Source organism: Lissotriton vulgaris, chromosome 6 (assembly GCF_964263255.1).
Source record: "Lissotriton vulgaris chromosome 6, aLisVul1.2, whole genome shotgun sequence".
NCBI classification, from domain to species: Eukaryota; Metazoa; Chordata; class Amphibia; order Caudata; family Salamandridae; genus Lissotriton; species Lissotriton vulgaris.
Window position 1 is genome coordinate 750626006 of NC_141694.1, and position 72089 is coordinate 750698094.

Below are 72089 nucleotides of genomic sequence, written 5' to 3' on the forward strand. Positions count from 1 at the left end.
AAGACTAATTCCATCCAAAACAACATTGAGGAATTTGAAAAATGGGGTCCACATCAGCTGGCCTGCCATGGGGTGGTGCTGGCTGAATGTGGGCACACCTCCTTATTTTACTAATTTTCCCATCTGCCTTGCTGCCAAAAAGTGGGATTGGGCCAAGGTTGGACACCTATATTATATGGAGAGGCCTGGGGTCACATAACAAAGGTGGTAGGGCCTTTGAAGATTCCTGCCCTGGAATGTCAATCTTGCTTGGAGGAGGTATGAACACCTCCACTCAGAACAGGCTTTGTTCCTGACCTCCGAGAGTGAAGGCTCTCACCTCAGGAGGTCAGAAATCTATCTATGGTGGCTGGCAGGTCGAGACTAGTCAGTCATCACACTAGAAGATGTTTAGGGGGCATCTCTAAGGAGCCGTCTGTGTGCATTTATTAATAAATCCAGCACTAGCATCAATGTGGGTTTATTCAGATGAGGCGTTTGCTACCAAACACTTTGGGGTACAGTGAAGCCATCATGTAACCGGGGAACTCGTAATGAAGAGTGTCCAACCCATGTACTCTTTATGGCTTCCCTGTGCACTGGTAATATCTGCACTTAGATATCACTGGGACATACCCATTCTTGCACGTATGCCCTCACATGGGTATAGTACACCATACCTTAGGATTGTAAAGCCTGCAGTTTGGGTGACTTACCTATGCCACATATAGTGCTGGTAGGCATGGCACACAGGGATGTGTCAAGTTCAATTTTTACCCACTTCGTTCTACTGTCTGAGGTGCACAGCATATGAAGGGGGGGGCATAGGCCCCATTAATACCAGATACCATCCAAATCATCCCTGCTTAAACAGTTAATTTAAGCATCTTGTCCCATTGTTTACCAGTTCAAACAAGGTGAACACATGAACATTCACATTCTAACGATTTTACCAGGAATATGCTATTTCCAACAGTGACAATCCATAAAAGATAATTCCTTGATGTTGCAATTTGCGTGTAACAGTGCATCTTTTATTCTTTATAAAAACCCAATGCATTTAGAAAATTACTCTCTTCTTCGGGGATAACTCTAACATAAATATTTAAGAAAAACTTATTATACTTGTCATTCTAACAAATCGTTTCTCCCCTCCTATTACCAGCCTTCCCTGCATAAAGTATTACCAAACCCCCAATATGAACAAAATATTAATCTTTTCAGTGAAACCCGCAAGTTAAATAAACACCCATCTCTTCTAACCAAAATGCAGATAAAACTTAAAACAGACCTCATACTTCATACTTAAAAAACCTTTTGTGTTTAAAACAAACTCAGTGGTGTAATAGCACATGCAACAAGTTAACACGTTGCTCAAGCAGGCAGCAGAATTACATAGTTCTTATTTCAAAAGATTTTATATGGACAATAAATGGCTCTATCAAATGACAACGATCGGTGTATCCATTTCGCCTCAAAAGAAGGAACGCTTTTCACGTTTTAGTCAGCGAAATCTTCTACGATGCTTATGAACATACTCCACCATTATGTGGCCATTATTTTTATCCTTCTTCTCCCCGTCTTCCATTTAAACTTTTTAAACCGGGAATTAATTACCACCTGTCATCGCACTCTGCCTACCCCCTCAGAATAGTGCACTAAGGAAACCAACGAACAAATGAAAAATTATGAAAATTAAATACAAAGTAAACAATATACATTATCCCTTGCCAACAGATTAAATTTAAAAAATGCTTTAATTTAAATATAACTAAATTGATCCACGAGTATGCTGCGTAACTGAAAGGTTGCATGTGAGATGACGAATGTCAGCTGTTCACTCCGTGAAAACATTACATTATTAAAGGGGTGCATTGCAAACTTAAATGTTGGACAGAAAACGTGTTTAACACATTCGAAAATGAGAACGCACACCCATTTTTCATTTTTAAACTTCATTTTAACATATGCTCGAAGGCTGAAAATGTTGGTGTGCAAACCTCGGTGCGAGCTTTACCCGTGTAGGCGAAGACAATTCAAGTTCAACCGTGACCCAGTTGGATCAACAGGTGCACAGCACACGAAGGGGGCGGCCCAATAGGCAACATTAATACCAGATAGAATCCAGAAATCATCCTTCCATAGACAGTACATTTTACCATCTTGTCCCATTTTTTGCCAGTTCAAACGAGCTGAACACGAGGACATTCACATGTCAATGATTTTATTAGCAATATGCTACTTCGAACAGTGACAATCCACAAAAGATAATTCCTTGATGTTGCAATTTTGGCGTAACAGTGCATCTTTTATTCTTCTTTATAAAAACCCAATGCATTTAGAAAATTACTCTCTTCTTCAGGGGTAACTGTAACATAAATATTTAAGAAAACGTATTATAGTTGTCATTCTAACACATCGTTTCTCCCCTCTTCTTATCATCCTTCCATGTATAAAGTATTACTAAACCTCCCAATATGAACAAATAATAATCCTTTCAGTGAAACACACACGTTAAATAAACACCCACCTCTACTAACCAAAATACAAATAAAACCCTAATCAGACCTCACACTTCATAGTTAAAACACCTTTTGTGTTTAAAACAAACTCAGTGGTGCGGTAAAACATGCAACAAGCTAACACACTGCTCAAGCAGGCAGCAAGCTTACATAGTTCTTATGGACAATAAATGCCTCATCAAATTCCAACGATCGGTGTATCCATTTCGCCTCAAACGCTTTACACGTGTTCGTTGGCTAAATCTTCCACCATGCTTAAGAACATACTCCACCATTATGTGGCCATTATTCGTATCCTTCGTCTCCCCGTCTTCTATTTCAACTTTTTAAACCTGGATTTAATTACCACCAGGTGTCATCAAACTCCACCTACCATCGCTTTACAGTTGGAAACGCCCCCCACTTCACAATAACCTGCATCTAGCGCACTAATGAAACCAACAAACAAATTAAAATAGATGAAAATTAAATACAAAATAAACAATATACATTACCCCATGCCAACAGACTAAATTTAAAAAATGCTGAAATGTAAATATAACTAAATTAATCCACGCGTATGCAGCGTAACTCAAAGGTTGTATACGAAATGACATGCTATAGCTATTCAGTCCGCGAAACATTACATTATTAACGGGGTGCACCTGTGAGTTTGAACCCCTCATCCTTTTTAATTTGTTCATTGGTTTCATTTACTAGGGACTTACAAGGGATCCTACAGGGATGCCAATGGTGGAACAATCCCACAGTTCAGGGAGCGAACATTGGTGCTGGGGACAAAGTTGCATCAGATACCAGGCAAAAAGTAGGGGGGCTACTGCAACAAAAACCCAGTTTCCTACAACCCCCAATAGATGGCACATCATATGTCCAGGGGTTCTTCACCTGTGCCAGAGATGTTGAGCTCGAAAGGCATACTTCTTTCGTATGGTATGTCTGCCCTGTAATGCAGGACATTTTAATCAAGGTGAAAACAAGGTTTCAGCCCTGACAAACAGTGATCCATATATTTTGCATTTGGTACTGATGCCACGACCTAGGGCCAACTGGCTCTACTTCGGGCTAAATTCTCCACAGTATTGGTCTAGTGGTCATCATGTGCACCTAATGCAGCTTTGTGGACTTCAGAAGAGTACGAGTGGGAGTTTGCAGAAAATGGAATCTATATTACACAAGGTTAGAAACAGGGAAAGGACAAGATACACCTGGACTGGGTCCCTATCTTAGTGGAACTCTCCACTACATACGTCAAGAAGCCAGCGGTATATGCCTGCACCTCACAGTGCAATCTTCCTTTATGTAAGCTGATATTCCATATAGATATTTTGAAACCTTTTCATCTTTTCTCCCTCTCTCCCCGTTCCGTTGCTACATATGACATTGATTATTCTGGCCATTAGGCTCGTTTACCCAAACAGGAGTATATCTGTTACCTAGTGATGCACTTTTCTTTCCAGTGAATTGTCCATGTACTAATTACTTATGTGAGCTGAGGGATGCTGGGGCCTTATTTGATTTGTTAATTGTTTATTTACAATGTGTAATTGCACCGCCTTGATACCTTAGCTCAAGGTTCACAATGGCAAACATGATGTAACCAAATTTACAAAGACTACATAAAAAAACCTTCACTTTGGTTACATCAGACTAAGGGACTAGGGGCAGATTTACAAGCCCTTTGCGCCTCTTTTGTGCCGCCGTTGACTCACTCTTGTGATGCAGCGGCGATACGTTTTAAAGCCCTGAGCCTTAAGGAGGCGTTCCGGTGCCTGGGGGGGAGGGCGTTCCCGTGCAGGAACGCCTCCTAAAAGTGGCTGAGTGAAATCTACAAGATTTCACTCAGTTACTTTTAGGCCAATGCTGCGTCAAAACCATGCGCCTGCTTGAAGCAGGCTTAAGGCTTGAAGCAGCATTAGTAGAATGGGCCCCCCCGAGCATTGCTGGAGCTGCGTCGCGAATGCGATACAACTCCAGCAATGCGACGCCTTTACGGCACAGATGCGTGACGCATCTGTGCCGTTTTTGACCCATGATGCACCCCATTGTAAATGCGGCGCATCATGGGTGGCGAAGGCATGGCGCACAATTACTTGCGCATCCCTGATAATTTGCAGGGATGCACCGGTAATTGTAAATATGCCCCTAAGGCAGTGGTTCCCAAACTTTTTTGACCTGTGGCTCCCCTGACCTAATCGGCAGTTGGCCGTGGCTCCCCACCATTTTTTTACCGGTGGGTGGGTGGGTGGTGTGTACCTCCTGTTATCGTCCTTAAAGTATTTGGGACGCAATGAAGGTATTATATTGGTTGGAATGCTTGAATTATTAATCTCATCCACTGGGTGCATCCCAATCCATCGTTTTTTTCCCCAACAGAGTACCTGGTCCCAAACCCTTATTTATGCCAGCTGCTGCTTTCAGTACCTTTTGGTACTGAGACCCGCTCTGAGAAAATGGAACATTGTGTTTGGTCTGTCGTAATCAGTATCCCCAGCCTTATTTTTACACTAAAAAGGTCTGTCCTTCCATCTGTGTGCCCATCTATATCCAAACATATTCAACCATTTGCACACCTATCCACCATATATCCTTCCGTCCATCATTTCGCTCATCCATCCCTCCATCCACCCTTTCACTCATCCATCCATTATTCATCTACCCACCCTTTCACCCGATCCATCTGTACAATCATCCATGCATCCACTCTTCCACCCAGCCATCCATTCACTTACTCATCCATCCACCCATTCACTTACTCATCCATTCACCCAGTCATTTATCCTTCCACCCATTCACCCTTTCAGTCATTTATCCTCCCTTTCTCTTTCCATCCCCCTTTCACTTATCCATCCATCTACCCATCCATTTACTCATCCATTCATGAATCCATCCATTGATCCTATTACTCATCCATTCTTTCACAAATCCAACCATCCGTTCACTCATCCAGCCATCCTTTCTCTCATCCATCCACCCTTTCACTTCACTCATCTATCCATCCTTTTGTCCATCTACCCCCTTTCACTAACTCATCAATCCTTACATCCACCCTTTCACTCATCCATCCATTCACCATTTCACTTATCAATTCATCCATCCACCCATTCACTTGCCCATCATCTACCCTTTCATTCATCCACAGAGTGGCAGGCAGAAGAGTTCCATCAAGAATGAACTAAAGCAAGGGGTGGGCTGGTGGAGAGTCCACTATGCCCCTGCACATAGGCAGACTGAAAACGTAGAAGTCATGCATGATGCACAGTGCCAGGATGTGAGGTTACTGTAACATGGTGTTGTTTCCAGGGCTTTAAGCGGTGTAAAAAAACTGGGGGGGTCTCTTCAAAGGGGGCGTTTGACGTAATTAAGAGCGCAGCTTAAAACACCTAGGCTAAAAATATGCGCTTAGCATAGTGTTCTGCCTCACTGGTATTATGTTGTCTCTGTCATTGCATCCAGATATATAATACAGCAAGTATCATTACACCCAAACAAGCCAGGACTATTGGCTTTGTCAATGGTTGCTGGTTCCTTAAAAAAAAAACGAAGGAGCAACCATGGCTATGTTGAATACAATATTGAAAATACTTCAGTTCTAAAATGACAGGACAGTGTTCTTTTAAACTTATTTTACAGGCTTCTTTGAATGAAGTCGTGGGCGTTTTACTTTTTATCTATCAGAATGCCCTTCTGTACTCTGAGGCAGGAGGAGGCCGCCACATAGTGTCACACCCCCAGACTGCCCCATTGTCATTCAGTAGGTGGCAATCAGCGGCATACTGAATGACAATGGGCGGGAGGGGCTGCTCTCGTGCTCCTGGAGGAGTGCGAGGCGCCTCCAGCAGCAGGGGTGAGGCCTCTCACAGGGGAGCAGCGCTGCTCCCTGTGATGGCCAAAATTGCAGATAGTGTGCGCGGCGCCCCTGGCACCTCATTACGGCGCACCAGGGCGCCGCGGCGCACAGTTTGGGAACCACAGCCCTAAGGGACTAAGGGACAGATGTATCAAAGAGCTACACCCATTTTGTGTCAATGGGAAAATGTATTCCTACATATGGCCCTAAATTAGCCCTTAGCAGACTGTACTTAGGTTTTGCCGGGGCAACAGAAAAATGTACTAATGTCAGCTGTTTTTAGAGATTTCTGCCAGCCTGGCTACTAATTGGTAATCCAAACAACAATTGCAAAATGGTTTGCAAATCGAAAAGTACAATGTGTAATTTACTAAAATAAAAAATTGAAGAAAGCATTATTTTACCACACAAAACTTTGTGAATCATGACCTAAATAGCGATTCGTGAATGGCAATTTCCTATTTGCGACTCGCAAATGATATGTATGAAACATTTCCAAAATATGACTAGTCGCCATTTTGCATGTACAGTTTATCAGCGGCGGCCCATGGAGGGAGTTCCATGGGGCAGACAGGCAGACAGGCAGGGAGGGGGAGGGTGGGGGGTGATAAACACCGGAATATGGATGATTGCAGGTAAGTAAACAATTAAATTAATAAAACGAATTTCATTCCGTGCCCTGCATCGCAAAATGCGATGCAGGGCGCGCTACGTAAATTCCAGTGTTTATCACCCCCCACCCTGCCCCTCCCCCACTCCGCCTGTCTACCCCATGGAACTCCCTCCACTGGCCGCGGATGCAGTTTATCACCAAGCGGGAACAGCTGGTAGTCAGATGCAAACTATAAAATGCAGCACCATAAGCAATGATGAGAATCATTTGGGTTGGTTGAGAAACAAGGGTCATTCTTCTTTAAAAGGATGAGGAAGAAATAAAAAAATATATAGATAGAGCTGGCTTGCCTTGGTTGACCTGAATAATGAACTGAATCTGCTACTGAGGGGAAACACTCACACAGCCAACCATACCTCAGCAGGTCTTCTGCTCCCCACACCTGCCAGCGACAGGCCGTTATCAGGGAAGAATAGCTGTTTCTGGTGGTATATCCCAAAGTGTAAAATCTATGCCATTCAAGCCATTATTGGATGCACTCCTCTATAGGATATATGTTCACATTTCATTCCCATAAACCCAGGCAGAATTACAAGAAATCCTGATGGGTTTTCAGTACATAGCAAAATAGCTGTGTTAATGGAACACATATATTTATATGCCCATCATCAGGTACAGAAAATACCTATGCAAGAAGAGAAACAAGCATTTGCAATGCAATAGGTCTCACATTCAAACGAGTTCGAGCTATTTGCATTGTAAATGACAATGCCTTTTATTTATGTTTTGGGTTTTAAAACATAAATAAAAGGCATTGTCATTTACAATACCTATTGCATTGCAATAAAGGGCCTTCTCGACTGCTTGTTAGATTGTAAATATCAGAGGAAGAGACCGGCCTGAGACATCTTCAAAGTAGTGATAAATAGTGCAGTGAAGAAGATGTGTATGTGTTGTAAATTACACGGACACAAAGTGTGAAGTAAAAGTTACATATGATCCGAGCTATAAACACTAACAAAGCGATCCAACACCTTTCACTCTGTGATTACACTCACTACACAGGAGGAAGAGCGGGAGGGGGGCTATTTCCTGTCCTCTCCGTGATTTGAGTGTGCAGTGTGCTATTGTGTAATGTCATTGCTATCTTTGACCTTATAAAAAACACTCCAGCTGTAGTAGGGCCCTGGCTTCACCTCCTGGTGCAGGGCGGGCTGTACTTTATGGCTGGCATGGTGGAAGGGAGGGATGGTCTTGGCTGCAGCTCCGGCCTCTTACAGTGCCCCTGCTATTAAAAGTGAGCGAGAGGCACTGAGGTGGTGGTATTGGTATTGGTGGTGGTGGTATTAGTATTGGTGGTGGTGGCATTGGTGGTATTGGTGGTGGTGGTATTAGTGGTGGTGGTATTGGTTTGTGATGGTGGTATTGGCATTGGTGGTAGTATTGGTATTGGTGGTGGTTGTACTGGTATTGGTGGTGGTGGTATTGGTGGTGGTGGTATTGGTGGTGGTGGTGGTATTGGTGGTATGTTGGTATTGTTGGTATTATGGTATTGGCAGTGGTGATTGTATTGGTGGTATTGGTGGTGGTGGCATTGGTGGTGGTGGTATTGGTGATGGTATTGGTGGTGTTGGTGGTATTGGCGGTGGTGGTATTAGTGGTGGTATTGGTGGTGGAGGTGGTGGTATTGATGGGCGTGGTGGTATTGGTGGTGTTGTTGTTGTTGTTAATAAAACAGATTTTTGAAAAACAACCCATCAGGTCGCTTAGTGCAGATGACATGTAACACAGATGTGCTGTTGTCAGCTTCAACCCATTAGCACAGGATTGTGTGCTACCTGGAATTCCCATGACTTAATTTGCTAATCATTTCTAAATCCATTTTACTTGGGAGGGGGGTTTGAAACATACACAAGATAATGCTGGGTTAAAGTAATTGAAAGCGGGCGCCCGTGTTAAGGGGCCGCCATGCTGCTTAAAAAATACAAGTGGTTTCAGCTGAAGCAGCTCAGGTCCAGCCTGCAGTAAGACAAACTCGATAAAGTAAATAGTGCTTACAGACTAAATAAAATGTCCCGTGTAACAACCAAAGTAAAGGAGCCATTAGCCATGGCACGGCTAGACTGCCGACATTGGAGCTGGGAAACAAAGGTTTGAGCCTTGGGTGGACTCCACATCCTGTGATTCTGGGCAAATCACTTAATCTCCCTGTGCCTACCATAAAAAATGAATGTGTCCTTGTGAAATGTGACTGGTGCTCATGTAAAATGCTCCAATAGCTTCGGGTCAAGTTCGCGCTATACAAATCTGCAAAAAAAAACAAGGAGGGACTAAAAAGCATATTAATGAATCCAAAGGCAGCATTTACAAAAGACAATGACACAAGCCAATGAAAATATAGGAGGAGAGTAAGCAGAACACTCACAAGAACCCCTGTGGAGGCAGAGATAGAATGTTGGGACAATAGGAGGAATGTACCAAGGAGGCAGGAAAGAAGGGGAGGGGAGAAATCAAGGAGGAAGGTACCAAGGATTACAACAAGTTTCTTCTCTCCCACCCTCTACTACAGCAGTCTTGCAGAGCGAGCAGTGGATGCGCACTGCCGCTAGGCTCGACCTAAAAACAATATTCTTTATTCATACAGGTGGGATGTAATTCTGAATCCATAAATATGGAGCTTAAGTATCACGACCCTGGCCACACCTTTAAGTTGTACATACTAATACACACTACATTAAAATATCATCTTGCATGAGGACACTTTGGAAATGAATGTCTTTTGGTTAAGTGGCTTGTTCAAACATTTCTTTTAACAATGTTTCTGAACTACACAAATATGCTTGTAATGTATGTAATGCGCTGTAAGTGACAGTGCAAATGCAATTTCTCACTATATCGTCAGATCATACCTGCATCCACAGTCATCAATGGAAAAGAGGTACAACATGACTAAGGTTCACTGTTTTCCGTTTTTACTGATTTTTACAGATAAATGCAGACAGAAAACATTCATTTTCTTGTGTGTATTTATTTTGAAATATGGATAAAAATGGAAATTGGGTTGCGTTTGAGTACTTCTAAATACTGTCTGCCAGGACTGCCAGGCCACAAGATGTATAGAATGATAGATAAGGGGGTTAAATAAAGGAATTTTAGTAAAGAGGCTTTGAGAGCAGTAGATTGGCACAAGATTGATACTGAAATTTGCAAATTTTCATATAAGTGCACTGATTTATCTTCTGCGGGTGTTCACAGCACTGAAACCTGGCAGACATCCAAGCATGAGTGCATATTTATGTGTTAAATACACGTGGAAATATACTAATGTCAGCTTAATTTTACCACAAAACCCAAAATAAATATGGATAAATACAAATAAAATAAGAACAATATTAATATGGATAAATACAGACAGAAATGTAAAAAAAAAAAATACCATGAGACCGGGAGCCCTAAACATGACACGCAAAAAGGCACAGTCAGTGGTGGATTGTACCTTTTTCCTCCTAGAAGGCGAATTTCAGATGTTACGCAAAAGTGGAGGAGCACTTCATTAGTCACTTGAAACATCCTACAGGATAATTACATGCTGTTGCAAACCTCATGACAATGCAACAAAGAGAGGACTACAGATAGACCCAGAAGATGAGGACTTAGATTATGAGAATACCCATCTCTCCATGTACATACATGCCTGGATAGCATAGGAGGACCTGAAGGAATATCATGACGGAAAGAGATTTTACAAATAACTGTTTGTGAGGTGAATACAGTTCATTTTCTAGATTTAAATGAAGGAAACATGCACATGGGACACATCCTTAGCAGCAGTGGGCAGGACTCTATTGCCCATAATCCATTGTTGCCCCACAACCCGCCTGGGAAGAGGAGAAGGAGGGGCAAGGCAGCCACAGAACATACAGCATTTTTTGGTGTTCCGAAGTGTGGAGCACATATTTAGCAGCAGTGGCACGGAGTCTGTTGCCTATAATCCATTGTTGCTCCACAGCCCGCCTGGGAGGAGTTGAAGGCAAGACAAGGCAGCCATAGCACATATAGTGAGCAATGGCATCCCGCAGCGCAGAATGTGTCTTTAGCAGCAGTGGATAGAACTTTGTTGCCCATAATCCATTGTTGCTTCACTGGCCACCTGGTTGGAGAAGGTCGGCAAGGCGACCACAGCACATATAGTACTCTTTGGTGTCCATGTGGTGAATAGAACAAGAGGCTTAATTGGATAAGTAAGTGTAGTTTAATCCAAAAGCAATAACTCCACCCGTACACGGAGCGTCTGGTCATCGGGGAGCCAACGGTTACAATGGCCAACCGAAGATCTCAGCCGACCATGCACGGGAGACAACACATTCAAAGCATAACAATTAAATGCACGGGCTGCGGCTCGTGGTCTCAACACGAGCCGAGCCTCCTAATAAGAATGGTCACACGCCGCGTGAGATATCACGCGGCGTGAGACACGCATACATTACATTACACCACCTTTCCCCTTACAACAGTGAACAAAACAGAAACGAAAAAAATATATAAAAAAACAAACATTTAGAATCTAACAAATTCGTTATATCTTTCCGGTGCTCTGATACGTCTGCCAAAAGAAGAAATATTTTTGTTAACAGCAAAATTCTGGTAATGACAACATTTGAAGAATTTGCTAAGCTCCTGACAGGAAGTTGCTCAAAGGAGCGACTAGGAACAAAAGAATCAGAAGGGGCATTCAGCCAAAAGCTCCAATCCAAATTATCAGAGTTATCCCCACACTTCTTACTTTTGATAATTTCAGCTTGATGATCAGACACTTTCACCAATTGGCGCTTATTCCACCAACCCTTCTTGCCAAGGAAAGCTGCTCCCTTGCTAACTTTTACTACCTGGACAGGGGCAAAAAATTTTGAACGTCCTTTAACTACTCTTCCAGGATTCTTGATTAAAACCCAGTCACCAACTAGAACATCCACCAGTTTGCTATCTGAAGTACCATCAAAATGTAATTTCATTTGATTTTTTTTCTCTTGAACAGCTTTCTTAACCGAGTCCAAATCAACAGTTTTCCCTACAGAACCCTGGTGTAACCAAGAAGGGAATAAGACAGAACGATTCTCTCTCCCTCTCAGCAAAGAAAACGGAGACACACCAGTGACGCAATGAGGAGAGGTATTATAGTGCCATACCTTTTGCTTAACAAACTCACCTACTTTGTAACCACAAGATACTGCAGTCTGAACACCTTCTTTAATTACTTTATTCCCCCTCTCAACAAGACCGTTCGAAGCTGGAGAATATAGTGCTACTTTCAATTGTTTAATATCCAATTCCTTCAAAAATGTACACATTTTATCAGACACAAAATGAGTCCCATTATCCGTGACGATAAACCTTGGGGACCCTTCTAAATCAAAAACCTTCTTGAGAAAGGTTATGGTAGAATCTGAATCCGGTGACTTAACGAAGTCAAAGTACATCCACTTCGAAAAATAATCGACTAAAAGGATAACATACTTATTCTCCTGTTGAAGAATGGAATACGGACCTGAAAAATCTACCCCAACTTTCTCCCAAGGGGAGTCAGGAAATTCAGTAGGATGCAAAGGTACTTTTAACGTACGCCAATGTTTGTCAGACAACAAACACTCGGGGCAGGAATCAATCAAATTCTTGACCTGAGAATCCATTGATGGCCACCAATAGTGTTGTTAAATCCGCATGGATGTCTTAGTCACCCCTAAATGACCTTGATGGGCCTTATTAATAATGGATTCCCTCAATTTAAAAGGGGGAACAAATTTCTCACCTCTCCGAACTATACCATTCTCAACAGAAAGTTCCACTGCGACTTGTGCAAAACTACGCAAATCCCCACTCAAACCCCTGGGTTCGGGCCAACAATGAGTGGTAAACTCGACAACCTTCAACAACACATTGTCCAAAGCGGTGGCTTCCTTCCAATCATTCTCTGAGATCACGTCACTAATTTCATTCACAGCGTCCACAAACGTCACACATTCTACATCTTCCACTAGAAAATCCTCTTCATCATCTTTGTCCATAGCCATCCTGGATAAGCAATCAGCACAAAAGTTTTTACCTCCTACAATATGCTTAACCGTAAAGTTAAATTCCTGCAATTTTGAAACTAATCTCATAAACCGTGCTGACATAGAAGCTGAGTTGGACTTATTAAAGATATAAATTAGGGGTTTGTGGTCAGTGACCAACTCGAATCTTCTACCCCAAATATACATTTTGAACTTGTGGACCGCCCATGCACAAGCTAGGGCTTCCCTCTCGATTGTGCTATACCTTTGTTCAAAGTCTTTAAGGGCTCTAGACGCAAACGCAACTGTTTGTTCCTGACCATTAACTTTCTGCGTAAGAACTGCCCCTAGTCCAGAAATACTCGCATCTACAGTGATAACAGAGACAGCATCCTCCCTAAAAGCATGTAAGACCTTTGCAGAAACAATCATTTTCTTAATTTCACAAAAAACCCTGTTCAACTCATCTGTCCAAATAAAATTGGACCCTTTCCTCAAAAGATGTCTTAAAGGTTCAACTAGTTGTGAGTATGATTGGACAAACCTAGCATAATACTCTGCTAATCCAAGGAAAGATCGTAAAGCATCTTTATCAGGAGGGGGCTTTGCATCCTCAATGGCTCTAATAACCGAAAATGTGGGAGTGATACCTTGGTCTGAGACAGTATGACACAAGTAATCAATTTTGTTCACTGCAAATTTGCATTTATCACTGCGAACCGTCATATTCCTGGACATCAAAATTGAAAGAACATTTCTGAGAATGATATTATGTTCGTCTAAAGTTTTGGCAAAAATCAAAATATCATCAAGATATGCCTGTACACCTGCTATCCCTTGAAATAATACATCCATCAGCTTCTGAAAAACACTACCTGCGGACGCTAAACCAAAAGGAAGGCATAGGAATTTGAAAGCTCCAAAGGGAGTGATAAAAGATGTAAGTTCTTGGGACTCCTTAGCCAATGACACCTGATGGTACGCTGACCTAAGGTCGATCAGCGAAAACCATTTTGCATCACCTATGTTTGCCAGAAGCTCGTGGATTCTTGGAAGCGGGTGACAGTCAACGATTATGTTCCTATTTAATGAGCGTAAATCCGCACATAATCTAATTTCTCCTGTCTTTTTACGGGCAACTACAATTGGCGCGATCCATTGAGAAGAATTGACAGGTGTAATAATGCCTTGTTTACATAAATCATTCAACATTTCTTTCAACTCTGATCTGACACTCAATGGAACCGCTCTAACCTTATGTGCTATAGGCTGAGCTCCAGGTATTAATCTAATCTTGTGTTCGAATCCTTTCACACTCCCCACAATTTCCTTAAAGACAGGTTTAAATTCTGACACAATGTCTTGTACATTTACATTAGAACTCTCTACAACAGCAATAGGAAGGTCAGTTTTGAATTTAGGTAATTTCCCAACTTTGATGGGGTCATCGTCAACAGGAACTAAATAAAGACCCATCTTGGCTAAATCTTTCCAGCCTACAATGTTTTTACCTTTTTCAGCCACATAAATTTTAGTGACGGTCTCTCTCCCAAGACATTGAACCAATCCTTCAAAGTAACCCAGCATGTTAATATCCTTCTCACCAAAAGCCCTTGGATTTACATCCGATTCAATCAACTCAATTCTTTTGTCCCATTTTTCATAAAAAGTTGAATCTCTAAGGATTGTAAATGGGGAACCTGAATCTGCCATAACCTGAAGATGGACATTATCAATAATAGCGGAACATAGAGGGCCCTTAATGGAGTCAACATCGCCATTGAAATCCAAGGTTACAACAATGTTCCTAAAAGAATCCGAACATGAATCAACATCAATAACATTTACATTAGGAGGTTTCTTGGCAAATCTGCAAACGCCTTGAAAATGGCCAATTTTCTTACAGATAGAACAACACTACTTGAGTGCAGGACAATTCGGAGCATTTCCTATGTGATCCTTTGAACCGCATCTATAGCAGAAGAAGTTCTTTTTCTTTTGAAAGGATTTATTGGCTTGGAGTTTGCTTTTATTAGTAATAGAACAAACAGCTTCCTCTTGGTCAGAGTCATAATAATCTATTGTATTAACTGCTTGTTTCGATGGTTCCATCACTACTTTACTAGTTAATGTAGAGCGTTCGATACTTAGGGCGAGATCAATGACTTCAGTTAAAGATGGATTTTTACATCCAAGGATTCTTTGTTTAATCTTTCTAGAAACGCAGTTGAATACAAATTGATCCCTTATGAAATTATCTGGAGAAGGTTCAAAATTACAAGTAATAGCCAATACTCTGAGAGCAGCAATGTATTCTTCTACCTTCTCTTATTCTTTTTGTTTCCTGGAATAAAAATTGTGCCGCTCTAGCATGATGTTAGGCTCATCACAGAATTGTTTTTTAAGTCTGGCAATGGCTTCAATATATACATTCCAAGGATTATCCCCACTCTCATCTTGTGAAATAGGAGGAGCTATAGGAACAATACTTTAAAAAAATCTCTGGCCAGTCTGGCCTAAACAACCAAAAAGAATAGCAAATTTTCTTTGGGAAGAATAGTCAGTAGCATCACGGGCAATCAAATGGTTCTCAAATAAACCAAACCACTCAGACCAAATGATGTCAGGAGTACCTGGTTTACTCAAGAAAGGTGGAGGTTGTGCAATTTGGTGCCATTGATTATTAGCCATGTTCCTAGTAACAGTAGAAGAAAGAATGTAAAATGTAATGTAAACAAAATGAATTAGAAAATAAATTGAGCAATATATGTAAGAAAAAATATAAATACCATAGCAAATATATCAACAAATTGAACCAAACGCTTTAAATAGCGTGTATCACCGTAGTAATAGAACAATAAATATGCTAGTTTTAAAAGCGTGCTTATCGCTGTAGAAGTTGAATAATAAATATGCCAGTTTTACGAGCGTGCGTATCGCTGTAGAAGTTGATCAACAAATATGCCAATTTTAAAAGCGTGCGTATCGCTGCAGAGATACGCGGTCAAATGAAAGTGACACAAACCTGCGAGCGTATCGTTAATCGGTAAAATACAATAAAATATGTCAGATTTGGAAGCGTGCGTATCGCTGAGATGATACGCGGTAGTTAACCAATGTGCTTCCAAGAACAACGTGCGTATCGTTGAAGGTACGCTTAGTAAAAGCAATATCAATGAAAAACAATACCTTGCTGTGTCCTGAATTTGGTGAATTCACACGATACCTCAATGCAGTGGAAGAAACGAAAATCCAATGAGATCGATCGTGTCATGCAGCAGATTGCAACCGACCAATAGGCGAGGTTTGTTGAGGAAATGAAAGAAAAACAAACCAGGTGATTGAAAGAACGACTGAGACCTTCAATAGCCTATTAAAAGCGTGATTGGCTTGCAAAGTTGATCTTCCTTGTTAAACAGGAAACATTTGATGAAGACGCTGACGATGAGGTGCCGAATAAATAACAGAATTCAGCGTAGGTGAGGTGGAGTTTCCCGATCTTCGCCAAAAATGTGGTGAATAGAACAAGAGGCTTAATTGGATAAGTAAGTGTAGTTTAATCCAAAAGCAATAACTCCACCCGTACACGGAGCGCCTGGTCATCGGGGAGCCAACGGTTACAATGGCCAACCGAAGATCTCAGCCGACCATGCACGGGAGACAACACATTCAAAGCATAACAATTAAATGCATGGGCTGCGGCTCGTGGTCTCAACACGAGCCGAGCCTCCTAATAAGAATGGTCACACGCCACGTGAGATATCACGTGGCGTGAGACACGCATACATTACATTACAGTCCATGACCCAGGTGAAAGAGTGGGCCAGTCGGAACCCGTCAGAGACCAGAAGGGGCTGGGCTACTCTTCATTCACCTGTGAGAATAAACAGAGTTGAACTGACATCATAATGGGCAAGAAAAAGGCTGTGAGAACCTCCAACTCTATATTTAAAGGAACTACAATTCATTCTATTTTTAAATCTGCTGTTGGGCAACTAAGAAATTGCTTTAACTGAACGTGGACTGTACATAGAATGAATGGGCTCCAGCATAACTAGAAACTTGACATGAAACCTTTACATGTGCAACCTAAACCTGAACTGAAATGCCCTGGAGGCCCCACCAAACGTCGCCAATAATTATGAAGTAATGGGTCCACACGTCGTGTTGTGCCAAGTAGATTTAATGCAGGAAGAAGACAACTTAAACATCCACAGCAAGGCAGGAGTACAACAGTTATCGTCCAACTGTAACAGCACTACTAACCCAGCACATTCTACATGACAAGTAATATTTCCACAAGTGACATCATATTAGAATACAACACACTGGTGTCCATTTCCATCTGACAGCCTGCAATCCGGGGTGTTCAACTTTACTTTCATCAAGGTTATTCAGCAACTACTTCCTTCATGCAAAGCAGCAGTTGTACATCTCATCTTGCCTGAGGTTGTTGCTCCTTGTGCCATTACTGAAAGAGGTTAATGCTTGGAACACTAGCTCTGGATCGTCCTTAACCCCTGTAACATCACGTATTTTACCACAAGTTGAGCTGACTGTCAAAAAGAAGAAAGGGGGGCACGGACAATTGGAAGGGGCGGGGTCAAAAATGAATTGAAACGTAATCCAAGATTATCTGAGTTCAATACAGAATCCAGTTTATTTTGTAAGCCTTTCTATGCTGCATGCCATTAAAATTTAAATCAGAGGAGAAATCTTTCCTCTGGTTCATTACTCAATGGTTTTCAGTCTGTTACTTTTGTTACTGATCCGCGACTTATTATCAGATATACAGTCTAGGATAGTTTGTCGGGAGCTGAATGACAAAATGATTTCCCTATTGTTGTACACCAATCTAGGGGGGCTTCTCAGTGATGAAAATAATCCCCAGACATCAACACTTGGTTTTCGCTTATTATTTTTTTATCCTGGAATATAGCGGGGATTAGTAATAAATGAGTGCAACCTGAAAGGATATCCCTGATTGGAAATTATCATATTGTGCTTTTCCAGGAAACCTGGGCTATTTCTCCTCTAGTGTGCAATGGATTTATTTTCCATTCTATACCAGCTATTCCATTATGCTCAGGTTGATCTAAGGGCGTAATGTCAGTATAGAATAAGCCTTGTTTAAAAGTAAAAATTATTACTGTGGAGACCAAATGCCCGAGATCCAAGTGCTGTGGAGGGTTCACATACATTCTATTTTTATGTAATCAATTTTTATAACAATGATTTTACTAATACCAGTATTAAGAACTTTGTAACCCTTTTAAAAAAAATTGGTGAGCTATTGACTACACACCGATAAACTAAGTCTGAGTGCAATGCAATTATTTCCATGGACTTTAATGCTAAAATTAATTTATGCACAAATGATCTGGGCTACTTGCATAACTATCCACCTGCTTCTTACATTTATGCACAATTGATCTAGGCTAATTACATAGCTATCCTACTGCTTTTCATTTCTCAGTGGGGCTCTTCTGACCAAAGAGGTATTGAATTGGACGAGTATATATTGGAACTTGACTTAATTAATATACTTGAGTCAGATATTTATAATGAACATAGGATTCCTGCTTTTCATGGTAGATGGTGTGCCACTGTAATTGATTATATGTTTAGATCACAAGCTCGGTCACATTATTCGATGACGGGCAAGCCCTTGGATAATAATTACAATGACCATAATCCCTTGACAGATACTTTTGCATTCCTTTTGGGGTCTACAAGCTGCCCAGCATAATTCATAATTTTTTCGCAACTTCTGCTCAGCTGGTTTAGTCTATTATGGAATATTCCTGATCCCGGTGAATTGTTATCCTCCTTGATCAAATCTAATCATCATCATCATCATCATCCTCAAAGAAACTTTATTTCGGCCAATTTGACCATAAAAGCATATATATACAATTACATACATTTTGTTTTAATCATGATAAAATAAATAAAAAATATACATTAATCATGTGGCATTGTATAAATAACACACAAACGTGGCCTACAAACAGCTTATGTTACAATCATTCCAAAGATCACTGGCTACATTAAAGTGTGTTTGCGGTATATTTATATATACAATTTACAATGTCAGGTTTAATAAGCCTGTACTCTCTCTCTCAGATCAACCATTCGGAAAAAATGTATATATATATATATATTAAACACACAAGCAGGTTCAGCCCCAACGAAGTTCCACCACAAGGAAATGCGTAGTTTGCCGCATTTATTTGAAGACTTGCAAGCAGGCAGCGCTACGAACAAAAGGCAACAGTTCAATTTAAAGCACCAGTTCAGTCAAAACGCCAAACATGTTTCGGGATTCCAATCCTCCCTTCTTCGGTGGCGAGCGGTGATACATGTAAGAAATGAGCAGAGTTTCTCGAGCACTTAAATAATTATCATCACCTGCCTTCGTGGGCGTGGCCCTCTCCAGAGCCTTCTGGTAAATGTAGTGCTGCGAGGTATTTCCAAGTGGGTGCGCTCCATTTCTTCATAACATAAAAAACAGTGTTACCCTTGTGGGCTCGTGCCAAGTCCTTAGGTTTGCCTGCCCTGCTTTTTAGAAATCAAACCGGAAACATCAGCTGGAACCCGTCCTGCACAGGCTCCAACTAAGTCCTTTCCGCAATGTTAAACCCCTTTGCGTGTTAGGCGCTTACACGGATCCGCTCTGAAGCAGCAGGCAGAACTCCACGGCTGGGCAACAGCCGTTATTTCAATTAAACACACAAGCAGGTTCAGCCCCAACGAAGTTCCACCACAAGGAAATGCGTAGTTTGCCACATTTATTTGAAGACTTGCAAGCAGGCAGCGCTACGAACAAAAGGCAACAGTTCAATTTAAAGCACCAGTTCAGTCAAAACGCCAAACATGTTTCGGGATTCCAATCCTCCCTTCTTCGGTGGCGAGCGGTGATACATGTAAGAAATGAGCAGAGTTTCTCGAGCACTTAAATAATTATCATCACCTGCCTTCGTGGGCGTGGCCCTCTCCAGAGCCTTCTGGTAAATGTAGTGCTGCGAGGTATTTCCAAGTGGGTGCGCTCCATTTCTTCATGACATAAAAAACAGTGTTACCCTTGTGGGCTCGTGCCAAGTCCTTAGGTTTGCCTGCCCTGCTTTTTAGAAATCAAACTGCAATCATCAGCTGGAACCCGTCCTGCACAGGCTCCAACTAAGTCCTTTCCGCAATGTTAAACCCCTTTGCGTGTTAGGCGCTTACACGGATCCGCTCTGAAGCAGCAGGCAGAACTCCACGGCTGGGCAACAGCCATTATTTCAATTAAACACACAAGCAGGTTCAGCCCCAACGAAGTTCCACCACAAGGAAATGCGTAGTTTGCCACATTTATTTGAAGACTTGCAAGCAGGCAGCGCTACGAACAAAAGGCAACAGTTCAATTTAAAGCACCAGTTCAGTCAAAACGCCAAACATGTTTCGGGATTCCAATCCTCCCTTCTTCGGTGGCGAGCGGTGATACATGTAAGAAATGAGCAGAGTTTCTCGAGCACTTAAATAATTATCATCACCTGCCTTCGTGGGCGTGGCCCTCTCCAGAGCCTTCTGGTAAATGTAGTGATGCGAGGTATTTCCAAGTGGGTGCGCTCCATTTCTTCATGGCAGTATGTTTGCAGTTTGATTTCTAAAAAGCAGGGCAGGCAAACCTAAGGACTTGGCACGAGCCCACAAGGGTAACACTGTTTTTTATGTCATGAAGAAATGGAGCGCACCCACTTGGAAATACCTCGCAGCACTACATTTACCAGAAGGCTCTGGAGAGGGCCACGCCCACGAAGGCAGGTGATGATAATTATTTAAGTGCTCGAGAAACTCTGCTCATTTCTTACATGTATCACCGCTCGCCACCGAAGAAGGGAGGATTGGAATCCCGAAACATGTTTTGCGTTTTGACTGAACTGGTGCTTTAATTTGAACTGTTGCGTTTTGTTCGTAGCGCTGCCTGCTTGCAAGTCTTCAAATAAATGTGGCAAACTATGCATTTCCTTGTGGTGGAACTTCGTTGGGGCTGAACCTGCTTGTGTGTTTAATATATATATATATATATATATATATATTACCTACTGGCGGTCGCCAGTAGGTATATATAGTTAGGATTTTTTCTCTATGGGATTTTTGAAAATTCTATGTCTAATAACTTTGGCGTTTGTGGACGGAATTGGCTGAAATTTTCAGGAAAATGGAACATTTTGTTTCTGAGCAGCCCCTGACAATTTGGGGGGGTTTCATCAAGGGGGGGCCGAGAAAAAAGGGGGGTCCCAAAACGCGTTTTTCCCATGTTAATTTCCATAGGGCGGTTGGCCTCACTTTTAGCTCGAACGGCTGAATGGATTTGCACGAAACTTGGCAAAATTGTAGGGACTGTTAGCCCGATGTGCCTTTGCTAGGTCTCAATGTATGTGCTCCAGTGGATTTTGAGTAATTTAGGTTCAAAAAAAGATATATATCTGGGCGGAGCCTAACCACACATCTGATCTGATTGGCTGTCAGCACTTCATCCAAGAAGTGTTGGCAGCCATCTTGGGACCAATATACATGATAGCACCTCATTAAAAAGCATTGTAGTTAATAGAGGGTTTTAGGACTTTAGTTACATTATAAATCATTTGTTGATGGTACCATACTCGTTTTAGGAATTGTGGTGGGTTCTAAGGTGATTTTACCATGTGAAAAAACCTTCTGCTGTGATATCATGAATATTGTTTGAAAGAAAACTAATATCTCATGATTTTCCCACAGTGGTTTGGAAGGGGATCTATAAGCTAAACTGAAAGCATATTTTCTGTAAATTCACATTATCTTTCTCAGTCATGTGAAAATGAAGTCTGACATTCTCAGTAAAAACATGTACATCCAACAAGGACCGAGACTGTCAGTTGATTCCTTTGTGTTCTACTGCAGTCTCCTAGAGTGTTCTAAAGAACAACTAGAGCGCTAACAGTCCTACTTATTACAAAGGTATGGCACACCTGAAGCCATCTTGATTGGAATAAAGTGGTAACTATTAAAACATTTAATTTAAAAAGAAACAACATGAGGGGGTATATTTTGCCATAGAAAGTATGATTAGTGCTGCAGAATGAAAAATTAGGGCACATTTTGAGTGACTTCTCAAATCCTTTTCTATTTCATTAAAACATTCTGACATGCAGTCTCCCAAAATGGCCACCAGAGACAAAAGAGCCCAAATGTAGCCCAAATATCACTCAGATGTAGCCCAAGTATAGCCCAATGACAGAATGTCCCAGAGTGTTCTAAAGAACAACTAGAGCGCTAACAGTCCTACTTATTACAAAGGTATGGCACACCTGAAGCCATCTTGATTGAAATAAAGTGGTAACTCTTAAAACATTTAATTTAAAAAGAAACAACATGAGGGGGTATATTTTGCCATAGAAAGTATGATTAGTGCTGCAGAATGAAAAATTAGGGCACATTTTGAGTGACTTTTCAAATCCTCTTCTATTTCATTAAAAAAATCTGACATGCAGTCTCCCAAAATGGCCACCAGAGACAAAAGAGCCCAAATGTAGCCCAAATATCACCCAGATGTAGCCCAAGTATAGCCCAATGACAGAAGTCCCAGAGTGTTCTAAAGAACAACTAGAGCGCTAACAGTCCTACTTATTACAAAGGTATAGCACACCTGGAGCCATCGTGATGGGAATAAAGTGGTAACTCTTAAAACATTTAATTTAAAAAGGAACAAAATGAGGGGGTATATTATGCAATAGAAGGTATTATTAGTGCTGCAGAAAGAAAAATTAGGGCACATTTTGAGTGACTTTTCAAATCCTCTTCTATTTCATTAAAAAAATCTGACATGCAGTCTCCCAAAATGGCCACCAGAGACAAAAGAGCCCAAATGTAGCCTAAATATCACCCAGATGTAGCCCAAGTATAGCCCAATGACAGAATGTCCTGGAGTGTTCTAAAGAACAACTAGAGCGCTAACAGTCCTACTTATTACAAAGGTATGGCACACCTGAAGCCATCTTGATTGGAATAAAGTGGTAACTCTTAAAACATTTAATTTAAAAAGGAATAAAATGAGGGGGTATATTTTGCCATATGAATTATGATTAGTGCTGCAGAAAGAAAAATTAGGGCACATTTTGAGTGACTTCTCAAACCATCTTCAATTTCATTAAAAAATTCTGACATACAGTCTCCCAAGATGGCCACCAGAGACAAAAGAGCCTAAATGTAGCCGAAATATCACCCAGATGTACCCCAAGTATAGCCCAATGACAGAATATCCCAGAGTGTTCTAAAGAACAACTAGAGCGCTAACAGTCTTACTTATGACAAAAGTATGGCACACCAGAAGCCATCTTGATTGGAATGAAGTGGTAAGTCTGAAAACACTCAATTTAAAAAGGAACAACGTGAGGGGGTTAATTTTGCCATAGAAAGTATGATTAGTGCTTCAGAAAGAAAAATTAGGGATCATTTTGAGTGACTTCTCAAATCCTCTTCTATTTCATTAAAAAAATTGTGACATGCAGACTGAAACATGCACTTTGAATACCAGCAGCAGACGTCCCTGGTGAGCAGTAGCTTTACTACAGTGATCTAATGTGCAACTAGAGTGCTAACATTCAGAATTTATGGCAAATGTGTGACACATCTGAATGCCTTCTTGATGGAACCAAAGTAAACAAGCATTGAAAATGCAATAGATCTCGCCCTCGTTTAAGTTAAAGCCATTCTGTTTGTAATGAGGTGGCTTTTTAGCTTTGCTTTTATTAGTGTTTTTTCAACTTTCATGTAAATAACATGCATCTGTATGCATATAAGTATATGTATGCATGCATTTATGTTTGTATTTATATAGATATACAGATGATATATGTTTATATATGTATGTATATATATATATATATTCACTGAAAAAACCATAGGCTATAGACCATATATAGTTAGGAATTAGCATTTACAAAACCTTGAAAATTCACTGAAAAAAACATAGGTTATAGACCATATATAGTTAGGAATTAGCATTTACAAAACCTTGAAAATTCACTGAAAAAACCATAGGTTATAGACCATATATAGTTAGGAATTCGCATTTACAAAACCTTATTTTACTCACACAAAACCATTGAAATTCCATATATAGTTAGTTGCACTAACTATATATCGCGCACCCGCAATCCACTGCTGATGATGTCACATATTACATCATTCATGACATGGTCAGTGACATCACTGATGACATCACTGATGACATCTCAAATGACATCACTGATGACATCACTGATGACAACATCCAGTGACTGTATGTTTCTGTAAAGTTAAAATATGTCTTACATATTGAAGAATGAGTGGATGTATAAGTGTCTGGATGAAGGATATAGTAGGTGCATGACTGACTGTATGAGTGAGTGATTAAATGTGTCTCACTGAGTGCATGGGTTAGTGACTAAACTGTCTTAATTTGTGCATCATTATGTCTGTTGTTCTGTAAACTGTTGCATGTGTTGATAAGTAGCTATATGAGTAACTATATGGGTTATTGATTGGTTGCCCAAGTATTTGTATGGGAGACTGAGTGTGTGTGTGGGTGGCTGGGAGGTGTATGACTCTGTGCATAGATGTGTGAGCAGTTGATTCACTAGATGTATGGTTTCAAAAGTGCATGTGGAAACAGCTGTATGGGCGGTTGACTGTGTGCATGAGTGTATTGGTGAGTGAATGGATATCTCAGTGCTACATGTCAAAGTAAGTACATATGTAAAACACAGTACATGTGAGAGTTGACATATATAAATAACTGTGCATAAGAGCCAGTGAATGTGTGAGTGGCTGTATGGATCATAGTGAACTTGTATCAGGGATTGTATAAGAGAGTAAATATGTGTTAGTATATGTTTGAATAAGTAAAGTTTGTATAACTGTATAGTTGAGGAAATGGAGGTGTGATTGATTCTTTGCATGACTGACTAGGTGTGTGAGTAACTCCATGGATGAGTGACAGTCTGTGAGTGTCTGTTTACACTGATTGTATCTAAGGTTATATTAGAGTCTGAAGAGGTTCATCGTATTATCACATGAATAATATAATCAGTGATGTGATCAGTAATGTCAAATGAGATGTCATCAGTGATGTCATCAGTGATGTCATTTGAGATGTCATCAGTGATGTCATTTGAGATGTCATCAGTAATGTCATCAGTGATGTCACTGACCATGTCATGAATGATGTAATATGTGACATCATCAGCAGTGGATTGCGGGTGCGCGATATATAGTTAGTGCAACTAACTATATATGGAATTTCAATGGTTTTGTGTGAGTAAAATAAGGTTTTGTAAATGCGAATTCCTAACTATATATGGTCTATAACCTATGGTTTTTTCAGTGAATATATATATATATATATATATATATATATATATATATATATATATATATATATATATATATATATATATATATATATATTATTTTTTTTCTTCCTTTCTTTTTTTTTGTTGTAAAGTGCATATCAATCGATTTAGAAGCTGTAAACATTATCATAGACCCTTGAACCACAGTTCTATTTCTTGATAGTCCAACACACTGGTACACTATACATCAAGATAAAAATACATCATTAAAATAGTTTTAAAAGCTCTTGAAATTCATATAAAATGCCTTCAGCTAGATAAGTGTACCAGATTTTAACCATTATATGTAGGGGTCAACTTCAAGTATACTCTACGGGTACACAACATCGAGAATAAAAAGCCTGCTACTGAGAATGCTATAGGGAGGCTAGCGTCATATTTCAGTATCCTAAAAGCTTCTGAGCATTGCCTGGTTTCCAAATGTCTGCATATCTGGACCAACCATCATTTTCTCGCTTTCTTGTACCCAGGGCAGAAAAAAGCATGTGGTATTCTGATTCTGCTGCATGATTACAGGCCAGGCAACCAAAGTTTGGTTTGTTTGTCTGGTGCTGTATCTGACATGCAATGAACACTTGTTTTCAATTAACTGTATGCTAATTTTAAAGTTTCACTTCTTAAACTGGTTCGTAAGCTTCCTGCTTCTCTTCAGCGATGGTTTGAGGCTTCCTGTTCTCGTGTAAATAGATGCCTACGTGAGGTTCTGCCTTCTTCTCCAAGATATACCAGGGAGGTCTTAGAGCCTGGTTGTTATATAAAAGCAGGCACGGCCCGTAGTAGGTGTAACTGCAGGGCGGTGACGTAGGCAGGGGGAGGGGTAGGGTGGGGGTTGTAATGTATGGATTACGGACTATAACAGGTAAGTAAACATATAAATAAATAAAACGAATTTTGTTGTGTGCACTGCATCGCATTTGGTGATGCAGTGCACACAACGAAATTTGTTTGATTTATTTATAAGTTTACTTACCTGTTATAGTCCGTAATCCATACATTACAACCCCCCACCCTGCCCCTCCCCCTCCCTACGTCCCCGCCCTGCAGTTACACATACTACCGGCCGTGCCTGTATAAAAGGGCCCTAATGAAAAGGAAAACTGATATTCGCAATAGCAACCAAGGGCATATGACTTTAGGTGCTATATTTAAAAAAAATCCTTAATTATTTTAGGGAACGGTAAAATCACTCAGAGAGCAAAAGAGCCATGTATCTACTCTCAGCAGGCAAATTACAGGAGATCAATGGGTCTCCCAATTTATGTATAATGATTGTCCAAACTCTTCTAGAGATTGGGCCATTGATTTTCCTAATTACAGCAGCAGGAGTACTATTTAAAATTAACAGTAGATGAAAATACCCTTGCTCAGCGTCTGAGATCTGGGGGCCAAGCACCCAGCGCTGATAGGGTCCCTCTTGAGATTTTAAAATGTATTTTTGATTTATGGGCTCTACTTCTTAAAAAATTGTTTAATAATATGTGTGGGTCGGAACTTCTTCCCTCTTGGTCAAGTTCAGTCATTGTCCCTATTTTTAAGAATGGTAACCATACCAATCCTAAGTTTAAACTCTTGGTAGAGATCATTGGGACAGTCATATTTATTAGACTATTGGTTTGTTGTCAGGCGCTCAATATTTTGACCCCCTGCCAATAAAGTTTCAGGGAGCGACTGGGTATAATGAAGCAGTGCTTAAATTTGCTCTGCGTATAGGTACATATATTATAGCGAAGCGCTGCCCAATGTACCTAGACTTTATGCATTACTATGTGCTTTCCAAACCAAACTATGGCTGCTTTTGCTTGACCCGTGATTGGGAAACACCCAAGTCCATTTTTAATCTATCATGTTTAAAAATCTTTCAGCCAGGGTCAGGTTCAACCCCAATGTGGAGCTTTCTCATTCCTTTAAACCGCGACGAGGAATGCAGCCCAGTTATGTCCACCCCACCCCACCCCTTTTTGATATTTTGTATATTAATAAACGTATAAATCATGTGGGGAAGCATCACTTGTCCTGCATAACCTGCGTATACAGGTCGCGTACTCATGTGTCCCAAATAAAAAACCCTCATGCACGTGTAAAATAGGTCGGATAAGCGGTATATCTTGGTTCTCCGCTGTTTAAACACAAGATTGCATAATCATTGGGTTAGTTGTTATGCAACCTCCACCCGGAGGTTTTTACCCTTGGTTAAAAGCAGTAGTGATCAGTGATAGGTGAGGTCTTCCTTATAATACTCGGACAGCCGGATTATTTATTTATTGGGTCTGGATTCGAGTAGGTTGTCATCAAGACTATGAGGTGTGCGTATAGTGAATAATCAGGATTCTTACGCACTCAATGTTTAGTGGTTAAAACGGTCGACATGTTTCAGCCCTTGGTTGCCTTGTCAGGTCATGTGGGCTTTCTTCAGGACCGAGGTGAAGTGTGGGTGAAGACAGTGGGTGTCTCAGTGTAGATATTCTCTTATAAAAGAATTTCTTAATATAATGAGAAGTGAAGTTAAGCGACGTATTAGTCCTTCATTTCAGATAGGTCTCGTTGTACCTGTTGAAACAGACATACAAGGGGGAGGGGGAGTGGGTTATAGGACACACTTAACAGGTAAATACTGTTTTGTTTGTGAATTGTCATTTACTACAACTGGAAAATGGCAATACTTTATAGACCACACACAATCATGACAATTAACACTCTCTTGTTTCTGGTCATGTTTTGTAATGTTCGTCTTATTTTTCTAGTTTTTTCCTCACATATGTATGCAGTAATATACCTTTCGTTTCTTATGTGAGGCTCAATATTGCTAAGATGGTAACTTTTCATTAATTGAGCCAAGCGTTAATTGTACATTTTAAATCATTGAACAGGTTTACGTTCATTTCAACATTCGAGTCCCATTTCACCCATAGTTAGTAGTGCGAGGGGGAGCTGGCTGAAGTATGCTCGATTTTGAAGCGTCATTGCGTTTAAAAAATAAAATAAAATTATATATATATATATATATATATATATATATATATATATATATATTCACAGAAAAAACCATAGGTTTTACACACGTTATAGTTAGGAAGTAGCATTTAAAAAACATATGAAATTCACTGAAAAAACCATAGGTTTGACACATGTTATAGTTAGCTGGAAATTTTACTGACATAAAACCAATGAAATTCCACGTTATAGTTAGTTGGACTCACTATAACTTGCGCGTGCAATGCACTGCTGATGACGTCACATATTACATCACTCATGACATGGTCAGTGACATCACTCATGACATCACTGATGACACCATCCAGTGAATATGTGTCTTTCTGAAAAATAAATATTAGTGAGTAATGTTTAAATATTTAAATATATATATTAGTGTTTCACTTTGTGTATAAGTGGCTACATGTGTTGGTAAGTAGCTACATGCGTATGTATATGGGTTATTAGATGTTTCTCTTAGTATCAGTATGAGTGTCTATATGGTTTGGTGGGGGTATTACTTAGCACATAGATGCATGAGTGACTGACTCTCTGTTTCTATGTGTTTTGAAGACAGCATATGTGCAGGACTGTATGGGTGGATGAGTATGTATATGTGTTTGTTAGTGACTGAATGACTGTCTCACTAGTGTCTTTATCAGTAACTACATATGTTTTAATCTAGTATATGTGAATATTGATGTATATAAGTGAGTATATGTGAGAGTAAGAGATTGTAAGAGTTCCTGTTTAAATAAGTATGTGTTTCTATAAGTGATTGTTTAAGAGAATAAATATGTGTAATTTTCAATAGAAGTAAGGTGGAAGTGTGTGTATAACTCTATATTCAAATAAATGGATGTTCAATAGTTTATTTGCACGTGTGAGTATGTCAGTGAGTAACTTTTCGATGATTGTCGGTGTGTAACAGGATGTATAGGTGTATCATTTCATATGATGAGTGAGTATATGTATGAGTGGATGTGTATATAGATGGTGGAATTACTGAATTACTTGTTGTAACTGATATGGGTATCTGCATTTTTTTTTAAATTTCAGTTTCTATTTTTGAATATGTGTTTCAAGGGTTACATTACAGTGAAAGGAGGTCTGTCACTATGTCACAAGGATGGTGTCATCAGTGATGTCTCTGACCATGTCATGAGTGATGTAATATGTGACGTCATCAGCAGTGCATTGCACACGCAAGTTATAGTGAGTCCAACTAACTATAACGTGGAATTTCATTGGTTTTATGTCAGTAAAATTTCCAGCTAACTATAACATGTGTCAAACCTATGGTTTTTTCAGTGAATTTCATAGGTTTTTTAAATGCTACTTCCTAACTATAACGTGTGTAAAACCTATGGTTTTTTCTGTGAATTTCATTGGTTTTTAAAATGCTAATTCAGAAAAATGTCGTGTATGCGACCTATACTTTTGGCAATAAAGTTCTGCCAATATTTTTTTCGAAAACAAGCCGTTTTCTTCACTGTTCAAGTTGCATAGAGACTCCTTGAAAAGCAATACAGAATTCGAAAGTCTGTACCTTGCCTTTTTTTAAACACATTAAAATTTATCTGTAAATAAAAATAGCCTTACTAAACTTTCGTGCGCGACCCGGTGTGCGCACTCTCGGCAACAGTTGTCAATAAAATGGATATCGCATTTCCAGGCTTTCGTGCGCGACCGAGTGCGCGCACAGGCCTATATATTTCGTAAAAACCTTGCGATTTGAACTTATTGAATTTCTTCATACACCCCTCAAAGAACTTATAGTACGTCAAAGAGACTGTACCTAGACTTCTTTTTTATTCTTATGAAACTTTTCAGTAAATGGAGCCGAATGTCTTTTTAAACTTTCGTGCGTTACCGGATCTACACACCTTGGTATTTTTTTTAGAAATATAAAACGTTTCATACTTTAACAATTGTGCGCTTAAATCCAGCTCAGAAGATATACAAAATCATGATGGTAGTTGGTTCAACCCGGACCGTTTATTAGAGGTAGATCGTCCGACTCCACCGGAAGACACCCCTAATAAAAAGGACATATATATAAAATGCGGACTAGCCGCTGTATCGTGCTAGCAAACTATAACATATAAATCGTTAGAAAAAACAAAAGGAATCGAGCAAAATCAGTAGGCCACTGATGAGATCTTTTTTTGACCTCGCTAAAATAGAAAAATTAGGAACAACCCCTCATGAGAAATATGAAACTAGTGAGAGAAACCGAGCTCGACGCCATGATGGCTGCAAGACAGCTCGGCTCCGCCGCCCACCCCACCCAAAATAACGACAAATATTATAAAGATACACAACACACCAGCAAAGTAACAGGGTAAAACGTTTTATTAAATAACTATTTACATGGCAGCCTACTGCAACATGAAAACAACACTTTCAATTGGTTCTTAATAGTTTCAATTCTGGAATTTACACGCAGCACTCCACCCACTTCCCTCACTATCTTTTCTACTCTCAAGAGACAACAACGTCCTACATCTTTCGGAAGACTTTGGTGAAATGGCTACCGTATCTCATTCATCTTCCGAATCTGACCAAAATGATCGACTACCTTTAATAAGAAAAAATAAATCTTTCATCTGGCAATTTTTCACTTATCCTGAAGATCAAAAGAAAGTGAATGCACCAAAAGTAACCTGCACGATATGTGACTTGGTTCTCTCAAGAAGAAATCCAGCAAAAAAATATTTCTTTTCCATACATACCATGGTGCGGCATGTCAAACAAGTGCACCCTCTGCAATTTGCAGAGGCAACGACAAGAGCCCTGGCCACGCTATTACCATTAGAGGTGGCCAGCACATCTTCTGATCGACGACCTGTATCTCCATGGAGTGCAGAGATGGACTTCAGATATTTAACTATATATGGTCTATAACCTATGTTTTTTTCAGTGTTTTTCTTTGGTTTTTTAATAGCAAATATCAAAAGCTTTTTTGTGGAAAATGACTAAAATTAGGTATACATAAGCGGCGTTCATTTATGTTCACCACAGCCATTGTTAAAAGTAAAGTGAAAGTCGCGAAACAGTGGCCACGCCATCTAGTCCCTTTTAGGCCCCATCATGCACGTAAGTAACAGCCATTTTCTGTGTCATGGCCTCTCTGCCCACTGCCAATAGCCTATGATTGTTCGAAATTGGTTCTCTTTGGGTCATTCTCTGTTCACAAATAAGCATAAAGTCGCAATACTCTATTTAGTTTTTGCAGATAGTGAAGGATAGGTAGTGCACACTTTTGTCCCCTTTGTAACCCGTCATGCCTATCTCTGCCCCGTTTGATGGTAGTTGGTTCAACCCGGACCGTTTATTAGAGGTAGATCGTCCGACTCCACCGAAGGACCCCCCTAATAAAAAGGACATATATATAAAATGCGGACTATCCGCTGTATCGTGCTAGCAAACTATAACATATAAATCATTAGAAAAAACATGAAACTAGAGAGAGGAACCGAGCTCGACGCCATGATGGCTGCAAGACAGCTCGGCTCCGCCACCCACCCCGCCCAAAATAACGACAAACACTATGCAAATATTATAAATATATACAACACACCAGCAAAGTAACAGGATAAAACGTTTTATTAAATAACTATTTACATGGAACCTACTGCAACATGAAAACAACACTTCTAATTGCTTCTTAGTAGTTTCAATTCTGAAATTGAACACCCAGTACATCCAGAGGTCATGTCCGACAAGTTGTGTGGGGGGATGCCTTGCTAATGCCGCCACCCCCACCACCTTCTGTAGGAAGGACTCTGGATATCCTTGGTCCCTGAGAGGCTTCGATGTCCCTGCCTTGCACAAATGTCATAAGTTCTGGATGTTGAGAGCCATACTTCAGGGTCCGACAAGTTGTGTGGGGGGATGCCTTGCTAATGCCGCCACCCCCACCACCTTCTGTAGGAAGGACTCTGGATATACTTGGTCCCTGAGAGGCTTCGATGTCCCTGCCTTGCACAAATGTCATAAGTTCTGAATGTTGAGTGCCATACTTCAGGGTCCAAGAAACGCGGACTTGGAGGGGGCGCTTGGCTCCTGCCCCCTCCCCAAGTCTTGTTCCCCTGGTATGGCCTAAGATCGCCCCCGACATAGGCGGCCGGCTCCCCGGGGTCAGGCGGAACTTCTTGCCTTTTGATGCCTCTTCCATTCTGGACCTTGTCCCACAATCCGTTTGACCTGAAGACACGTCCTGCGGTGCCCTGGTCCAACCATCACATTTACACCGTCTCACCCGCCATCCGGCTGAATTGCACCCACTCTTCCGATACAGCGACAGGCGGCTGCCACGGAGCTCAGGAAATGGCGGTCGGCTCCACAGACTTGGGCCTGGCCTGCAAGGATGGCTCTGGGCAACCCTGGAACTCGGACGCTTGACTGCTAGGGCATGAGCCCCATTCCCAAAAGCGTCCCGTCAGCCTTGAAGATTCTACAAGAGTCACCGAGGCCCCCGACTCCTGCAGACTTCCGGTGGGGAGCGACTGCCATGATTGCTCGCGGAATGGCCACGACGTAGCCACGGGGTGCTCTCATGCTGACGCCAGCTTCAGTCTGAAACATCCAGAAACACTGTAGACTACCAATTCGATCAGTTCCGGTGGAGCCCCAACGACGTATCGCGTTCTTGCGTAATCCGTCATATGACGCGCCGCGTTAGCGCACCCGGAAGTGCTCCGGTGCGCGAGGCGCGAAGCGCAGCTTCCCGGAAGCAATGCGGAGCGCGTAACGTAAGCAATTACATTTCAGTTGGTTCTCCCTCACAATATTTTCAATGTCACATAAAAGTCACCCATCACCCACTGCCATCTCTGGCTGTTTCCATGGTAACACCTCATTCTGCACCTGGCTGAAGGAACAGGTCAAAAGTTCATATGTCAACGTTCTACAGCAAAGTAACAACACTGTTTTCCCTCCAGAAACACCTGCCAATCCACAGCTCTGTTACATGTCTTTTTTTTTCACACCCAATAGTACTTTTCGTTTAACATAAACATTAACATGCAACGTACTGTTCAATCTCCACTTCTTACAATCAACCAATCATTTTTATTTTTTAAACCACACCCAGCCTCTTCCTTTTTCTTTATTTAGAATTTCAACTTCTAACTACCATTCCACTTCCAGAACCGATCGGAGGACGACTACAAACCCCTTGAAAATGAAGGTCTGGCTAATAGGACACAGTTATATTCACTAGAGTGAAAAATATGCAGTAAGCAGACGAATTTGCAACCTCAGCTTACCAAATGTACACATAACATGGATTTCCAAAAGAGGATTGAAATGTCACCAATTGATTTCATTGGTGAAAACTTTTATGCATCTCCCAGAACCAGACCTTATAATTGTGCACTGTGGTGGAAACGATCTAGGCACAATCACTGGGGTAGGTCTGGAAATGCTTCTAAAAGACACCTTTCGACAATTGATGACACTTTTTCCTCGATCTGCCTTGGTATATTCCAATATATGCCAAAGACAGAAATGGAATTGGTCCAATCACCATTGTGCACAATTTGAGAAAGCAAGGAGACATGTAAATAAATCTGTTTCTGCGTTCCTCAGAGATTATAGCATGGGTTCTATTTACCACAACAACTTGCGATACCACATGCAAGACGTCTATAGGAGAGACGGTGTTCATTTCACGAATGAGGGAAACAGAATCTTCCTCTGCAACATCAGGCTCTGCATCGGTACTTACTTATAAATGCAGAAAACACTCAATTAACACAATGGCTCTTTTCAGAGCCACCTTATATCTAAGCACTCAAACTTCTGATTTATCTCCATTTTCACACTCTTGTAAAAAGGTGTGCGCGACCGAGTGCGCGCACCACGCAACTTTAAAAAATATATATATATATATATATTTTCGCCTTTAAGGGCCTTACTGCACACCCTGAGAAAACCTACGCAGCAAAACAATCTCTACCTTCTCCCCTTTCCATATTCCAACGCTTTGAAATCAACAATATATTTACTCGCAATGACAAAATGGCGGTGAACACTTCCTGATTTCCTTCGAATCGAAAGTTAACAGACGTCACGCAACAAAATTCCGCTCGCGCGCGCAGCCGTTTGGGTGCGCGCACATGTGCGCGCGTATAGATATATAATTGACTTTAACTTTAATTTCCTCAGCAACTACTGAACGGATTTACACCATTCCAAAAAAAGCGTAATCTGCGAGCCGGACTGTACAGTTTTGCCAAATTTCTTATAAATCCATTCACCCGTTCGACCTGTAGCCGAGTCTAAAGGTCCTATGGAAAATAACATGGAGAAAACACGTTTTGGGACCCCCCTTTTATCTCAGCCCCCACTTGACCAATCCCCCCCAAACTTTTAGGGAAGGAGCGCAGCGGACCGAGCCATCTTCTTTGAGAAATTCGCTAAGATTCTTCAACCAGGGCCAAAGTTATTCCAAATAGAATGTTGAGGATTTCCTATGGAAACTAGGTCCTAACTATAACTACCTACTGGCGACCGCCAGTAGGTAATATATATATATATATATATATATAGCGCGATTTGGCACATACCTCTTGTGAGAGTTTATGATGCTTCAACGGGTTGCCAGGGGGTCAGGGATGCCTACTGCAAAGGATAATTAGAGGTTACATGTCAGGGGCAGGTAATACCTTATGGTTTTGTCGCTGCGAGGAGCCTACCATTCCCGCTACCTGCGACTTGATCCTTGTGCACGACTTGTGCTGACACTTCCTCTCTGGACCCGGATTAGGTGGAGTGCTTCCGGGTGGACGTTTTTAACAAAGTTTATCGTGACATGAGGAAAGACTCATCACATTATGTGAAGGTCTTTTCTCAATCGCGTTATGACGCGTGTGAATCATGGGAATTTTAACGTTAGTGTATTCGAAACTGGCCGTGATTACATTTTGTGCTCAGTTCACAATATATATCTAATGGTGAATACTTGAGACCTCTTTAGGGTAATGATTTAAAAGTTAATAAAACATTTTGGTATTAATAGTTAGTTTTGAGAAGGAGACTACATGTTTAGGCTCAGCCATGGAATGTTATCATTCAATCCCACTGAATCTGTTTTTAATCTGTACACCCATCTTTGTTCCTTTTCAAAAAGGATTTTCTCCGCATTATGGTACTTATTGAGAAGTGTTTCCAACACAATCCATTTTAATTCATCAACTGTGTGGCCTGCCTCTCGGTAGTGATTGGACATTTTTGTTGTGTTTTTTCAGCATTTGACATTGCTCCGGTGCTCGCAGATTCTTTGCTTTACCTTTCTGCAAGTCATACCTATGTAACGCATGTCGCATGGGCAGGTAATCATGTATATTACATGACTGGTGTAGCAAATGGTGTGGTTTCTCATTGTCCATTTTAGGTTGGGTAAGAGTTTTATTTCTTTTACTGTTTTTGTCAGTCTACAGACTGAGCAGGAACCGCAAGGAAAATGTCCCTTCACTGGTGGATGGTCCCATAGGCCAACAGTCTTTTTTTGTTTCGTTGGTGCTGGTCTGGTGTGGACAAGTATATCTTTTAGGTTGCCTGTTCTCTTGTTGGCAAACCTTGGTTTTGGCCATGTTATTGTAGCAGAAGTGAGGATCCTCCAGTTTTTATTTATTATTTTCTTTATGTTGTTAGACACAGCGCTGTAAGTGGTAACGCATGTCATTACATCCTCCTGTGGGGCATTTTCTATTGTTTCCAGAAGACCATCTCTGTTCTGATTCCTTGCTCTTTTTTTGCATTTGTTGATCACCTTTTTTGGATAGTCTCAATCCTTAAGTTTTCTGCATAACTCATTTGCTTGAGTCTTGTGTTCTTCAGTTTTACTGCAATTTCTTCGCAGTCTCAAAAATTGACTATAAGGGAGATTTTCCCTAAGTGGACAAGGGTGGAAGCTTTGGAAGGATAGTAAACTGTTTTTTGCAGTAGGTTTGAAGAACGGTTTCGTTTGTAAGGTGTTGTCCTCCACGTTGATGGTGATGTCCAAAAAGTCAAGGCTCTGTTTGTCTGCCGTATATGTGAACTTCAACCATTCGTCCCTGGTATTGATCCACAAGTGGAAGTCTTTTAGGCTGCAGTAAGGAGACCGATAGTGGCGTTTGCCATCGGTGCCACATAAAAATTAAAACCCTTTCGTAACAGCACCATGTCAGCAAGTTTGGAGAGAGAAAGGGAGGACGCCGCGGAAACGCTTTTTAACAATATACGGAAAAGCGCAGCAACCACTAACGCGGCTAGTATTCAATCGAGTGGTGCACAACAGGACGCCAAGCAGTTATTAAAAGTCCTTGAAAAAAAGACCAAGTCGGAGATCACTAAATGGTGGGAGCACAAATCGTTCACCAAATATGTGGAAGCAGGTCGGGTTCCGCGTGGTCTTCGGATCATGTTGGCACCTAGCTTCGAAGACCCCAATCCGGCGATGTTAAAAGAATGGGGAGAGTTGAACTTGGACGCATCAATGAACCTAGTAAAAGTCCTTATTAAATATGCTGTCATAGATCGTGAAAAGCTGTTGGAGGATATTAAGGGCTTGAATGAGCAGCTGGATGCCATCACTGATCCTGAGATCAAACTGCTGATAACATCTACTCGCAAGGAGATTAGCGAGAGGCTGCATAAACATGAAGAGCGCATCAAAATTAGAAAAGTGCACAAGTTTGCGAGGGATTTAAAGGACTATGAGACCGGTCAGATTTATACATTCTCTCGCAAATATGATAGAGCCAAGCAAGTTAAACTAACCAAACAATCAGCGAGCGGTGGAGGCGGCATGGTTAGAACCAACCAGCAGGAGGAGTTGAATGAAAACTCTGATGCTGAAACAATCTCTCTGGCCAGTACATCCAGTACGTCCTTCTCGGAAATCAGCAATGTGGATGGCCAAGCAGGAAGAATATTAGATCTCGGCGAAGAGATTGATTTTTTAGTGGAGGACCGGCTGCAAACATTGCGTCCCAGACTGAGAAAGAATCAAAACGCAAAAGGCGCAATGCAAGACGCCACGCAAGACGCAAAAAAAGAAAAGCAACAGCAGCAGCAACATTAAAAAAAGAAGAAGCAATGGTTCAACAAAAAGAAACAATGAAGGATTGCACCATTACTAATCTTTCCGATGTAACTTTGACAACAGCTGAGGAACAATTACTAGCTTTAGGACTGAACTTCTGTCCTGAAAGTTCATTTAATTATGCCAACACCAGAGCGGATGTTTTCAAGTTTATTCGCAAATTAAAACTAAAAAAGTTTTTTTCTTCGAAAACCTTATCTAAAGAAAAGGAAAGTAATGCCAAACGGAATACCAAGACTGCGACCAGCGTTACAGCCCCAGCAGCACGAGATGCTAGGCTGCTACTTACCCTATGTGATCTGGGGGAGGCTGTTGATTCAGCACCAAGCAATGGAGTCATTCCGAACACTCAAAGTGAACTTTTTAATGTGGATATTTGCCAAAAAGGAGCTGGAGAGAGTCCATTCAAACCGGTAAGCACGTTTATGCCTGTTATGCCAAAAGACGCGGTAGACATATATCACGAATGTGTTACGGAAGATCTAAAAAAGTTAAACCGTGTGGTGCAGGCACAAACACATAAAGACAATGCCATGGTGAATCAATACAATATGTTAATGAAAAAATTGAGTCATAATCAGGAAGTGGTAATAAATAAATCAGACAAGGGCGGGAATATTGTTTTGTGGAGGAAGGAGGATTATACGGCCGAAGCCATGAGACAATTAAATGACCCTAATTGTTATGAAAGATCGAATGGGATGGCATACAAGAGAGCAAAAGACGATTTGAAAAAAATGCTTATCTCTTACAAAAGAAACAATTCGATCTCACAAACTGAATTTGACTATCTACACATCGAACCTCCGGTGATACCTATTTTGTATTTGATCCCAAAAATACATAAACAGAAAATTCCTACACCTGGCAGGCCAATTATAGCGGCAATCAATAGTGTTGGAGAAAACATTTCCCGCTACATTGATTATTTTCTGCAGGACATTGTGAAAGACTTACCTAGCTATCTTAAAGATACAGGGGACTTTTTAAACAAATTGAACTCCATCCAGTGGCAAGAAAATTGGTGTTTATTAACTCTTGATATTGAGTCATTATATACATCAATAGATCACTCTAAGGGTTTGGATGCTATTAGACATTATCTTGGTTTACGATCCTGTGAATACTATGCGCACAACAAAATGTTATGTGAATTAGTGCATTGGTGCCTTCATAATAACTATTTCATGTTTGCTAAAAATGTATGGAGACAAGTCCGGGGTGTGGCGATGGGATCGTGCTTCTCCCCCAGCTATGCGTGTTTACACGTAGGCTGGTGGGAGGAGCGCGGTCTCATTAACTCACCGGGATTTCAACATGTTCAATACTGGAAACGGTTTATTGATGACGTGTTCTGCATATGGGAGGGGGATGAGGAAAGTGCTCGTTCCTTTGTTGATGCACTAAATAAGAATAATGAAAATCTTTTCTTTACGGCCAACATCAGTAAAGTGCAGGCGGACTTTTTAGACGTCCATGTAACCGTTGATAACAATACTGTTACTACATCTTTATTTCGTAAACCTACGGCAGGTAACAGCATACTTCACGCCAGTGGCAAACACCCACAACATGTGATTGCGAACATTCCATACGGTGAGTTGCTGCGTGTTAAAAGGATCAGCAGCACTCCTGAGATATTTGAGCAAGAGGCTCAAAACACCATCAGCAGGCTTAGAGCGAGAGGCTATAAGGACAATATTTTAAATAATGCCCTGAGACGTAGCCGAGATAAACCTAGGGAAGCGCTACTGAGATCAGAAACATCAGAGCTAGAATCTGATAATAATGCCCCACGCCTGATTCTGACCTACAGCAAACAAGAGAGACAAATCAGGTCTATTGTTAGGAAACACTGGTCCATCCTTAAGACGGATGGTTTCTTGAGTGACATACTTCCCAGCACTCCTACAATAACCTATAAAAGGGATCCCAGCATGCACAACTGTCTAGTCAAAAGTAGTCCTGAGCTGGGTAGTGGCAGTGCCTGGCTCAAACAGAAGGGTTTCTTCAAATGTTCCTCATGTAGGGCGTGCAAATTCGGTGTTAACACCACACATTACCACACACATTTTAGTTCCATCAGGAAAACTATCCGGGGTCACTATAACTGTCACAGTGAGTATGCAATATATGTCCTGACATGCACCTGTGGCCTTCGTTATGTGGGCAGTACCAAACTACAGGTGCATGTCAGGATTTTGCAGCACCTACGTGCGATAGTGAATAATGATAATACCTACCCGGTAGCATGCCATTTCAGATCCACCCACAACAATGACTTGTCTAAGTTAACGTACTTTGTCATTGATGTGGTAGCTCCCCCCATCCGAGGAGGAGACAGAGAAAGATTACTAAGAAAAAAAGAAACTGAGTACATAATGGAGCTGGACAGCAAGTATCCAAATGGGTTAAACACAATGGAAGATTTGCATCATTTGTTGTGATTTTGCACTTGATCGTTACTATCTGTGTGGTTATCTGACAATATTTCTCTAACAAGATTTAGAGTGTATATTTATGTGGTCTTTCATGTTTATTCTTTTCAAGGTCTTGTTGAACTTAAGAACTTGTTCATTTAAAGAAAATTCTAACTGCGCTGAAGCTGCACCATGTCGGAAACATGTTAAGATATTTTATCTTATATGATCTGGATATGAATAGATTTGTCTCTGTAATTATATGTCTCTCGCACAAACTTCATGTATATATTGTTGATAAGTTAGTTATTGGTATCAACATAGGTTTTTTTGCTTTCACTAAATCACATTATCACTTATTTGTAGGAATCACTTAGGGTCTTGGTATATGAGTTGAGGCACTGACAACGTATATTCTTAAACCCTAGTCATGAGTATAAAGCATTCATATGAACTTTGTGACTAGTTGAGGTACTAAGTATGGTGGTACTGGACTATTGAGTCATGATTTTTGAATGTTGTATATAGTAATGTAAATAGATAGATTATTTGTATATTATTGTACATAGGAAGTGAGTATACATATATATATATTTTTCCATATGTAAATACTTTCTTTTGTATTTAAGTTGGAGTATTGCCCCAACATAATTAATTTGATCATGACTTTACACAATTTGAGTATAGGATGTCATAGTTTGTGTTCTTGCATTCATGCAGCTATTTTGTTTCAGTGCCTTTTTCACTGTTTTATTCTATGTTGGTGTGCACTTATTTAAAACAACTATAGTTTGTTTTTTATGTTTATACACCATGTGACTCACTTAGTAGGTGGAGCATCACGTAAACCAAAAAAAATGTGTATAAATATGTTTGCTGACCAGGTGCGCGGTGTGTGAACAAGAGCACAAGTTGCTCGAAACGGGTCACCTGAGAGGTTTGAATTAAAATCTCCCTTACTGCAGCCTTCGTGGTCCGTGTCTTCATTTCTGGCAGGAGTGTGCTGATTGAAGATTTGCTTGTATATATATATATATATATATATATATATATATATATATATATATATATATATATATATATATTTCAACAACACTTGCTCCAACTGCAACTTCCTACCGGATTCACATAGAAGACAAGGCAGACCCAGTTTGGTGCTTTGATTTTATTTTTTAGACGCCACCAAAGCCCTCACAACGCGTTTCGGCAGATCCCTGCCTTGATCACATATATATATATATATTGTTTTTTAAACGCAATGACGCTTGAAAATCGAGCATACTTCAGCCAGCTCCCACTCGCACTACTAACTATGGGTGAAAAGGGACTCGAATGTTGAAATGAACGTAAACGTGTTCAATGATTTAAAATGTACAATTAACCCATGGCCCAATTAATGAAAAGTTACCATCTTAGCAATATTGAACCTCGCATAAGAAACGAAAGTATATTACTGCATACGAAAACATGCAGTATGAGTGTAAAATGAGTAGGGAAAGTTTGTCAATCCAAGTAATGTGAGGAAAAAAATAGAAAAATAAGACGAACATTACAAAACATGACCAGAAACGAGAGAGTGTTAATTGACATGATTGTGTGTGGTCTATAAAGTTTTGCCATTTTCCAGTTGTAGTAAACGACAATTCACAAACGAAACAGTATTTAACTGTTAAGTGTGTCCTATAACCCACTTCCCCTCCCCCTTGTATGTCTGTTTCAACAGGCACAACGAGACCTATCTGAAATGAAGGACTAATACGTCGCTTAACTTCACTTCTCATTATATTAAGAAATTCTTTTATAAGAGAATACCTACACTGAGACACCCACTGTCTACCCCCACAGTTCACCTCGGTCCTGAAGAAAGCCCACATGACCTGACAAGGCAACCAAGGGCTGAAACATGTCAACCGTTTTAACCACTAAACATTGAGTGCATAAGAATCCTAATTATTCACTGTACGCACACCTCATAGTCTTGATGACAACCTACTCGAATCCAGACCCAATAAATAAATAATCTGTCCGTCCGAGTATTTTAAAGAAGACATCACCTATCAATGATCACTACTGCTTTTAACCAGGGGTAAAAACCTCCGGGTGGAGGTTGCATAACAACTAACCCAATGATTATGCAATCACATGATTAAACAGCGGATAACCAAGATATACCGCTTATCCGGCCTATTTTACACGTGCATGAGGGTTTTTTATTTGGGACACATGAGTACGCGACCTGTATACCCATGGTTATGCAAGACAAGTGATCCTTCCCCACGTGATTTATGAGATTAGAAACATAAGAAGTTGAATGGATCACACTTTCCTTCTCCCTCCTGATATGATTCAGTATTATTAATAAACGTACCCTTAATTTGAAAGCAGTTTACCAATATGTGCCCTTGGTTAATTACATTCCTATACCCATGTTCTTGTGTGTGAACAATGCTGTCCTACTTGCACATGCCACCAATTCTCTGGGATGCCTAGTCTGAACTTTGTAATAGTTTTTGTCCGCTTGGACGTAATTTCCAACTTTTCCAAATCACATACCAGGGTGTGCAGCCCTAAATGCACTAAATTGCGCACCATGACTACAGGGCCGGACTGGCTACCGGGCAGTTTGGAATGCTGCTGAGCTGGGGGTTGATTTCGTTCATTGAGACATTCATGTGTTAAACGAAATTCATTTTGCTTCAATTATTTTGAAGCACATGCAGGTCTCCATGAACTAAATCAGTCCCTACCGCAGTGGAATCAACCCCCAACTCGGCAGCATTCCAAACTGCTCGGTAATCAGTCCGGCCCTGCCTGACTAAAATTTATACCAAGCTTGTAAGTGTCTCCAGCTTATCGTATTTGGGGGTAGTCTTTGAGTCAAGCACATCTTGGGCCAGTAATATCTCTAACCACTGTTTAAAATATACCCAAGCTGTTAGTTCTATCTTTAATCTGAATCCTTCCTTGGATGGTAAACCTATGACCCCTTTTTGGGAGATGTATAAAACCCAGTGTGCACCCACTGCAATCTATGTAAGTGGTATTTGGGGTTACGCAGATTGGCATGCATTTCAAGAGGAGGAAAACTGAAATTGTTTAGGTTTTTCCCCCTCCCTCATTCAGCTGTCAAAAAAGAACTAGGATTACCATACATTGAGGACTATAGTAAACTTGGCCCCCTATTGCTGTGGCTTTCCATTGGCAGTAATCCTATTCAGTTTTAAATGATAAAATAGTACAGGACTGCTTACTTTGCAATCACTAAATGAAAGTACCTTGGGATGCATATACTAAGCAGAACCTTGAAGAGTTGGGAAGGTCCTCCTTGTTTAAAAACCCATTATCTGTGTGTAAGAGCAATAAGACACATGTTTATTGCATGTTTTTGTAACAAAGGGAAAGTGCAGAGTTGAGCAAATCGTTGGTGAAGCAGTGTGTAATTTCAAGAATGCTACCAAGGTATGGAGATGTATCTGACCATCAAACGAGAAAGTTGGGTGAGAGCCTTGTTACTGAGATTCAGAGCTGGCAGGATTAGCCATCTTTTATGTTTCCCTCTGGGTCAATTTAGCAATCTGAGTGTATGTCTGTGTCCCTAGGTCGGCGTGTCCAATCAAACAATTTTGCGCTGTGCACTTTTTTGTACATTTTATGGCAATTTTAGAAAACAATTTTTGCTTCTGCCTTTAAGGGAATATTATAATATATGTACACAATGTAGAGTAGCACTTCAGTTTTTGCCATTGTCAATTAATGAGGATGTGTGCAAAAGTCTAACTTTACGACTTTTGGTATTCACAAAAGTCATTTACAACTTTTGGTATTCACAGAGGTCATTTACAAGTTGTATCTTTACGTCCACAGTTGGGCAGGGATCTCCGCACTTGGGCCATACTTTACGCACCTGGGTCATACTCTCTGTCTCGGGCCGTACTCTTTGGCTCGGGCCTGATGAAGTGCAATCAATGGGCCAGAATGCAATTTTTACAAAAAGGAACATTAGGAACGTGTGACAAATGGTAGAGGAAGTCATGCAAAACAGGTTGGGGCAGGGAAAAGGGCATGGCTAGACACTACATCATAACCCAGAAAAGTTTTCTCCTTTGTATCATGGTACAATTGGCGCTCCCCTCAGTGTTGATTGTAGTGTCAACACTATAGTCAACACTAAGGGTGCTCCCCTCAGTGTTGACTGTTGTGTTGACAGCAGAGTCAACATTGAGGGGAGCGCAAATTCTGCACTGCATGTACCATGATGCAAAGAAGAAAACTTTTCTGGGATATAATCTAGTGTCTGGCCTCACCTTTTTCCCTGCCTAAACTGATTATAATGAACTCCTCTAACATTTTTTACACTTTCCTAATTTTGCCTTTTGTGAAAATTGCATTCTGGTACATTGATTACACTTCATCCGGCCCAAGCTGGAGGGTACTGCTTCAAGCCGGCGAATACGGCCCAAGCTGGAGAGTACAGCCCGGGTGCGGAGAGTACTGCCCAGGAGTGGAGATTGCGGCCTGACTGCGGACGTAAAGATCCAACTCGTAAATGACCACTTTGAACACCAAAAGTCGTAAAGTTAGACCTTTGTCTCAGATTACTTTTGTGAATCGGCCCCTAGGATTTGTTCTCAACCCATTTGCTGCTAGGCCTTCTCCCAACCCCATGGTAAGCCTCTTTTTGGCTATTTGGGACAGTTCACGCTTAGGCCCCCATAACCTTTGGTCCATATAAGGTATCCATGCCAAATTCATGCCCTTTTTCCTAACATCCTAGGAATTCTAAAGGTACTCAGGGGTTTTGTGTGTGTGAGGGGGGTGGGTGGTACTGCAACACCCAGTTTCCTACAACCAGCATTCTGGGAGCTCTAGATTTCGAAGAAAGGCTTGCATAGTAATTCATAATTTTGCGCATGATCTGTCGAAACTCGCCTTCACATACAATGTGCTCCGGTACCTCAGTTTCCTGGCTGTGATGTCATTAGTTGTTTCCAAGGCGACAGTCACAATTTGTGAATCCTGATTATCAAAATGCAACTGCCTTCAAATTGTGGTGTGATACAGGGTTTGTAAATATAGATCTGTGATTCCCAAGTTGCAAATTGCTACAATTCGTAATTTCTGAATCATTAAACCCAATGTTGATACATCTGGCCCCTAGTGCCCTCAGAGAGCTACCAACATGATAGCTCCTCTGAAGGCACAAAAGATTTGAGATATGGGCACCATGTTCAGAAGGCCTAAACTGAATTTGTTTTGTTTTTTAAAAACAAACTCCCAAAGTGGACATTTGTTTTTGAAAGAACAAAAAATAAATGCCCCTGATAGGCAGGGAGCTTTCTCTCAGCATCTGGGGGTCATGTATTGTTCCTTCTGTTCAAGATCACCAAGCTTTCTGAAGTTCCTCCCTTTAGAGGGTTGACGGTCTGAGGTACTTTGACCAACGGCCTGATGTCAATTGGACAAAGGTTTGTACCAATGGAACCAGCGGACACTCCGTGGGTAGAGACGCCATGGGTCAACTGACTCTAAATAGAGTGGACGAACTGGGAGTTTGGCAGACAGTGTATTTCACCTAATTTGTGGCAGAGTACCCTGCCTTCTCATATTGTAAATAATTCCCTAAATTTTGACTATCTCCCCGAGGTAAAGTCAGTACCAAACCAGGAGATGTGGCTCCTTCACATCTGAGGCAGCTATGAATGGCAACATTTTTACAGGCACTGTCTTGGGCTTCCTAATATAGGGAAGGGTAGGAAGAGGCATGAACAAGAGATGTGCAATGGGATATGCATTTAGCATCCAATCTCTAACACCTTCAAATGCTGGGTGCTGTTGTCCGGCTAATGAGGGCCTGCTGTTCACATGGCACAGGAGGTGTTGTTCAGGTGTTTTATTAAGCTCAAGAAGATATTCTATCGAGACAGATTTGAATCACCGAGGTACAGTTGGCAGCAGCATCTTCAAGGATTCAAAAAGCAGTGCTTGCCTTACCCTCACATGAGACTCTTTATTTTGTGCTACTGTAACTGATCCCTTGTAGAGGACAATTACACCCAGAAAATGAGCTCACAAACAAACAACATAAAACATCCCCCACACAAACAATTGGGAAAAGGGAAAAACCTTGTAATGGGAGTCCTAACAGAGTTTACTGGGAAGTTGTGGGGTTCCCCTTATGGGGTATCAGTAAAAAGTCATTGTCCATTGTGTAGAGCAAAAAAGTGTCACTGAGTTGTCACTCTCTACAGGGGTACACTTATGGAACACCCTCAATCTAGCACAGTATAGCACTCTGCTCAGGGAGCAGTCAATCACAGAGAACTTCAGTGAACTTTTCAAAGCCACTGGAGAAAAATAGATAGAGAGGGCAAAATTGAAAATAAACATCAGAATGTCACAACTTTCCACACAGTGCGAAGGCTTTCCTCATCAATGAGCCAACAGATTAAAATGAGCAGAACAACATCATATGTCAAACACATCATCTCTGATGTACCCAAAAAGGTCCTCTTTTTGTAACATCTCCCTTCAGGATGTACACATTTGAATAAAATACAACTGCCTATGAATGACTGTTGCTAAAACAGGGATCATGATAATTGACAGTCCACTTCAGATGGCGTTCTATTTTCCATGGCCTCATGATTGGGGCACCTCGCTCACTCAATATTAAGAAAGTTGATTTGACTCAGACCCCTACTTCTCACAGCTGACCACCACTGTCAAGAAAGGTACAACTGTAAGATTATGATGTTGAGAAGGTACTCTTGCGCCTTTGAATGAAACACCTGGTGCAAGGGTCCAATTTACAGGGGTTCAAATCTTCATGGTTGGGCAACTTCAATATATGGAAAGTTATGCAAACAAAATAGATTAAAAAGTACCAGAGGATCCTAAAGCAAGCAGTGCAACGAGGGTTCAATCTAATAACATCAGATCTCATAACCCTGGGCCTTCACTGGCTGCAGGGAGAAAAGATTTACATTCAAAATACTGAGCATATGGGAGAAAAAGACCATAAAAAAGCAACAAGCTTGCTCAATCATGCAGCCATAGTTGCTGTCTCAGATAGACAACGCTAACCTAGTCATCCAATCAATTTTCAACCATGCAAAAGACAGCAGAAAAGCCATAAAAAACATTCTTAGCTCACAAGTTTGAAATGCTCTTAACCCACAACAAATCTATTCGAGCTTGTTTTAACAATCATTATATATTGTCCGAGGCTTCCCGCCACCCCGCTCTTTCAAGAAAGGATTAGGCCCCACCATTAGTGCACAAGAAATTTCACATCATACTTTACGTGGGACCAGATGCAATACACCCCTGAAGTCAATCCTTGCATCATGTCAGCCGTTCGCAAAGCAAGACCTGTCATTCAAGCACTGCTAAGTGACTGGAATGCAATATATGATCATTTTTCTTAACTACAAAATAAATAAATAAATACACTTTTGTTATTTTTTATTGATGTTTATATTTGGAATGAAACCAGTGCAAGCAGTTCATTGAGATTATAAATCTGCACGCATTGGTTTATACTCCCTCATTTGGATCCAATTTTACAAATATGTAGAATTCATACAGGGTGATCATCAGTACGATGCATGTGTGCATGCATAATAGTACACAGTGCAGTGCTTAATTTGTGTCGGTGGTTTTAGGTGCTCCCCACCAGGACTTCATTGCCAGCACCGGTACATATGACAGTGTGACACATGGTGCCTAATTTAGAGATGAGCAAAACAACAGAAGATTCTTACAGCTTTGGGGGCCTGGTATAGTCTGACTTGTCACACTTTTATGAGTGTGATGGTTAATAATATTGTTTTGGCAGCTCCAAATTTGCAATGGGTGGAGCTGGCCTCCTGATGAGGACAAATTAAGCACTGACACAGTGTATCATTGTGCACAAGAAAATGTCTTCATTTCAATTTTCCTTTTTCACACATGGAATCTTCCCTCACAATCCACCAGTTGTTGGGTCTGTTCTACAGCCATTCCATTCCATTACTCTTGCTACTGATGGGAGTAAGTCACAGACCTTCTACAGGTTGGGAATGGGCTGAAGGAACTTTGTGATTGCCCACAAAATTACAAGTTTATGGGTTTTCACACTTTCCAGAGCATCCCTCCCACTAGAATGCTCCCTTCCTACCCATGGGAGTTGATATACTACTACAGAATATTATTCTCACACATCTTTGTTTCACTTATTTTGCATCTGCATGCACAAAGCCTCTCCCATCGAAATGCTCAGCAGAGGTAGTTGCATGTAAGAGAATATTGGAACCTGGTTAGACATACTATGTAAGAGTTGTGCTCTAGGATAATCTATTAACGGCCTATCTTAACGTTCCTGTTGTCAATCAACGCTCCACTCCCAGGTGGTTGCCCTGGACTCCTATTTCTTCAGCAAGGACCTCCACCTGATGTAAAATCCTACTAACATTATTCCTTTTATTGAAACTCTTTAGTCTTTACAAGGACCTGCTGACTGATGGAGTAGAAATGCCTTGTATTGGTCACCAGTAGGTTTGGTCAGCTTTGTAAAATATTTTTCCACTTGGAATATGTGTCATTTTTGCCCTACGTTACTGTATTAAATGAAATACATTTTGGGAGGCAACTCCATTAACATGCAATTTCATACCTCCTGTATAAAATTCACACAAGGGGACTGATTCAAGCAGAAAATGTTACTAGGCCGTAGCACAAATCAGTTTCACTGTAATTTCTTTTCGAAAGAGTCTCCTGCAGTTGGTAATTAAATGAAAATACATCACCAACAGCCAGAAAAAAACATGCTAAAATGCATATCTCAATAAATGGAAATTATGTGAGATTTAACTTCTGTAACAAATATATTTGCCTACCTGACCATAATAAATGTACTTCTCCTTAGGCTCTTACACAAACTATATCTCCCATGCTTACTGGCCGCTTAAAAACCATTGCAAGAAGTAGGGAACTTGTCGGTGGACTTTGATAGTGACCTTTAAGTCTGTCTTTTCAGAAATGAAGGGTGAAAATAGGAGAGCATTTCATCATCTAAGCCAAGGTACTTTTCCTTTTTAGCAACGCTCCCCATCACATTGTTTTAGCACTTGCTGGAGGTATCTTTCAACTGGACAAATGTAATGGTATTTACACTGGCTGAAAAGAAGGGCGCCTTTATGGTCTTAGGAAACTAAAACACTGCAGTCCATCTCAAACACAGCCAGAAATGGCACAACCTTGAATTGGCCCTTATTGATTTTTATTTAAAAAATTAAGCCCAATTCTTGACCCTTGTGTAAATTAAAAGGTGCTTCTAAGGCTACACTGTTACTTAGCCTTCTAAAATGCTCCTGCACATCCAGCAACTATGTAATCTGGAATATTCAGAAGATTTAGTAAAAAGTCCCCGTGCAACCAAAGCTCCTCACTAAGAAATCCCCCCTTTCCTCAGCAAATCTCAAACTTGAGGTAGGCCCAGTTGAAACCATGCTTCCTTTTCAATGTTCAACTAAAGCCTCTACAAGCAGAATCATGTGACGGCCCTGGCTAGAATGAGAAGTTGCCACAAACACAAATAACCCACCAAACTATTGTTTGGTGACCAAAGATCAAAGGTAATATATGAAATGAGAAAATAGAGCCCCCAGTTGGTTGGCAGTACTGTTACCCAACAATTATTAATTTTGCAGCGAGTGGTTGGGAAACATCACAGCCTCTTCTAACCTTCAACAACCGCTTCTAACCTTCAACAACCGCATGATTATGTCTGCAAAACCATTAACTCTTTTAAACGCTCCATAATTACTATTATTATTAAAATTGTGGGGTTGAGGGCTAGGATTAGTTTTCAAGGTAGTATATGTGATAAATAAAATACCTGCAGAATGCACATGTGCCTGTAAGGGTGTTTATGATTGATGAATCAAACATCTAGTTTTAAAAAAAAACTGAGCTCATGGAAATAGTAGGAGAGAAGACAAAGAATGAAATGGGTTAGACCAACTAGCTTCAGGGTAATGAGCTCTCTTTAAGTGCCTTGTCCAGGGATGATTGTCATGGATTATGTAACTTGCGGACAAGGCGTCCCCTCAGGAATTGAGCACTCGGCCACTTTCTGAAATGGGAGAATAAATAAGGTTATCAAAGCCAGATCCTATCCCATCTGCCATCTGGTCTTTAGCTTTTTGGTCTTTATAGTTTCTAGCCCTGTAATTACATGGTTCTGTGTGTTGTTTTCACTACCTGGGATCTTGATACATCTATAAATTGCAGATAGTCCTTAGAAAGCGATGCAGCAAATATTGCGGCTTACGTGAGACAATAGGAGCAAATGCAATTCCTGAAGTTTGGGCCTTAAATGGTGATACTATTTCAGCACTTTGTTGTTTCAAGAAGCTGCTTTTCAGTGGTGTGAGGTGGGTGCCAATGAGGGCCACAGAATTACTGAATACATTTGCTTTGATGGCAGACCAATGACAGGAAGCTTCAGCAATTTCTACAACAATGTCTAAGAAACATCAGACGCAAAAATACTTCCTGTAAGAGGATTTGATTTCAAATAACAGAGCTAGTCATATGATTATAGTAGTGAGTCATTATTTCTTGGGCAGGTACATATTAAGGTACAATGATGGCTGACCTCCCACAAAGTCAAAACAATCTAGTCCTTATTATTTAAACAGGTTTCTGTGAGAATCTTGAGTTTACCCTCGGTAGCACAGCATCAGGTCTCCATATGTATGCATTAAGAATCACTTGCACTCATCACATAAACACAATGGCTGCTCACTGTTAGAAATGGGAATCTCTGTTAGGCTAAGGCTTGCGCCAAAGCCAGGCAGAGACCACCACTCTAGTCAGGGCTTGGGAGTTACACGCCAAAGATAACCCCTGCTTACCCCCTTGGTAGCTTGACACGAGCAGTCAGGCTTATCCCGGTGGCGATGTGTAAAGCATTTGCACAACACACAGAGTAACAACACACTAGGCACACCACAAAAGGAACTCCACACAAGGTTATATAAAAATAGCCTTTGTATTATAATAAAAACACATCAGATAGTAATCACACAATATACACTGTGCCAACTGGCACGGGCAATATTTACAAGGGATTATTTACACAGGACAGGGCCACGTGGGCCACTGTCAGAATTAGCACTTGGTAAAAAATAGTAAAAAGTAAAATAAATATGAACTTAGAACACAGCCAGTAATCACTGGCAGACACTATACTCAGCGTCAACCTGTAATATAAATCATAATAGGTACAGTATCACATAAGGCGAGAACTCTATTCTGCGCCAACCTCATCAGCTAAAATAGGATACCATAATCTCCTAAACATAACTTGCATTAGGAAATACACTTAAGAACATAACCTGCAGTAGGGAATACATCAAACCTAGATCACAGTAGAGAAATAACACAGTAGGTAAAACCTAATAAGCATAAAAGCACATCTATGAGCATAAATCAAGGTGCATAAAAGGGTCTGTGTGAAAAAGCACGACTGAGTTACTCTACGTCTTGCGTTAGTTTTATCGCCTTACCAAACGTTGGGCGTCATGTAGAGTAGTTCCTATATTCCCAATAGGCTCTGCGCATTGGAATAATATATTCAGCAGTGTAGACGTAGGACTGAGGTCGACTAGGTCTCTACTGACTATATTAGACTTAAGGTTTGCCAGCTAGCTCAGAGGTCACTAGAAACTTTCTCGAATAAACGAGGAGGAGTTTAACCTCCCTGGATAGACAAGAAGGGATTAGCTTCCAACAACCATATAACATGACAACTTTGCTCCCTCAGAATAAGAGTGTACCTCTAGAGTCGTGTGAAAACAATAGACAGCTATTTCACTCAGTCATTGTGCGTACTTAGTTTCACCAGAGTGCAGAGAAAAGAGAGACGGGCGTTTTCAATAAAAGATGTAATTTATTGAGCAGTCTTCTTTCTCATGCAAGAGAATGAATTGCCATAATTGCAATACTTAATGTAAAGTAAAGTGCGTACAGTAAAATGAGTATTAAGAAATAATACTGTAAAAGCATTGATATGGTTTCTTAGCCATAAGATACTTTAAAATGGATAAAATATATACATACATATATACATTGACTAACGTACTCAACTGGTGCTTCTACATATGCCTACCCCGGTGTACCTGACCTAAGCCTAATACGTGGGAAGGAGTAAGTAAGTAGCAGTTTAAGTTAAGTTGGTTTTGCCAAGAATCTGACTCAAGAATTCTCTTCAAGGGTTTAGTCAGCTCCGTACCTGGGTAATAGAATGCAGGAGGTCTGGTATCTCTCTTTCAGGACTCGATATCCCAGCAGCCCACGAAGGCAGCTGAGAACACCGGAGCTGGATTTCTCGGCAGGAGAAAAGACAGCGTCTCGCTCAGTGCGTCAAAGAGGAGGGGCAGTGTCCGTGGGCCCCTGCATCAGCGGAGCTCTCGGGCAAGTAGATGGCTGCTCGGCTCCAAAACCACCACCGTGTGTTTGCTCAAGGTTTGTGTTGGTATATTTATACCTGAAAGGTGCCGAGTTTGACGCAAGGTTTGGACATAAGACGTCAATAAAGATGTCACTAAGAACTGACTGTTCCTATAGCGTTCGCAGGAGTTTTAATGACAAATCAAAACAAAAGCAAACGGGGATTTCCCAGGTTGCTGGAGGTTTGGTTTGTCGAAAGAACTCGTGCTTTCTAGGAACCCAAGGAAGTAGCTTCTGCCGTGCTTTGGCCTGCAAGGGCTATTTACTTAAATATGGATCTGATTCCTTATGCCATTATAGCGATATTATTGATTATAGCCGTACAAGGACATAAAATAGCAATATTGATTCAGGTTCCTAGATAAAACACAATAATACTACAAACATTACATTTCCTAGCACCTATAAAAATGACATTAGGGACTTGCGCCCTACAAACCTAGTAGTCCCCTGGGCCAACTGGCCATCTCTAAGGGGCTCAAATGCCCTCTGTCCAAAGTCAGGGCTGCTGCCTAAGCAGCGACAGTCACGGGGCGCACTTGGTGCAAACCTAAACGTGGCAGCTGCCCACTACTTGCTGGGCAGCTGGGAATCTTCAAGGAAAGGCGTAAATGTTACAGCTGGCACTAAGTGCTGCGCAGCTGTGCAGGCAGAGATGGGGGTAAAGGAGTGTGTCTCACTCCTGGATTCAAAGTACATGTACCCCTAAAAGAAAGGTCCTAAACCGTGCAGCTGCCCACTACTTGCTGGACAGCAGTGAAAGCAAAACTGAGGCATGGGCTCTCATTAGCCCTTAGGATAAATTGCGCCCACCGTTGGATCCACACGGGGCTCAGTAAATACATAATGTACCCCTGGGGAAGCCACTGAGACTCTGCAAACAACTGGGGCTTCGTTGGAGCCCTCAGGCTCTAGGAACAATGTGGCAAGCATGTGGCAAAGGATATGGGCCCTTTAAAACGTTGGGGTGGCCCACTGCCATCTGGGGCTGTCCTAAATGCAACCCTGCCACTGTGGGAGCAGCCCACTGCCATCCGGGGCCACTCTAAAGACACTGTCCCCACTGTGTAGCGCTGTGAAATTACCCTCAGCCCAACTTCCTCCAGTGCCGAGGTCGGCATGCACAAAAACCCCTATGGAGTCCCCCAGCCCTTCTGCACTTACCGGGCTGCACTCGGGGAACTCTTCAGGCATTGGAGCCAGCATCCGCGGGGCTCTCACCTCACTAAGAGAGCCCCGCACACCGGAAACAACAGAGACCGGCTTCCCTTCCGCCGGGAGCCTGAGAGGCTCAGCGCAGCTTCTCCCCGGCCGGGGCTTCCGGGTTGGGAGCCTGTGGAAGCCCTCCAGGCGGAGCCAATCCCAGCGCTCCACCCTAGTGATGCCGCAGAAGTCTCTGCCGGCTGGGACCAATCCCAGCGCGGCTCTGTGATGACGTCAGCGGCTGCTTCCTCGGGTCAGACTCGGCCTCGGGGGTGGGCACCCGTGTAAGTTTTGAATTCACAAAAGGCACAAGAGGGGTAGGCTCCCTCAAAGGAAAATATACAGCGCGGTGGGCACCCGCATCAATTATTAAATAAAAATGAAGATGCAGGGTGGGCACCTGCGCAAGGGGCAATAAGTGGGCATAATGCAGGGTGGGCACCTGTGAGTAAATAATCAAATAAGCATGGTGGGCACCCGCGCTGCCATTATCGATGCAGCCAGGAGGGGTAGGCTCCCTCAAGATAAGGGGTTAATTAAGATAAAGCGCTCCCAGGCGCTAAGGGAAATAAAGTCCAAGGTTTCTAGGGCAAGGTAATGCAGCAGACAGCTCTCTGCAAAGCAAGTTCCCCAGTCATCCTAGGCAAGGCAGAAGGGCCCTAGAAAGAAGTCCTCCAGGCATCCAAGGCTGGGCAGAGCCCAGGGAGGCAAGCCTTACCCTGAGCTCCAGCAGCAGCACGCCCCTGGCAGATTCCAGTCAAAGAACAAGAACATATACTTGGGGTCACAGCCCCTCTTTTATAGGATAGGATAGGATGTACATTTGTATAGCGCGAATTGCTGCCCGGAGGCGTCCAAGCGCTAGGAGAACCGAATACCTACAGCAGGCTTAGAAGGAGAATTAGGGATGAGATTAGCTAGATTGAGTGAAATAAATGGGTCTTTAGTTGTCTGCGGAAGGTTGAGAGGTTAGAATTAGCTCTAAGGTGCAGTGGGAGGGCGTTCCAGGCTCTAGCACCGTTGAAGGAGAAGGTCCTGCCTCCGGATCTGGATCTTTTTATTTTGGGGGTTTTTGCAAGAAATGTTTGACTGGAGCGAAGGCTTCTGTTGGGCACATAATGGGTAATTAAGTCTTGGGTAATTTTAGGGCCAGTGTTCCAGAAGGCCTGGTGCGCAGTGCACATGGCTTTAAACAGGACCCTCTGTCGCACCGGTAGCCAGTGGAGGGTAATCAGGCCTGCTCTCACTGACTGTCTGCGGGGAAGGTCTAATAGAATGCGTGCTGCGCAGTTTTGAACTATCTGGAGCCTTCTGAGGGTGGATTCGGGGGCACCAAGATAAAGTATGTTGTTGAAGTCGAGTCGCGATTGAATTAAGCCTTGTATGGCAGTTTGTTTGGCATCCCAGGGAAGGAGGGGGAGGATTCTTTTCAGCATTTTCATGATGCCAAAGCAGGTGGCCGAAAGTTTTGTGGACTGCGTATTAAAGGACAGGGATCTGTCCAGCCATACTCCAAGGCTTTTAATGCTGTTTTTGGGAGTAGGTGGGGGGCCCAGACTGGGTGGCCATAAAGAGGGGGGAATGCTGGGGTCTGGGGAGCCCAGGAGCATCAGCTCCGTTTTGTCCCCATTCAGTTTTAATGAAGAAAGGGACATCCAGGTCTTCACTTCCTCAAGGCACTCTCTAAGCCCGCCTGGAGCCGATGGAGTGGCTTCCTGAGTCATGGAGACCACCAGCTGCGTATCGTCCGCGTAGGAAATGATCTTAATCCCATACGGATGGACGACGTCAGCCAGTGGCCTCATGTACAGGTTAAAAAGTGCAGGGCTTAGAGATGATCCCTGAGGGACTCCACATTTCAAAGGTCTGCTGGCAGAGACAGAGTCGTCTTCAAACACACAGAAGGATCTGTCTTGGAGGAAAGACAGAAATCCTTTGTCTCAAAGGTGCAGGCAAGGGGAGAACCAGATGCAACTGGTTCTGGAGCACTTTGTTTTGCTCAGCCCCTCTCCCTATTCACAAGACAGGCCAGGGACATCAGATGCACCACAGGGGGTGGAGCCAGCATTGCAGAGGGAAGGCACAGCCCTATTCAGGTACCAGGTGCAACTCCTCCCTCCCATCTAGGGGCAGGACCCCCTGGTCTCTCTGAGCCTCCTGGTCCAATGGGTACGCACAGGGACCGGCTATATTACACTAAACATGATCTACTATCTTTGTGTCAGAGGCCAGAAACCAGCTGCTACCAGACTCTACAGGTTGAGTCATTACCCCCTCATTGCGAGACGTGCCACCAGAGCATTCCACTTATGAGGAGGGAGGTGAGGGAAGAAGCTAAGCTAAAGATGTTATTATCGAACTGTAGATCCATGAAGAAACACAAAACTGAGACATACGATTTGCTAACAATTAGCGGTCCGGATGCCCTATTTCTCACCGAGACATGGATGGACGAAGCTTCATCACCAGACGCTCTCGAAGCCATCCCTCCTGGCTATAGTCTACTTAGACTAGACAGACAAAAACAGCGAGGAGGGGGGTTAGCCCTCAGTTATAGATCAGATTTAGAATGCACCCTACTGCACCCTACTGAAGGCCACATTACCCAATAGTGAAAGTGGCTTTTTCACTATAAAAATTGGACCCAAGAACGTTGTTAATGGATTACTGATATACCGCCCACCAGGGAGCGCAGCACAGTTTGGGGGCCAACTTCTGGAGCTAATAACTCAATCGGCGATTAGATATAAAAGGTACCTTATATTGGGGGATCTTAACCTTCACTTCGATGACAGAGAGTGTAGAGAGGCACAAGCTGTGATTGCAGCACTAAAATCCTTGGGGGTCAATTTGTTATCCACAGCCCCCACACACCAACTGGGCCACCACTTAGACCCTGTTTTTGCTAACTGGGAGGGTATTGCGGTTTCAACGCCGACACCAACGATTTGGTCGGATCATAGCATCGTCCCGTTTGAAGTAGAAAGTGTTTCTTCAGGAACTAGATTGAGGAAACCCCTACTGCAGAAGCGTAGGGAATGGAAGAAATTTACTCCAGATTCATTCAAAAGTGCCCTACTAGAACATCCCCTGCCCCCAGGCAATACTCTACAGGAGGCATGGAGTGGTTATGAGAATTGGTTGTCCAACGCGCTAGACGAGGTGGCACCGTGGACACTCAAACCTCCGGCAAGGCAATCTAGAACTGCTCCCTGGTTCTCAGAAAAACTTAAACTAGCTAAAGCTAATTGTAAAACTATGGAACGGAGCTGGAGGAAGAATTACGCCCCAGATTACAAAGTACGTTACAGAACAGAATTTAAAAAATACCAGAAACTAGTAAGATCAGAGAAAAGTATCTATTTTAAGAGCAGAATTGAGTTAGCAGATAATCCCACCAGAGAACTCTTCAGTATTTACAAGGAGCTTACGGTGCCATCCAGACTCGACGCTCAAGATACTTATTCAGATGAGATTTGTGATTCTGTAGCTGACTTTTTTGTAGACAAGATCGACAAAATTCATGCCACCTTTAAAAATAGCGTCGATCTCTCATGTAACCATGTGGACGTAAGAGATAGCTCTATAAGGAGATCCCATCTCACATGCTTTAAAACACCTGAAAGACATGAGCTATTAAATATTTTCAATAGCATACAATCTGGCTCTCCCTGCGACGCGTGCCCACCTGCACGTTGTAAGGGAGTCATGGAGAGCACGTTAATTGACCATATTAGCCATATGGTAAAACTGTCCTTTCAGGAAAGTCACGTGCTTGACGCGTGGAAAACAGCTCAAGTGATTCCTTTGAAAAAGAAACCCAATGTCCCTATCTCTCAACTCCAAAATCTCCGCCCCATTTCCCTTCTTCCCTTTTGTTCAAAAATCATAGAAAAGGTAGTTAACAGGCAGCTCATGGAATGTCTGGAGGAGGAAGCCCTCCTCCATCCCTCACAATCGGGATTCAGAACTGGCTATTCTACCGAATCAGCCGTTCTTTATTCCACTGAGTGCCTTAGACAGATAGTGGATGAAGGTGAGACAGCAGCGTTGGTTTTATTAGATCTGAGTGCAGCTTTTGACACCGTGCTGCACACAACGCTGCTGTCTCGTCTTTCTGAGATAGGAGTGGTAGGATCAGCTCATGCATGGCTACGATCCTTCTTGGCCAACAGACGTTTTCAGATGCACTGCCCACCCTTTAAATCTTCCCTCCGGAAAGTGAGCCACGGGGTTCCCCAGGGCTCAAGCCTGAGCCCTACCTTTTTTAATATCTATATGGAACCCCTGGCTCACGCAGTGGAGACATTTGGGGTGGGCATTGTTAGCTATGCTGATGACACCCAACTGATGTTTAAGCTTACGCCCGACCACAGAGAAGATGCCACTAATTTTTCCAACTGTATATCATCAGTGGCATCATGGATGAATGATAACTGCCTGCGCCTTAATGGCGAAAAGACTGAACTGCTGGTGGTAGGGAAAGCAGCATCAGCATGGTCTCATATGTGGTGGCCCACTGAATTAGGCAGCCCTCCCATTCCTGTGGATTCGGTAAGAAACCTTGGCGTAATGCTGGATTCAGACCTCTCTTACAAGGCCCATGTCAGCAAGGTGACTGGTAGATGCTTCGGCATATTGAGGGTTCTTCGGAAGGTACTAGATCTCCTCCCTATGGGCGCCAGAAAAACTATTGTTCATGCCCTAGTGACTCCGCACCTTGATTATGGGAACGTTCTGCTGATAGGGCTGAGTAAGAAAGGCCTCCACCAACTTCAGTGTGTTCAGAATGCCGCTGCACGCCTTGTGCTCGGACTTTCACGAAGAGCTTCTGGGAAGACCGCTCTGGCCAAGCTCCACTGGCTCCCTGTAAGGGAGCGGATCAAATTTAAAGCTTTTTTTTGCACACCGCATTGCCCAGGGCAAGGGCCCAGATTACTTAAAGAATCTCCTCACTGTACATCGCCCCATTCGGAATTTAAGATCGTCCGGTGCGATGTTGCTTAAACTCCCCCGTGTCATCAGGGCCAGAATGGGTGGCCGTTCTTTTAGGTACCTGGCATCTAAACAGTGGAACGAATTCTCGCTCCATCTCCGAATGGAACCCTCCGAATCTAGATTCCGGGGGAAACTCAAAACATTTCTGTTTCCTATCACGTAATCCTTTCCTTCCCCTCGGCTTGTTTAACATCTGCCTACTGAAATCTAGCAGCAGTTAGCGCGGGGACACACAGTTTTGTGTAGCCAGGCACTCTACAAATGGCTTATTATTATTATTATTATTATTATTAGATCTCCCTATTCACCACCGGGCAGACTCACCCTGGCTCCTGGAGCCAAGCACACCAGCCAGCCCCTGTCACTCACAAGCCAGACAGGCAATTTACATCTCACAGCACACAGAAATGCCAACTTCTAAAAGTGGCACTTCTACACTAGACACAATAAATCTGCGCACACCATAGCGCAGGATTTATTATCACGAATTCAAACATACCAAACTCGCCCCTGCACTCCCCACATATCAGGAACTACCATGGACACACATCTCCCCCATGCATTCCTATGGGAGGGCAGGCCACTCTCAGCACACACACTCAGAGTGCGCACGCACTTTACACTGGGCCACATTGCTAAAGTGCGCAGAGGCCTAAAATCAATACCACCATGCCAGAGGCTAAAGGCAAAAAGTCTAGGGGTGAACCTGCCAAAGAGGCCCAAGTCCAACACTCACCAATAGGAAGCAGGAGAGGGCACATTTTGAAGCGAGATTCGAAGAAATTAAAAACAGGTCAGTGGAAGGTACATACACACATTATCTTAAGGAGCGCACGCCCTTCTCGGTCAGAATACACATGTTATGATCTACCAGTCACGTTAGAACAGCCAGAAGATACTAACACTTCTAGGTCCTTAGAGATAGCGTCAGTATACATTTTCACCATTTGCAGGCATAACAGTCAGACATCAGAGATTGTGCTGATTCCCCCCAAAGATGCTTAGGGCCCCATTAGGATGGCTGGCGGATCGACCCCGCCAGGCAGGCAGGGGGCTGTCCGCCCGCCATCCGTGCAGAAATGACCCCACCATATTAATATGTCTGGGGGGTCCATGACGGACGGAAAGACCGTCCGCCTCTTTTCCACCCGGTCGACATATCGACTGGGCGGAAAAGGGTTCTATATGGTGGCGGTGTCTGAAAGACACCACCAACCATATTAGAATGTGGGTATACAGATGCCTTTCCGTGGCGGCATGGTGCCTGCCATGTTGTGCATGGAAGTGCACAACATGCCTAACTGGCATTATTGTGGTGGGCGCATTCTAATGGCACACACGGAACCCCCGCCCTTATGGCGGGCGGTCCCTTTTTACAATGGGATGGCGGCATCCTAATGTGCCCCTTAGTCTGCACTTGGCTTCCCTGGAATGTCTGATAAAATATCGAAAGACAGAATATCGACAAAAATATTGGAGCAAAAATATCGATGTCAACAATATTGACATACTATCTTCAACATGGTAAGTACAAAAATATCGAGAAAAAAATATTGATCTCAAAAATATCGTTTAAAAAAATATATTGGTTTTTTTATTAAAAAACATATGTTAAATAAATTAAATAATACTTAAAAATATATTAAACACACTAAAAATATTTTATAATATTTATAATTATTAAGTAATATACATAATTTTATAAAACATTTATTAAACATATACATATATTATATAATATATACTTACTGAATAATCAGTTTTAATAATTATTTTAATAACTTATAAATAATTAAAAATATTATAAATTACAAATTCATCTATATACATAAAATATTAACATACATAAAAATTAAATAATTATGCAAAACAAATAAAAAACATTAAGGGGTCGAATCCGATTCGGGAAAAACCGCTCCGAATAGCCGTACGGAGCGTTTTTCCCTACAAATCGTACCCTGCAGCGTCCCCCGTACGTACGACAAAGTACGATTCGTACCAGGAGCTGGACTCCATACGAATCATATAGAGACCGTACGAATCAAACCCCCACTAGGGATCTCCCTCGGAACCCGCTGTACACGACATCTGTACGGTTCGCTGCTGCTTTTTCTGACCTGGCAAGTATGATTCGTCTGGGGTACACACCGTACAATGCTTTTTCTGCGGGAGCTGAAAACATCCAAAGAAGCAGAGTTTGGCTCGAAACAGGTATGGAACGCCCCCCGGTTATGGTGCCTACACCCTATGATCGCAGGGGTACGGTGCGTACCCCTGCGATCATGGGGTGTACGTACCATGCCCCGCAATCATGGGATGTACGCAACGTACCCCAGGTGCGCTGGGTGTACAGTGCATACACCCTGCAATCGCGGGGTACGGTGCGTACACCCCATGATCGCAGGGGTACGCACCGTACCCCTGCGATCATGGGGTGTACGCACCGTACTGTGTGTATATGATTGTGTGCTTTTCCGTACGAATCGCCCTTACCTGACGTGGACCGTACAAATCGCGTCCCCATACCCCAGTCCGGATCGTACTCGTCGGGTCGTACGGCATGTCTACGAGTCATACGGTTCATGGTTTCAGCCTTGCAATACGTACGGATCACGACGATTCGGACGGATTGACGAAATACAGATCGTACTACGTGACTGGGATAGACGGGTACGATTCGTACGGAGAGGGCTCCGGATACAAATCGTATGGACGTTTTTTTTCCAGGATCAGAATCGGCCCCTAAATTTACTTTTAATATTTTTAAAATTAAGTATAGACAACATTAACTAAAACAATACAAAAAATATTAAGTAACAGAGGGAATAAAATACTATCCCAATAAACAACAGTAAGGAAAATGTTGGATAGCGTAGGGGTAAAAATTACTATTCCCACCCCAGAGAGTGCAACCGTAGGGAAAGTGTTGGATAGCGTAGGGGTAAAAATTACTATTCCCACTCCAGAGAGTGCAACAGTAGGGAAAGTGTTGGATAGCGTAGGGGTAAAAAATTTTATTCGAACTCCAGAGAGTGCAATAGTAGGGAAAGTGTTGGATAGCATAGGGTTAAAAATTACTATTCCCACTCCAGAGAGTACAACAGTAGGGAAAGTATTGGATAGCGTAGGGGTAACATTACTATTCCAACTCCAGAGAGTGCAACAGTAGGGAAAGTGTTGGATAGTGTAGGGGTAAAAATTACTATTCTCACTCCAGAGAGTGCAACAGTAGGGAAAGTGTTGGATAGCGTATAAGTTAAAAATCCCATACTTATAAATAAATTAATATTTAAAAATATTTAATAAATTAATTATTAAATACATCTAAACTATTTACAAATACCAATAAATAATTATTAAAAACATAATTACCAATGAATAATTAAATAACAATACATTAATAATAAATACCAATTAATAATAATTAATAAATATTAATTACCGATTAATAAACATTGAACAATAAAATATGTTTTATAACAAGAAATATTATTTATTAAAAAGTAATTGCCAATTAACTAATATTGAACAATTAAATAATTTGTTATACCAAAAATATTAATTATCAAACATTAATTGCCTATTAATAATTACGTATTAATATTTTAATTAAAAGATCAATAAATATTACTTCATAATATGTAATTACCAATTAAGGATTAAACAACAGTAAATTAATTTTCATAACCAAAACAAATATACCTTTATATAAATAAATAAATTAATAATTAATATCCAATAAATTAATTATCAATACCCAACTATAAAGTTAATAAATACTTAATTAGATATCAATTACTTTACACACTATTCCCCTCTAAACACACAACAAACTCAAATAATAAAATAATACACTTAACATAATTATCAATTGATCAATTAATAAAAATGAATTACCAATTAATAAAAATGAATTACCAATTAAAAATCAATTAACAATAATATAATTAGCAACATCAATGAATGAAAATGAATTACCACTTAATTACACTTAAATTACTTCCCCCCCCATTCCCCTATAACCCCAGAACCCGCTACAGAACTTACACACAAAGGGGCCGATTCTGATCCTGGAAAAAAAAATTCCATACGATTTGTATCCGGAGCCCTCTCCATATGAATCGTACTCGTCCGTCCGAGTCGCATAGTATGATCCGTATTTCGTCAATCCGTCCGAATCATCGCGATCCGTACGTATTGCAAGGCTGAAACCGTGAACCGTACAACTCGTACACATGCCGTATGACCCAACGAGTACGATCCGGACCCGGGTATGAGGATACGATTCGTACGGTCCACGTCAGGTAAGGGCAATTCATACGGAAAAACACACAATCACATACACACCGTACGGTGCGTACACCCCATGATCGCAGAGGTACGGTGCGTACCCCTGCGATCATGGAGTGTACGCACCGTATCCCGCGATCGCAGGGTGTACGCACCGTACACCCAGCGAACATGGGATACAGTGCGTACACCCCATGATCGCGGGTACGGTGCGTATACCCCATGATCGCAGAAGTACGCACCGTACCCCTGCGATCATGGGGTGTAAGCACCATACCCGGGGGGCGTTCCGTACCTGTTTCGAGGCGAACTCTGCTTCTCCGGATGTTTTCGGCTCCCGTAGAAAAAGTGTTGTACGGTGTGTAACCCACAAAAATCGCACTTGCCGGGTCGGAAAAAGCAGCCGCGAACCGTACGGATGTCGCGTACAGCGGGTTCCGAGGGAGATTCGTACGGGGATTTGATTTGTACAGTCTCTGTACGATTCGCACGGAGTCCAGCTCCTGGTACGAATCGTACTTCATCATACGTATGGGGGACGCTGCAGGGTACGATTCGTATGGGAAAAACGCTCCGTACGGCTATTCGGGGCGGTTTTTTGCCAACCGGAATCGACCCCAAAATTAAATTAGAAATAATTAATAATTCCTAAAAAATAATAATTAATTTAGTATAATTAAATTATTTACCACCCTATTCCCCTATAAACCCACAACCCGCTACGGTACTAAAATACAAAATTTACTTAAATAACATAAAAAAATAAAATAACACATACATAATAAATACATAATAATATACATAAAAATCATATAAATATCGATATTAGTAACATCAATATAACTTACATCAATATTAACAAAATCGATATTACTTACCTTCAAAATTCTGTCCCTTCAATATTAAAAAAATCGATATTACTTACCTTCTATATTCTGTCCCTTCGATATTAACCTTTCCCTGCTGCTGTCGGCCAACGTCCGTCACAAGCACTACCTTGGTAGTGCTGCGCAGGTCCGTTGGCCGACGCGGTCCCGCCCATATAAAAGAACCCCCCGCACTGCGGCGAAATGATCGTCACGGTAAACGGGTTAAAACATCGATTTTATTGTAGGTCGATATTCAAATCTCGATATTTTGTCTGATCACCGCTTTCCTGACCTGATACCTTTGTAGTTTTTATTCCTCCCTCTGTACTTAGTCCTCCTCTCATGATCTTGTCCTCTTACTTAAGCCCTTGTGTGCCAAGGACATAATGGTTACGTCCTTGCAGCGATGCTGCTTTGCCGAGGACGTAACCATTACGTCCTGGCACTGGCATGCGGGAGAAGAGCTGGTGCTCCCCTCGTAAGCACCCCATACATGCCCCCACTGGGGATGGCAGCGGAAGCGCTTCCGCTGCCACCCCCAATCCTGCCAGGGACACGTTGGAAGGCATTTGCTTCCGGCACGTCCAAAGAGAGGACGCATTTTCAATAAGTCCTTCTCTTGGTTTCTTTTTTGTCGGGGGTAAACACACACAGGGGGAAAGGAAAGAGTTTTTCCTTTCCCTCTATGCCTGTTCTGAACGGATTCCTGCTCCCCAATCGTGGGTGAGTCCCACGATCATGGAGCAGGAATCCATCCACTGGAACACCAGGGATGTGTTTTTTTTTAGTAGTTGGGGGAGCAACCCTTTAGGGAAGGTTGATTCTCCTGGGGTAAGTGCATCCATGTTCCCCTCGCCGGGGGGTGATTCGTCCATTTTTTAGGCCGATCTGCCTCCCCCCTCGGGGGGGGGCCGAAACCCACTGGGAACCAGGGAATTTATTTTTACGCATTTAGGGACCGCTTGGGCAAGGGTCATTCCCATGGGGGTGATTTCCTTTTCTTCTGCTTTTTGGCCCCCCGGGAGGAGATCAGCCATTTTTCCAGCCAATCTAGCTACCGGGTAGGGGGAGGGTTGAAACCCACTGAAAGCCAGGGATTCATTTTTTTACAATTACGGGTAACTATCCCATGGGCAAGGATCACTCTCCTTTTGGGGATGAATGTTTTTGCCATTTCTGCCCCCTTAGGAGCAGATCGGCCTTATATTTTTAGGCCCATCTGCCCCCCAGTGGGGAAGAAGCCACTAGACCACCAGGGATTTTTTTGTATACGGTGAAAAAGGTATTTGTGAGTGGCCCTTTGGGCAAGGGTCACTCCTCTTTTGGGGATGAATTTTGTGGCCATTTCTGCCCCCTTTGGGGCGGATCAGCCTTATATTTTTAGTCCCATCTACCCCAATGGGGCAGAAGACACTAGACCATCAGGGATTTTTTGGTATGTAGTTAAAAATGTTTTGCGGAGTGGCACCTTGGGCAAAGGTCACTCCCTTTTGGGGGTGCATGTTTTAGCCATTTCTGCCACCCTTTGGGGTAGATCGGCCTTATACTTTTAGGCCCTTCTGCTGCAAGGAGGGCAGTAGCTCCTAGACCACCAGGGATTTTATTGTTTATGGCGCAAAATGTTTTGGTGAGTGGCCCCTTCGGCAAGAGTCGCACCTTCTATGGGGGTGAATATTCTGGTTGTTTCTGGCCTCATTGGGGGCAGATAAGCCTTGTATTTGTAATCCCATGTGCCCCTAAAGGAGGCAGAATCCACTAGACCACCAGGGAAAGTTTGTTTTTTAAATGTAGTGTTAAATGGATGATGGCCTGCATGTTTTGCCATTAATAGTAATCATAATTTTTTTTTCTCCTTTTCATTGAAGTGCAAAGCTTTTGTTTTACTTTGGTGTAAATTATGCTTGCGGCTTTGGCACTGGTAGATCTGCAGTTTGCATGCGTAGTTGCAAGTGTTTGGTAATGGAATGTTTTTCTCCTTTTTATTGTAGTGCAAAGCTTTTGTTTTACTTTGTTGTAATTTATGCTTGTGGCTTTGGCACTGGTAGATCTGCAGTTTGCATGCGTAGTTGCAAGTGTTTGGTAAGGGAATGTTATTCTACATTGTTTACTACAAATGAGTATCAATGACCTATATGAATGTTTTGGGAAATTTTGTAATAATGGCAGCCTATTTAGCTTCTGTTTGAATGCGTGTGACATTTGCCTTGTATTTGTGCACAATGTGTATTGTCTTGCCTAGTGTGTAAGTTTCTTTTTTTTTGGTGGGATATTGGTGCTTGCTATGTCTGTGCAGAGTAGGTGCTGGTGAGTCTAGCGGCCTCTGGCAAGTGAGTGGCATTGTTTTACAGTATATAGGTCTTTGTGTGCTTTGTATTGATTGACTTTGCCTTGCAACTGCTATATGCCTGTAGTTTTTATTTTTGTTTTATAAATCCACTCTTTTTTAGTTGTAGTACTTTTTTTTACACAGTATTGAGTACTGTTGACTTATTTGTCAAGCTACTTGTATAACTAAGGACTATGGCTAGCCACAGGATGACCGCTCAGCAGGTTGTTGGGTTGCTTTTCGAGTCTTCTTCTGGCCATGATTATGAGACTGACACCGCGTCTGAGGCTAAGGAGGAAGGCCAGGATTCTGGCAGTGAATTTTCTGTCAGAGAGGAATTATCTGATGATGAAGCTACTCTCAGTGTGGATGAAGTGCAGCAAGAGGCATCTAGATTGCAGCCTAGGGCTGCACAGCTTCCCATTGGAAGTGCTGTATTCTGGATTTACCCAATAATCGAGCAGCTGGTATTGCCTGCTTTTAGTGGTGTTGCAGGGTGCAAAGTGAATTGTGAAACATTTGAGCCTATACATTTCTTTCAGTTGTTTATTTCCAATGTATTTTTGGCTGAGATTGTTGAGCAGGCTAATTTGTATGCTGAACAGTATTTGAGGGACAGCAGTGGCAGACTTAAACCCCACTCTAGAGTTACCCAGTGGACTCCAACAAATCTGGATGAGCAGAAGAAGTTCTTGGGTTTAACTTTTTTGATGGGCCTGATAAGGAAGCTGTCTCTGTCTTCATATTGGTCTACTGATCCCTTAATAGCAATGGCTATATTTCCTGCAACCATGAGTTGTAATCGGTATTTGCTTCTTCTTCGGATGTTGCATTTTGTTGATAGTACTTTAGCGTTGCCACAAGTTCACCATGACTTTGACCATCTATTTAAGGTTCGGCCTAACCTAGATCACTTGTAGATCAATTTTCAGAGATCTCTGTGCCAGGGAAAGAAATAGCTGTGGATGAGTCTTTGATCCTGTTCAAGGGCTGATTGTTTTTAAAGCAGTACATTCCTAGCAAGAGGGCATGTTATGGAATTAAGATGCATATGCTATCTGAGAGTAGTACTGGATATGTTTGCAATGTCTGGGTCTATACTGGTAGGGATTCCAAAATTGACCCCCTGGTTGTCCATCAACTTTCAGAGTTTCAGAGAAAATTGTGTGCGAACTTGGGAGAGGACTTTTTAATAAAGGTCACCATTTGTATGTAGATAATATTTACACTGGTGTGTCATTGTTCAGGGAATTGTTCAAAGTGGACACTGTTACGTGTGGCACAATTCGCTCTAATCATAAAGGTTACCCAAAAGAGCTGGTTTGTGAAAAAACTTGTGAAGCGACAGTGCAGTGCCTTGCGTAGTGATGAACTTCTAGCTCTGAAATGTTATGATTATATGCTGACTACCATGTATGATGAAAGTACTTCACCTGTGACTGTTTGGGGTCAGGTTGCTGAAGTGCGCAAACCTGTCTGCATTTTAGACTACAATAAGCACATGGGTGGTGTAGATCGAGTAGATCAGAGGCTGGCACTGCTGTTCATAAGGTGTATGTTTGGTATAAGAAACTGGATGTCCATTTCATACATTTAGCAGCAAGCTACAATGCCTTAGTTGTATTTAAGGATTGCTCTCCAGATTCAAAGATGACATTTGTTCAGTTTTAGCAGTCCCTGATAGGCAGCCTTGTTTTAGTGGAGCAGGTAGGAGTTCCTAGAGAAACAGTGGTGGAGGATGTGGTTAGATTAAAAGATTGCCACTTTCCTGATCATCTTCCTCCCAAGGCCAAAAAAGACTTTCCTGCTAAGAAATATAGATTCTGTGCCTGAAGAGGTGTGCGGAAGGAGAGTCGTATGTACTGCCCCTATTGTCTGTCTACTTCTGGGCTGTGTGTGCTCACATGTTTTAAATTGTACCACACACAACTGAGTTTTTGGTTTCAACTGTGAGCGTAAAAGTAAACGGACTGGTCTGTATTGTTTTATATCTTTTGTTCAGATTTCATGGTTGGCATTAGTGTGATTTATTTAGTTAGAGCTGTTGTGTGCAATATAATGTTTAAAACCTCACATGTTACATCACTCATGACATGGTCAGTGAAATCACTCATGACATCTCAAATGACATCACTGATGGCAATCGTGATGACATCATCCAGTGACTGTGACTGTTTTTAAAACGTTTATGAGTGTTAAATATATATCAAGGTGTATTGGTGAATCAGTGGGTGTATTTGTGTCTGTATGGATGGTTCAGTGGGTGCGTGACTGACTGTATAAGTGAGTGATTAGGTGTCGAAGTGAATGTATGGGTGCGTGACTGGTTTTCTAAATGTGTTTATCTGTCTGTCAGTCTAAATGGGTGTATGAGTCTGTTAGTGGTCTCTATGGTTTTCTTGTTCGTCAATGTATGTGGGTGAGGAGGTGGGTGACTGCCTGTATGGATGAGTGTGTGGGTGAGTCTGTGGCTGAATGGTTTTACTGAGAGCATGTGTGAGAAGCTGTATGGGTGAGTGATTGTGTGTATGGCTATGTCAGTGACTGAGTCCATGTGTCAGTATGACCTTTAGGAGTCAGGGTGCACCCGATGATGAAGCATAACACTACTAGAGTGTGTGAGGGTTATTTAACAAAAAGGAATTTCTCCCACTCTCGCCATTAAACTAGTGATTTATCTCCAAAAGATAATACTGCTCAACATATATGCAATTAGGTGGGATACTTATTGTGAGTGCTATCTCTCTATCAGTACCATAGGCAATACAATATAAAAAAGTGCAAGCTATTCAAGCAGGACTTCTTAACCCATAATGCTCCACATGACACTCATTTGAGAAGCCCATCAGGGGGCGTGGCATTATGCATCATTAAAATGGGAGGAAGACCGGGTGCACGTAATCTTTCCTGCCTACACGCCTCTGAGTAAGAAGGAAACCCTTTGAAACGCGTCAGGCACAGTTCGGCGGAAAGCTGTCTGAATTGAATTGATGGTCTGCATACTTTCCATCCCTAAATAAAAGCGTTGTGCTTAAAGGCAAGTGCTAGAGTGCTGCTCATATGCTGGGATCGTATGGAGCTGGTGATATGAAAAGCGGCAGTCCCTGTCGCCGAGCGCGCACCCTCCCATGAAGGGAGGTTGGAATGCTGGCGGTGCCTAGAGAACGATTGCAGTCTCCCGAGTGCACCCTCAAGTGTTGAACACTCATATGGTAAAATGTTCCTCACCGGCTCGGGTGTAGGAGGACAGCACCTGGATTTCTTAAGGGGCCATGGCGCAAAACTATGTTGACACTACATGTGGGGAGACTGTTTTAAATATGGGCATTACCTGCGCTTCACGGCCCAATGAGGGCTGAAAGGTATAATACTTACCGCATCCCATCTGGGCAAGAGGTTGGCAGCAAGACACTATGAATCCCAGCAGGCATTGGGAAACTGAATTAAAGACCTCATTGGAGAGAGAATATTTAAATAAAGTGTCAGCTGCCATACGTATCACTGGAGTCAGACTATGATTAAGGAAATGACCGAAACACATCAGGCTCATTCAGAGGTTGGAGTGCTGGCGGTGCTTGGAGAAAGATTGCAGTCTCCCGAGTGCACCCTCAAGTGTTGAGCACTCGTAAGGTAAAAACATATATATATATATATATATATATATATATATATATATATATATATATATATATATATATATATATATATGTATATCTTTATTACCTACTGGCGATAGCCAGTAGGTATATATAGTTAGGATTTTTTCTCTATGGAACTTTTGAAAATTCTATGCCTAATAACTTTGGCGTTTGTGGACGGAATTGGCTGAAATTTTCAGGAAAATGGCACCTTTTGTTTCTGAGCAGCTCCTGAAAATTTGGGGGGGGTTCGTCAAGGGGGGGCTGAGAAAAAAGGGGGGTCCCAAAACACGTTTTTCCCATGTTAATTTCCATAGGGCGGTTGGCCTCACTTTTAGCCCGAACGGCTGAATGGATTTCCACGAAACTTGGCAAAATTGTAGGGACTGTTAGCCCGAGGTGCCTTTGCTAGGTCTCAATATATGTGCTTCAGTGGATTTTGAGAAATTAACGTTTAAAACAAGATATATATCTGTAACAGCGCTCCGGGCAGCGCTCCGGTTCGCGAACTTTTCGCATATCGGAACTTTGCGAAGCGAAGCTGATTGGCTCTCCGGTGTCTGTCAACATTCTAAACAGTCCGGAGCGGCCGCCATCTTGTCTCTCGGTAGGATCGAGAGACAAGAGGAGGCCAAAACAAAGGGGGAAATGAAGGAAAGGGGGCAAGGTAGACCCCTTCTGACCCCCTAGGATTGATGAGGGGGATATTATAGAGCCACGCCGGGCCCCAAAAAAAAAAAAAATTCCGATTTTTTTCGCCGTAGAGACGCGTCTTGGTTCGCGAACCGGGCAGCTAACCGGGCAGCTAACCAGGAAGCTAACCGGCAGTGTAACCCAAAAAAAAAAAAAAAATCCGATTTTTTTCGCCGTAGAGACGCGTCTTGGTACGCGAACCGGGCAGCTAACCGGGCAGCTTACCGGGAAGCTAACCGGCAGTGTAACCCTTAAAAAAAAAAAAATTCCGATTTTTTCGCCGTAGAGACGCGTCTTGGTACGCGAACCGGGCAGCTAACCGGGCAGCTAACCGGGAAGCTAACCGGCAGTGTAACCCAAAAAAAAAAAAAAAAAAATCCGATTTTTTCGCCGTAGAGACGCGTCTTGGTACGCGAACCGGGCAGCTAACCGGGCAGCTAACCGGGAAGCTAACCGGCAGTGTAACGGGAGTCTGAGGAGTAGCTGATTGGCTGTCAATATTGTAAACAGTCCGGAGCGGCCGCCATCTTGTCTCTCGGTAGGATCGAGAGACAAGAGGAGGCCAAAACAAAGGGGGAAATGAAGGAAAGAGGGCAAGGTAGACCCCTTCTGACCCCCTAGGATTGATGAGGGGGATATTATAGAGCCACGCCGGGCCCAAAAAAAAAAAAAAAAATCCGATTTTTTCGCCGTAGAGACGCGTCTTGGTACGCGAACCAGGCAGCTAACCGGGCAGCTAACCGGGAAGCTAACCGGCAGTGTAGCCGAAAAAAAAAAAAAAATCCGATTTTTTCGCCGTAGAGACGCGTCTTTGTACGCGAACCGGGCAGCTAACCGGGCAGCTAACCGGGAAGCTAACCGGCAGTGTAACGGGAGTCTGAGGAGTAGCTGATTGGCTGTCAATATTGTAAACAGTCCGGAGCGGCCGCCATCTTGTCTCTCGGTAGGATCGAGAGACAAGAGGAGGCCAAAACAAAGGGGGAAATGAAGGAAAGAGGGCAAGGTAGACTCCTTCTGACCCCCTAGGATTGATGAGGGGGATATTATAAAGCCACGCGGGGCCAAAAAAAAAACAAAAAAAAAATCCGATTTTTTCGCCGTAGAGACGCGTCTTGGTACGCGAACTGGGCAGCTAACCGGGCAGCTAACCGGGAAGCTAACCGGCAGTGTAACGGGAGTCTGAGGAGAAGCTGATTGGCTGTTATCATTGTAAACAGTCTGGAGCGGCCGCCATCTTGTCTCTCTGTGGGATCGAGAGACAAGAGGTGGAAAAAAAAAGGTGTAAATGAATGAAAGGGGTAAGGCAGACCCCTCCTGAACCCCTAGGATTGATGAGGGGGCTATTAAAGTTCCCTGGGGGGTGAAAAAAAAAATTGCGATTTTTCGCGGTAAAGGTGCTTCCTGGTACGTTAACCAGGCAGCTAACCGGCAGCGTAACGGGAGTCCGACATATTGTGTTTTTTGAACGTTTGTGATATGTGCACGTGTGGATTTTGTCTAATTAAGGTTAAAAAAATATATATATATATCTTTAAGCGTGTTCTGGCGCGCTTACGTTTTGGGTTTGGTTTGCGCTGCAGAGACGATACGTCACGGTTATGCGATGCATCATGAGGCGTCTCACGGGCTACGTGATACGTCACTTAATAAAGAATATATTTTA